This window comes from Phoxinus phoxinus (genome assembly GCF_949152265.1).
Source record: "Phoxinus phoxinus genome assembly, chromosome: 9".
Taxonomy (NCBI): domain Eukaryota; kingdom Metazoa; phylum Chordata; class Actinopteri; order Cypriniformes; family Leuciscidae; genus Phoxinus; species Phoxinus phoxinus.
In genome coordinates, this window is record NC_136884.1 from 29,310,829 (window position 1) to 29,373,340 (window position 62,512).

The 62,512-nt window shown below is 39.9% G+C and overlaps 2 protein-coding genes and 1 long non-coding RNA gene across 3 annotated transcripts; 2 read left to right on the forward strand and 1 right to left on the reverse strand.

The window, feature by feature from the left end:
• Nucleotides 1-7,180: 7,180 nt before the first annotated feature.
• On the forward strand, nt 7,181-17,477 carry LOC307004460. The gene is made up of 3 exons (XR_013799031.1): nt 7,181-7,274; nt 7,741-7,888; nt 16,222-17,477. It is a non-coding gene; the product is annotated as an uncharacterized lncRNA (long non-coding RNA).
• Nucleotides 17,478-29,332: 11,855 nt separating this feature from the next.
• LOC307004007 (G2/M phase-specific E3 ubiquitin-protein ligase-like) lies at nt 29,333-38,362 on the forward strand (the record flags this gene model as incomplete). The annotated part of the gene is made up of 8 exons (XM_079622948.1): nt 29,333-29,413; nt 31,749-31,861; nt 33,745-34,380; nt 34,587-34,894; nt 36,002-36,180; nt 36,578-36,750; nt 37,071-37,285; nt 37,856-38,362. The coding sequence occupies 8 exons, from the start codon at nt 29,333-29,335 to the stop codon at nt 38,098-38,100; spliced, it is 1,950 nt and encodes a 649-aa protein (XP_079479074.1). The 3' UTR covers nt 38,101-38,362.
• Nucleotides 38,363-41,364: 3,002 nt separating this feature from the next.
• LOC307004096 (uncharacterized protein) lies at nt 41,365-42,895 on the reverse strand. The gene is made up of 3 exons (XM_079623043.1): nt 42,684-42,895; nt 42,396-42,580; nt 41,365-42,252 (listed from the first exon to the last, which is right to left on the reverse strand). The coding sequence occupies exons 1-3, from the start codon at nt 42,762-42,764 to the stop codon at nt 41,478-41,480; spliced, it is 1,041 nt and encodes a 346-aa protein (XP_079479169.1). The 5' UTR covers nt 42,765-42,895; the 3' UTR covers nt 41,365-41,477.
• Nucleotides 42,896-62,512: the final 19,617 nt, after the last annotated feature.

Sequence of the window (62,512 nt, forward strand, 5' to 3'; positions counted from 1 at the left end):
ACCGTTCGAATGTCGTAGGCTGTGAGAAAGTGAAAATGGAACTCATGAGCAGAAAAAGTGTTGTTTGGTAGTACTTTCAGTCAAAAGGCGGCAATTCAAGTCGAGCTACATGTTCAATTTGCAATAACGATTTGTCTCGTGATGGCAAGGACCCTAAACAATATACAACATCACCGCTGTTAAAATGCATAATGTTGCTTGTTCTTTTTCTTTTTTACAGTTAAAATAAAATAAAATGAAAAATCCACTGCTGTGGACGTTGTTTACTTCATTGATGTGTTTTACTGTGTTAATGGACTGAGGATGGGAGTAGGATTCGGTATTCCGTTTCGGATTCGGCAGAATCTTAACCAGTGGATTCGGTATTCGGCCGAACCTCAAAAATCTGGATTCGGTGCATCCCTAATTAATATGGGTAAGTATTTTATATTATTGCTACACATATAAGCCTGCTGAGAATACTAACACATCCTCCTTAAAAAATTCCACCCCCCATCCATACTTTTAGGATACCGGGTATCAGCTTTGCACAATCCATACGCACAACGCTTTGGCGTGTTTCCCTCGCTCGAAAGCTTGCCAGACCTCCCGCGCCTAGTTACGGTTACTAAGCCATGGCCAGTGGCGGTTTTCAGGCGTGGCCTAGTGAAGGGTCAATTGCTAACACACTAAAATGACACACACAGAGCAAAACCTCTGATCAAGTCTCCAAAAGTCTAAACAAATTTTCTGCTTTACACACATTTTGCAATTCAAAATTGCACTTTTTTATACGCACTGAACACGGTTCTCTGCATAAGACACAACAATCTGACATAAAGTCACAAGTTTGCCATTTCAAAACACTGCCATTCAAAATGACACTACATGAGCTAATTGGCCAATACATGTGCCACCTGGCCAAACACCTCAATTGTTAACACTTCAATCAGGATGTAAGCACTATGAAAAGACCACTTTATTATTTTTCTTGCCTCTTTTTTTCTATATATTTTTTCTGTTTTTTTTTTTTTGTGAGCTTATTTTTGTTCAGTCCAATGTAAATATATCTGCTGTGCATATGTTGCATGTCATATGAAAAATATAAAAATAAATGTTTCAACAGCATGTGTGTGTGTATCTGCAAATATTTCTGTGCATGTACAATCTGAAGAATTTTCTACAATTTTAACTATTTTAGTATTATGGCAAAGCATACTAAAGATGAGTGCTTTTCATTATGCCCAACAGTGTGTAGTAGATTAGACAAAAAGACAGAGACGGAGGAAGAGACGGAGGAGGAGACGGAGACAGAGGAGGAGGAGGAAGAGACAGAGGAAGAGGAGGAGGAGGAAGAGACGGAGACAGAAGAGGAGGAACAAGAGACGGAGGAGGAGGAGGAGACTGAGACAGAGGAGTTAGAGACGGAGACAGAGGAGGAGGAGGAAGAAGAGCCATCCTTTCCAATGAAATTAGAGCAACAATCATACACCACTCATTCTGGTTCATGGAATGAGTATGAGGGAAGCAGGACTACGTGTTCAACCAAATATAAGCAGGTTCTCTGTGGCCTCCATTGTCAGGACATTCAGAGAAGAGAACAGGTAAGTGTACTATCATTTGTGGTCCCTCAAACTTACAGTACAGTATGTACAGTTGTGGAACGTCTCAGTAAATTACTGTAACATATTTTTTAAAAATTGGCCCTTTTCTTGCAGTATTACGTAAAACTAATAGTAGTATTACAGTTTTTCTCAGTTGCTTTGGTGCATTTCTCACATCACTATTTACATTTGCACAACAGTTAATGCAGTTCTCAAAATAATTAGTACAATGTGATGATGTGAGAGAGGACCCAAACGCGAGATGCGGCAAAACAGTCTTTAATATAAATTAGTAGCTGTCCACAGACAATATAACAAACAGAAAAGTACGGAGATGTCCGTTGAAAACAGAAATAGCCAGCAGGCTCTTTAACGAGAACACGCTCCAGCAAGGGCACGAACAGGACAAGACACGAGAGGTTTAGAGAGATGCGATACGTATGTAGCATTGAATAAATTGACAATGAGACAAGGAAGGAGAGAGCTAGAAAAAGCAGAAACAATTAGAGGAAAAGAGGGAACAGGTGGGAGGAAATCAGCGCGGAGAATGTAGAGAGTGAAAACAGCTGAGGGTGATGAGATGAGGAGAGAGTGGGTGTGAGTGAATGTGTGTGAGTGTGTGTGTGTGTGTGTGTGCGCGTGCGCGTGAACAAAAGAGGGAGACAGAGAAGGAAGAGAGAGCCAGGATCATGACATACAAACTGCAAAACTTAGTTGATAAGCTGCAAAAGCGTGTCACTTGCTTAAAATGGATAGCTCATTCCTCAAAAGCAAGTATTAATGTCAATGAAAGTGTCAGTGTCATCAAGATGAAAAGTCTTCACACCATTGCTTATGAACAAGATAGTCAAATGGCTTTGTCAATGTTTTCATTATGACAGTTTACTCTGTAAATGTTTTCCAATGCAAAAAAGTCAGATATTGGTGACACTACCTGAAAATGCTCAAGACAGCACTATATACTATTTGCACAGCCATTTGAAAAATACAGTAAAGTTACACATTACTGTATTTAGTGAGGAAACTACAAGACACTGAATATGTATGTTTCACATTTTTACTGCATATGCTCTTTGCAATTCTATTTTGTTCACAGCATTGTGCAAAAGAAAAAATACACCCTTATTTACAACAAACATAAACTCCCTTTGGGTAGAGCTGTGCACAACTGTAAACAATATTGCAATACATATTGGAACTGAACATACAACATACACAGTACTGTAATCATTCATGCACATCCAGACGTTCCTCTCTGTCTGGCCACATAATTTAATCTACATCACAGCGAATATCATCTCTTGCAATGCAGCAAGGAAAGTATCTCCTCGAGTGGCGAATCCACGCTCTGCAGGACTCTGCTGTGATGCCATGTCTTGAGGATCTGACCCAACTCGATTAGTAATTGGCCATGAAAGACACTCAGTCCTGGACTGATCATCCAGGGCAGGCCGCCTCGGAGGAGGGTGTCTAGTGTTTAAAGAGTCGAAACACCCAATGAGCCTAGGGTACACTACTGATGAGAGTGTCTGGAATATTTCCTTCTCACGCAATTTTGAAGGAATAGGAGATTGGAATTGGTACAAGAGAGGCTCTAAACTTAACCATGGGGGGTTCGTCTGGACAGGGTTCGGTTTTTTTGCCTTATCAATTCGGATCTAGGACCACACCTACTCCTACTCTAAACCCAACCAGAGTAACCCTGTGGTGAATACACCAAGTCAGTCAAAGGAATTCGTTGGATCTTTTCGTTTTTTTAGATCTAAGCTTACGCCCACTCTAAAAAGGCTCTAATCAGAGTAATCTTGTGTTGGGTACACAGTCAGGTTGATTCAGATTTTAGGATGGCCGTCAGCATCGTGTGTTTTGCTCTAAAAATAACGTACCCATAGTAACCCAGGTTTTAAACCGAGCTTTGGTTTTAAGCTGAGTCAGATCTATGGGATCGAGTGGGGCCTCAAGTGTAATGGGGTCCATACTCGATCCAATGGTGGAATCACAGAAGCACAGTGATTGGATACCCACAAGGGGAGACAGGTTTTTTCCCCCTATAGTCCCGAAGTTTTAACTCGTCAAGGTAGTCAGACAAGCGTCGGCCAGTGCTTTTTCTCAGTCCCGGAACCCCTTTGAAAAACCAGGGGGGGGAACGGCTGTTGTAATATCCTCAAAAAACCTCACCCTCACCCTCACCCCGCACCCTCACCCCTACCCCGCACCCTCCTTAATCCCATTGAAGAATTTTTTTTCTGCATGGAGGTGGAAGGTCTATGACAGAAATCCTAATGCACAGGAAAATCTCATTCAGTCAATGGATGCAGCATGTGACAACATTGGATTGGAAGCGATTCAAGGTTGGATTCGGCATGCTAAAGGATTCTTTCCCTGTTGTTTAGCAAGGGACAGGATTGCCTGTGACGTTGATGAGGTCCTGTGGCCTGACCATGCCCAGAGGCATGATGCTGAGACAGAATGATTCCAAGACATTGCTTGCTTTTGATCTGCTGCATATTTTGTTTGTGACTACACTTATATGTGTGCAGGATTGCGCAAGTACTTCATAATAAATATAATTTTTCCCCTGCTCTGCCCTGCGTGCAGTGTTTTGCATTTATCTCTGTAGTGTGTATTGACTGCTGTGTAGTGTTTATGCATTCGCTGGATGTGTGTGTTATCTGAAAACAGTGTTTGGTTTTGGGTAAAGATAACATAGTTCTGAAGCAATTGTTTGATATAGCAAGACAAGTCCAAGGTTTTGACAGTGTAGCTTAAGTTTGGTGATTTGTGTTTAAGGTTTTGAGAAAGCGAGAGAAACATTCATGCTGTTTCAATGTTTTAACTACGGCGAGGATTGCTTAGCACAGTCAAATATCAGTGAAGTTATGGTCATGTATTTTATACTATTTTATTTATTAATTCAAAAACAAGGCAAGGATAGGTTACTAAATGATTTTTAGCAATGGAATGTGACGGTACATCCATATCTGATATTTTCCTAATGTCTTGTACCGTTAAACAAGGATTGTGTGCACAATCTTCCGCTGACTGCGATTTATAAAGGGAATTTTGCGCAGGTTCAGGCATACGCAGTTTTATAAGTCAGAACATTTTTGGCTTTCGGGCGCACAAACACTTTTATTAAGGACCATATTCATAGTTTTATAAATGTCTTGCTTGTCTCTGTTTTAATCTGAAATACTCCATTATTTATTTTTTTTTTAAACATTTTGGAAAAATGAATGATAATTATTGCAGAAATATTTATTGGTACCATAAAATTCTCTCAAAATGTAAAATGAAAAGACAAAATATGATTGAATAAAAAATTTTAAAATTGTATTTTAAAGAAGAAAAAAAAGTTACATTTCAGATATCTGGGGCCGGTTTCACAAAGCTATTTTAGACCGGTCTATAGTGTTAGACAAGTCTAAAATTTGCTCATAGACTAGTCTAATGCAAGTTAGACTGTTTCACAAAAATAAAGACTGACTTAATTTAGACCAAAAAAATTAGACACCTTACCCCCAGGCTAACTTCGGTCTAGGACTCTATGTTACCTTGGCAACCAGCAGTAACAATCAGTTACATCACAAACAGACAAAAGAAAAGGGAAAATGGCTCATAATTTGTGGTTTGCAGACAACGTGGAGAGCGCTGAGAAGGGAAAGGGTTTTTGGTTTTCCAAACATTTCTTCTTGTTACTACATTCTCCACTAAATTTCCCAAGTAAAATGTCCTTGTAACTGTTATACTCCTCCAATTTTCTGCTGGGATAAACTGCACTGAGCGGCTGAATGCGCTTACTCGATCCGCCATGTTTTTTGTTTTGAAAAGTGTCTTAGTTTACCCAGAATGCATTGCAGTGTAGTCCTACTTAAGATAGTCAAAGTCTTAAGTGCTTTGTGAAACGGTCTGATTTAGATGTCTATCTGAAGTCTGACTATCTTCTATATCTAAGCCATAGTCAAAGTCTATCTTTGTGAAACCGGCCCACCGTAAGGTCACTGTAAAAATAGGGGTAAAAGGAGGAGGAAGAACAAAACAAATTGCAAAGAACAAAGCATAGTAGTAATTTCTGATCAATTTTGAGCTACTATGATAGAACATGTTTTCGTTCATCACAAAAAAATATGAAATTTGTTTTGAGATTCCCAGAGAACAATATGTTTTGAATAATGTGTTTTCTATTTTTTGGTGTATTGTTTACTCATTTTCATCACTTTGTTTATGATTTGAGAGCAGTGTTTGATTTTGAACACAGGTAAAACTTTTTTGAGGCGAAAGTTTTATTTTGCAATAGGAGTCAGAGGTTTTGTAAGTAGTGCTTGAAGATGAGGTTTTGTGTTTAATCTTTTCAGAAAATGGAGCAAGGTTTCAGAAATTGTGTTTTAGCAATTGAGAAAAACTGTAATCAACTCATTAACGATAAAGGTACAGTAGACTTACCTCTGTTTGTCGACAGTTTGTCAGCATTTGGCCCCTCCCTAAATTCACAACATGTCCAAAATCAAGGGCTGTGTCTGAAATCGCCCCCTATACCCGTAAATAGGGCACTATTTGAGGGTACAGCCATTTGTAGTGGTGTCCGGAACCATAGTGGACGTTATTGAGTGAACTCATTCAATCCCACAATGCACCGCAATAACGAGTGTACAACTGATGTATGCTCAACAGCTAGATAATACCCATAATACACTGTGAGTTATGCGCTGAATGAATCCCAGTGTCTGAATCAAACCATCCATCCATTTTCCAAACCTTGCTGGTCCAGCGTATTATTATATTATTATTAAGGAGCGATTCACCGCCGCAGAGACATACCCTCACCACCGCGGGTGAAACATCCACGATTTCCTTCCGCATCTTTCTCTAATCCGGCCCATCCAATCATCCCTGCCATAGAGAAATGGACAATAAAGCCAATTTTATTTTCACAGTTCATGCCATCGGGATCAATATTGATCAGGGGAATACACGTTTTAAACAGTTTTCTGTACAAGTGATTTGCTGTTCTAAAATAACACATTCCTTCATTGTAGCTTAAACACACACACACACATACACAGTAGCTCACAGACCACGTACAGCTCGCACGCAAAGTCGCACACAGAATCATTAAGGAGCACAGAACTTATTGTCATCGCTGTCCAGCGATTTATCAATAAAATCACTTAATCACTTGTCAAAGTTCCTGTCATTGGCAGGAAGTCAGCACAATCTAACATCTTCACCCATCTTATCTCTTCATGTGAGTCTAAAGCTCTAGCTTTCCTGTAAAATAATTTGTGATTTAATTCAAAGTGATGATTTTTTAGAGAAACTGTAGTTATCTTTGGATTGCAGCTGGAGTGAATTGTGTCTTTGTTCACTCATTAGTGAGCTATTTGAATCACTACATAGGCAGCAACTCACACTATTTATTCTTGAAAGATCACAATTTTAGACATTGTATACCTTTTTTTTTTTTTTTTGGTATTTTAGAATCAAATTAACTATATATCCACTTAAAATAAACACACTGACTATGCATTTCAATACTTGCATATATATATATATACACACATATACCAACACCAAATTTCTATGACTTTTATGATTTTAGACAACAGTGTGTGAACAGGACTTTTATTTTGGTCTGGTGGTGTGACGTCATAAGGCTGCGTCGCGATCCTGCATCTGTTGTTATTGAAGAAGGTTTGTGTTTTAAACCGTTTCAATCAATTCAACCAGTTCATGCTATTTTAAAGTTTTTACAAACGATGTTAAATGGCTTATTTATTATTAAGTTAAACATTGTAATGTATCTAGCCTTGTTTTGTGAGTAAAACAAGAGTAGCAGAAAAGTTGTTGTAAGTACTGATGAGAGAAACTGAGTTTAAACTAAAAAAATCAGTGTTAATGATTGAACCAGTTCTTTCTGAAAACGATTCAGTGATTCAAAGCTCTCGATTCAAAACTCTGTAATCTACAAATCATTGAAATACCAAATATAAATCATAAATACCTAAATATTTAAACAATCAATATAATGTGTGTTCTTTTATTAAAAATAGTTTTGAATATTTTTGTCTAATCAGGTGATTTAAGTCCATTAACTCTTACTCTGACTGACCAGAGTGCACCCAGACATTTATCTTTCTGTTATTCTCATCTTAAACAGGACAAACACACAGAAAAACTCCCGGTGAAGCGATTGAGATGCATGCGACTCACTATTATAAAGATGGCGTTTATTAAAGAGGAGAGTGAAGACGTGAAGATTGATGAAACATTCAGAGTGAAAGATGAAGAAACTGAGGAACAATCAGGTTGGTTTCATTCTCACAGCTGAACTCAAGTCATTTGATCCTTATTAAAATGTCCAGCTTTACAGAAATGAGAGATGTTTTTGAAGAATATCATATGAGTGTCACATTAAATTGATCTTATTTCACATGGAGCGGGACAGACATGTTCAGATCACATGACCAGACAAATACTAACAGTTTTTGTCACACATTAAATAGAAAAAATACAGATATAACCTAAACAAAACAATTGTGTAACATTAAACCCAATATCTACTTCTGAACAGAAAACAATTAAATCTATAGATGTATCACTTAATTGTGCGACAGTATTAAAGCAATCCATTAAATCTGACTTATCAACTTTATATTTGTAACACTCGTTGTATCAAACCGTGACTTTATTTCCAGACTGATTGAAAACAGTGGTCTATAAATGCTTATTTTATTACAAAGAAATGCAGTAAATGCTGTTTTATATTTTTTTCACTGTTTTGTGTGATGCACATAGAAGTTAGCAATATTCAAAGCCTCAAAAAAACTTAGTCTACAAACAAAATATTATTATACTTACCTGAACATAACTAGTGTAAACGTAGCCTAAATATTAATTGAATATGCAATAAGTAATATTTAAAAAACACCATCTTCCTGATGAAGTAATAAAGCATTTATTCTGCTGACACAGTTTAATAGTTACTGCTGCTGTCTGCATTTGTTCTTCATTTAAAGCTCTTCTGTGAGCAAATAAAATGAGCAGTAACTTTTTAATGAAATGTATATAGCGGCATGTTAGTTTACACCACAATTCAGAGAATCAGAGTCAGACAACACGTAAATTCTAGGGCCGGGACTCTTGTTAATCTAATTAATTAGAGGCTTTGTAATTAATTAATCGAAATTAATCGCATTTTAATTGCATATAAATATTTGACCTGAGAACAGTGAGAAGTAATTTTTTTCACATGGATTTTTAGTATACCATTGAATAATGACTGAATACATAAGCTTAAGCAACAAAATATTGTTTATTTTTGTTCAACCAAGTCCAGCAGACCAGTGCTATTTTTGCCATTAAGTGTAACGTTAGCAATAGCCGTTCCGAATTCCTTGTTGCATAGCTTGCACACAACCATGCTCTTATCGACGCTTCCATCCGTTCGTTTTTTATAACAAAACATCCCATCCACGGGGCCAACCAAAGCGGTCTCGTCAGCTTCTTTGTTCATGTTCACTGTGGTTTGTTGTTGTCTGAAGTTATCGTTTATATACTGTCTATGGAAGTTATGAACGCTAGTTGGTGCTCCAGTATAATCGGTCCGCCTAAACTCATCCAGTGAGAAACGTTCCGCGGTGCAAAAATAAGTGCGATTAAAATTAGTTAAAAATGTTTAACGCGTTATTTTTTGTGTAATTAATTAATCTTAATTAACGCGTTAAAGTCCCGGCTCTAGTAAATTCATACACATACACTGTACCCGAAATACAGAAAAGTGGCCATGAACTTGGAGCAAAATAGAGAAAGTGTTATAGTTATTTATCTACACAATGTGTATCTGATATGAATAAAAGACATCATAAATTTATAATTGAAAGGATTGTTATTGGTCCTTCCATAGACATCTGTATGAATGTATTGTTTTGCTAGTACTAATGTGTATAAATATCTGAAACCTAAAATAAAGATTATGTGGTTGAAATCACTGAAAAGTTGTGAGTGGCTCAGCGTCAACCAAAGCGTGAACACAGATTTGAATTTAGCAGTTGATCACGTGACGCACTGAACGGTCTAATCACACCGGTGTGATCGTACACGTCAAAGGGTTAAAAACTTCTGACGTTTACGCTTTACGTGGCGTTTCAAGTCACATAAACCAAGGCAAATCCGATTATAGCACTCAGACTGAAATAGATTTCCAGAAATGCAACGTAGCTCGAAAAGGATTTGCAAAAATTGCATCTCATGTTAATTTTTATTTTTTTTATTTTTTTGCCGTTTACTTGCTAAATCTAATCGGATTTCAATTGGATACGCACAAATTCACAAAAATTGGACCGTGTAAACCGCTTCATTGATTATAACAGGAGTTTTCACAGGAGTGCAGAACAACATGAGTGACAGTTCTGTGCTTATAAAGAGCATTCTTTGCTGGCTTTCTATTTATAAACCATTAATGTTCCAATAAGTAGACACTCCAAGGTTTCTGGATTAACAGACATATTTATATGAAAGATTAAATCCAAAATAATAGCTAATCTGGAACAGTGATAACCACTGCAACAGGCGGGACATGTCGTCTTTTTTATCACTTTTAGACCGAAAACGTAAAGACAATGACACATACAGCGAGCCAATATAAATACAATTTCACTCACCTAACCCAGCGTTTCCTAACCGGGTTGCTGTGGCATCGTTGGAAGTCTCTAATTACAACAAATAATGCACACAAATTTATAATAAAATGCAAATCATAAGTCATACACGAAAATATTGTCACAACGTCCGTCTTGCCGCGTATTCACATAAACAGATCAGTTATGTCAGTGCTGTCAACGGTAACGTAAAAAATATTTAACGCAATTAACGCAGCATCCGTTTTTTTTCTGTCATCCTTTGGCTAGCATCACATTATATAATCATGTTCTTCTTCATGCAAATGCTTTTAAACCATGCAAGCGCGAAAAGTCAAAATAGAGCACAGTTATGAATGTCCAAAATGTCCGTTTTGTTGAGTATCCTCATGAGAGTAGTCTTAAATTACTTAAAGTCTTAAATGAACGTAAAGAGTTGTGAGTAAATGGGCCGTGTGTGAGATCCACATGTGCAGCAGTGACGGCAGAATCACACAACAGAGAAAATCACTCACTGCTCTTGACTAAAGAAACTTGACTTGTAGCTTTAATAATTTGTTTTATTATTTCTGCAGTGAAGACTGTAAAGTGTTTGAAGACTGTGTATTTCCTACCTGTAGATAGGTGGGAACAGGTCAATATGACATTTATTATGGGGTTATGTGAAGATTGTTTTAAGATCACTTAAATTAAAAGTTGTTATATTTTTTGGAGCCTAATATATTTTCCAATTGATAGCTTTCAATTATACTGTAGTGTTGAATTGTGATAATTAATGTTACGGACACTGACCTAACCTAACCTATCTCTTGACGCAATAATTTGTAATTTGTCCTTTTGCCTATATCCAATTTAGGCATTTGGGTTTTCCCTCATTTTTAATATGTAGCTGCTGTTGGAATGGTACCGTGGTAAATTTGTTGCCAATCAAATATTCAAAATAAATCTAATCTCTATAATTAAGGTAGTTGCTAGCAGTGTTCATTTCGTTGACGAATAATTTGTCATTATTTTTGTCAACAACATTTTTTCACAGACGAAAACGAGACGATAACTGAATAAAAACCAGTTTTAAATGACGACAACTATGATAAACATTTTCGTCAACGAATAAACTAGACAAAAAAATGTTAGGGAAGGACGATTTGGGAAGAGATCCTGTCAGAACTGGTGTGTGTGTGTGTGTGTGTGTGTGTGTGTGCGTGCATGGTAGATGCGCACATAATGTGCTGATCTACCCAGCAGAACAGGAGTTGGCATGCGCTTGATGCATGTCTCATAAAACGGTAAAAAATGTAAACGTCTGGGAGAAAGAGAGGAGCAGACATATGGAAAGATCATCTGAATAAGAGTGACGACGAAAAATATAGCTCTATTCTGAGCTCTTTTTCTCTCCGCCATCACGCTTTGTACAATCCAGCACACCTCCGAACTTCAGGCGTGTGCATGTGATATTGTAACGTGCGCGAGGGGGGATCTGTGGCGTGTGCATGAACTGTGATTGACGGTCTGATCTCACACAGCCCTGCGCTGACTGGACCAGAAGAACCGGGAGCGAAGGATTTTTGCAAAACAAATAACAGGCTCCAGGTGGAGATAGAAGCGCAGGTTTTTTTCTAAAACCGGCTGATTTATGTTGTTCTGTCGGAGCATAGTGTCGGTTTCGGTGAATCAGTCAAACAAATCTTGCCGACTTCAGCTTTAACACTGGTTGTTAGATTATCAGCAGTAGCAGTTCAAACTAATGTCACACAATTTACGTCTATACGATGATTGGTTGCTATACCATAAAGTTAAAAAAACTCTATGGTGATTGGCAAATTTAAATGTATTTATTACCAATGGAAGCAAAAGTCTCTGAATATGGATCTAACCTCTCCTTCTCTATCCCCTCAGACTCACATTAGCAATTAATAGTAATTCTATCAGATTCAGCACGTACGGTGAATATCATCTGTGGTTTCGACATCAGTAATATATGATGGTGTTACAGTGGTGAAATCACAAACAAGAAATACACATCCTAAATCATGAAATGAAAAACAGGGAATTTTATTAACATTAAATTGTCCTCCCATTTTCACCTCAATTGTGGCTAGGTTGTGCCTCCCTTGATGAGACGCCATTCGCAATAAGATCAGCCTCAAAAATAACCATCCACAGCTTTTCTTCGCAAATTCAGTCATCAATAACTTGATTGAAAACCACGCATAAAATGCATTTGTTTGCAGAGACAGTGTGGGTCTCATTCACTAAGCATGCGGACACAAATTTGTTTGTGAAAAATGCGTATGAATGATTTTAAGAATAAATCACATTGCACCAAAAATGTTGTAATAAAATTAATTCTAAATGTATGAAAATATATAGGAACAACTGAAACCACGCGTACGCAAAAAGCACTTACTCTACAATTATGATCATAAGGCTGTATAATCATGTTAGGATGAAATAACTTCTTAAAGGTCCCATGACATGGGGTTATTATATTATTTTATATTGTTTCCTGGGTTGCCCTTATAATGTTAGTATGTTTTTTAGATAAAAAATAGTCATAATTTAGAAACAAAAGGCATTTTTCCTAGCCCAGTTTTAGCCTCTGACTTGAACACTCTGTTTGAAGGGGCGTGTCTGTGTGAGACTTCAGTGTAACCGCCCACTGCTGTGATTGGCTGACATGCTTGCATATGAAATAGCTACTTATTACATGTGAAACTCTCGAATACTTTTACTACAGTTATTATACGTTTTTACTATTACAGCTATCGAGATTAACAAATCGTCAGAAGTTTTTAAAGTATTTAGATCTATTCCCATCACATAAAATGTTGCCGTGATGAGCATTGCGCAAGCAGATGAGTCTGTTATTGATCGCGAGAATGAAGATCTTATCATTGCAACGCAGTTTCTGCACTCTCTCTGCTTTCACCAATGCAAACACGAGGATGTAAATAACGTTACAGTAAGAGCTTCATGTGCAGTGTAACGTGCGTCATTGATTTCATAACGAGTTTGGCTAGTGTCCAGATAAACTCGATCGCGCTGTGTCCATGAGAAAATGAGCTAGGAAGTAGGCTATAGGAACGCGTGCGCGCGATTCCTACAAAGATTGTTCTTTGATCGCTTTCTGTATATAATTTATTCACAATTTAAATACGATTATTTCCATCCTACTAAAAGAAACGATGTGAAGTTTATATTTTAGTCACTGGCTTGACTTACTGATGCATAAACAGCTGTATTGAACGATTTGAGAGAAAGATTACCTGTCTGAACTTGAACAATTACACATCAGAAAGTGTTGCTTGGTAGCTTGATCGATTTATTTTCAGACGTTCGTCGAGGCCAGCTCTGTATTGGCCCAAGTTGAGGAAACAGTCGTCGGTGAAATGTTTGCCGCAGACATGCAAAACTTTGGGGAGTTGTGTCGGCGCATTTCCAGAGAAAATGAAATGAATCCACTGGTTCTTCTGGGGCTTGGATGAAGGAACTAAAAAAAGGCTTCGGTGTTCATTTGTACATCCAATTATTGAGCAATTATTATGCTTCGCTCGCTCAAAAGCCATGATATCTCCCGTGGACAAACTAAAATCGCGCGCACGCGTTCCTACTTCCTAGCTCATTTTCTCATGCGGGAAATATTCTCTGGGCGGGCAAAGCAGAGAAAGGGGAGGTAACATTTCCTCCGTATGACGTCATACGGAGGAGATTCAAGATCAGCCCGATTGAGCTTCCACTTTCTCAAAGGCAGAGAAAGATAGCAAAAGCTCGATTTACACCGATTGAAATTTCTAGAAATTTGGGGACCATATAAAGGCTAGGGGAACTCATATTAATGTTAAAAAACCTCAAAAAGTGAAAATTTCATGTCATGGGACCTTTAACATATTGAAGTATGTTGTATTGTCTTATATAACAATAATATACAATTATATAATAATTATTAAATAATATTATTTAATTTCATCTTATTCCATCAAATAGAGTATGAAAAGCTTTGTTATAGCTTTGTTGACGTTTCTCTGAATAATAATAATAATTAATAATTTGTTACATTTTATATAGTGCTTTTCTAGGCACTCAAAGTCCTTTACACATGGAAGGGGGGAATCTCCTTAACCACCACCAATGTACGGTAGCCATATTGCGCCAGAACGCCCACCACACACCAGCTTACTGGTGGAGAGGAGACAGTGATGAAGCCAATCAGTATATGGGGATGATTAGGAGGCCATGATGGACAGAGGCCACTGGGCAAATTTGGCTTCGTGTGCGTACGTGTTGTGAAGTTCGTGGGAAGTTCTCCTGTGCGTACAAATATGGAATAATCCATGCAATTATTAGTGATTGAGACCCAGGGCCCTATTTTAAGGATCTTAGCACATGGTCTAAAGCGCAGGGCGCAAATCCACTTTTGCTGGTTAAACGATGGGAAAATGGTCTAAAAGGGTTGTCCCTCTTCTCTTAATGAGTAATGGGTGTGTTGTGGGCATCACATGAAATAAACCAACCAGAGTCTCATCTCCCATTCCCTTTTAAAGCCAGTTGCGCTCGGCCATGGCGTGAAATACCGGATTCCACCATATCTTTATGTACACAATATACACACATTAGAATTTCTCACAAAAACTTTCTGCCTAATTCACAATATTCAAATGTTGATGAATTCGGTGTATTCTAAATGAGCGACTGCCACAGTTGCCAACTCTCGCGAGACAAATAAGCAACTGGAGCTTCAAAAACAAGCCCAAAACACGCCCAATATTATTATATTATTTAACTTTCAGCATTATCATTTATTATTTATTACCAATAAATGAGCCTGCAACATATTAAACTGAAACAACTCCTTTATTACAAAAGGATGAACAGATTAGGAAAAAAAGGATTTAAAAAAAATCAGCGAACTGCAACAAAGCGGAGGGCATGCACTAACTTATCCTTATCTCCGATCACCTGTGAGGCTAACCTATCCAGTCTTTAAGTTGTTTATCCTTTTCCCAGTCTTTGTTGTACTTTTTGCCATACTTGGACCACTTCGTTGGAGGCATATTTTGTAGAAATTGAAATGTTTGTATTTATTTACGTCTATCATAGCTTACAGCGTTGCGCGCGCCTGCACGTTGAACGTGATTTTTCCTCCAATGAGGGGGATAAGGGGGCGGATTCGGCGGAATGTTTTGACGAATTATGCCACAGCACTTATATTATTGCACTGATTGGCTATAGCTGTGAGTAGACAGTGTCAATCAATGTATTGGAGATTGTGAAAACGGCAACCGTGACCATAGATGTTAAGAAAACTAAGTTGCTTGTCAGATTTTCCTAACAAGCAACCATATTTTTTTAATAAGCCCAAAAAAAACGCAACCCGCAACCCGTGCTGTTTTAACGCGACTTACTAATAAAAAAAGCCCAAAGTCGCTTATTATAAGCGGACTTGGCAACTATGGCGACTGCGTGCCTGAAGTAATATTCAGCAATTTAACATTGAATATTGTGAATAAGGCAGAACGTTTTTGTGAGAAATTCGAATGTGTGTATTAATATGAATAGTGTATGCAATTATTAGTGAATAAGACCCAGTAAGTTTATTTAAAAGGAAGCAATAAACTTCAGGATAAACCGCAATAAACTTGATGTGGAATAACCTATTGAAAACGTATGATAATGTCTCAGGAGAATCATATATAAGGCGTTTGTCCTCGTATATGATTCACCTGAGACATTATCATTAGTTTTCAATAGGTTATTCCACAGATTCTCAGTTTTATATTAGGTTTATTGCTTTATAAGTTTATATTAAGTTTAGATGACCTAATATTGAACCCTGTGGCACTCCATATTTGTCTTTGTTGAAATCTCTTAATGCCCTAAAGAAAGCTAAGAGTTAACAATATTGATAATAGGTAATGAGAGTTACTTAATATGGGTAGGATGTTGTTGGTTTTGTTGTCTGTTACTTTGTGCTATTAAACTGTTGTTTACTTTTTCCACCTTAGACATGATGGCGCTGAAAGAGGAGGGTCAAGAACTGAACGAAACAGAAGAAAAAGATCAGTATGAGGAACATCAAGTTTTCATGATTAGAGAAAAAACATTTAGTTGCTCACAGATAGAAAAGACTTTGTCTCGAAAAACAGCTCAAAAGCCACCAACTAGAAAATTATTTCACCTGCCAACAGTGTGGAAAGAGTTTCAATCAAAATAGAAATCTTAAAGTCCACATGAAAATTCACTCTGGAGAGAAGCCTTTCATCTGCCAACAGTGTGGAAAAAGCTTCACAAAAAAAGGAAGCCTTAATGTCCACATGAGAATTCACACTGGAGAGACGCCTTTCACCTGCCAACAGTGTGGACAAAGTTTCATTCGAAAAGCAAGTCTTAAATGCCACATGATAATTCACACCGGAGAAAAGCCAATCACATGCCCGCAATGTAGACAGAGTTTTACACAAAGATCAACCCTTCATTGTCACATGAGAATTCACACTGGAGAAAAGCCATTCGTATGTGGTCAATGTGGAGTGAGTTTCAGATTTGGAGCATCCCTTAATCGCCATATAAGAATTCACTCAAGAGAAAACAGTTTTATATGTCATCAGTGTGGAAGGAGTTTCACAGACCAGAAACACCTTAAGAATCATGTAAAAATTCACATCGGAGAGAAGCCTTTCATGTGCCATCACTGTGGAAAGACTTCCAAACAAAAAACATCCTTTGAGAATCACATGAGAACTCACACTGGAGAGAAGCCTTTCACGTGCCCTCAGTGTAAGAGGTGTTTCACATATCGAAAAGACCTGAAACGGCATTTGCAAACTCATTCTGAAATGAAATTACAAAGTTCTGGAGTGTGGCAAGAGGTTTACGAAAAGGAAGAAAAAGATTTAAAAAGGAAGATTTAATTGTGATCAGTGTAACTAAAAATGTATTTAGCCATCTCACTTACAGATGCATATGATAATTATCTGTTGAAAGTTTTAAATGGCTCAGCAATTTAAAAAAGCTCCAGAAAATATGTATCAACTATGTGTAAAATCAAGGCTATGTTCATGCCGTTAATTGTGGCTCAACTTTGATTTTTCTGCTCAAATAGTTGTTTATATGTACTTTTAAATGTGGCCCATATCAGATCATTTTCTAAATATATTTAATCAGGGCTGCCAACTTTTGAGTTTAGCTTGGAGTGAGAGGGGTGATGGTGTATGTGAAAAATAAAAACTTGCATCACAATAAGTTGTGATTGTCAAAAGTTTACTGACAACATGTTACAATGTTTGGCTGCATGGTTACAATTACTGGCAGGTTACTGTATTTATTATTGCTTGACATCTTGATTCAATATAGATTTATTTTGATAATTATTAGTTACAGTAGATACTTGTTCAAAAATAAATCACTAATGCTGTAAACAGAGAGCCATAGGCCATTTTTATTAAAGGTTAAAAATAACAACTTAAATGAAATAATGCGTATAAAATATAATTCTTTATTATAATAACAACTTTATAATATTTTAATGATATAAGTAAAAATATAATATGTAGCCTAATATAGTGGACATATTTAGCAAAACTCTATAGCTAATTTTTCTAGCCTTTAAATGGTCATTAAATTGCTTTCCTGATGTAAATGTAACTTATGTGACATTGTTCTAGCCTACCTGTTTTATTGACTTCTTACCGCGGTTGAAATACATTTCGGTAAGTTCGGGTTTATTTACTAGTAGTAAAGAAAGAGCAGAGCCGAGAAGAGTTAGAGTTGATCGGTTCACGTGCCGCTTGAACTGAGGCGCTACAGAGATCTGTCACGTCACATTTACAAGCGGCAAAACGGTATTTATTGTTTGACTTGCGTAATAAAATTGACAGAATCTGAGAGCTGATAATTTATTTTGTATCAAAAGTAACCTGCTCTGTCTTGTCTGTCGTTGTCGGTGTCCTCTTTGCTTCGCAATTTTTTTTCTGCGTGAGAAAATGGGTGTGTGGCGTGAGAGCGTGTGAAAAGGGCCAATTAGTGTGCGTACACATGAAGGGATGTTTGGAGGAGATAGAAGCATGAAGAGGGAAGTTAGGATTATATTCTCTTAAAGTTTGATATGGCCGACACACGACCAAAGAGACGACGTTCCGATGAACAAATTGCAAAGAGGGAAAAGGATAAGGAACGTGCGAAGTCCCGAATTTAGGTGGCGAGAACTCCGCCGGCAGAGGGGCTTCCAATCCGACATTCAGGTAGCTCTGTTTTTGCTGGACAGGTGGGTAAAACCATTTTTTTTTCGCCTAACCAACACAAGGATATAATTAGCTAGATCTATGGAGTCAGCGCAAACTTTAGTGAATACAACATATAGGTTTATAGCTGCTAGCGATCAATCTCTTTTGTAAATGAACAAGCAAACTGAAACTCACAGTAGGGCGACAGCTTGTGTGAATGATTGTATTCACCCACTGTTTGTTATGAATTTGAATGTTCATTTATAGGCTATTGACAACTTTGACTAAATTTGTTTATGATGGAGCCGTTGTTTATGCTCACTGGGAAACGAAGGGTGGGGGAGGAGACGGGAAGAGGAGGGAGGGTCTAGCTAGCCTCCGTTTTGTTTGACAATACTTTGAATGTCAACAAGAAGTGACGTCACCCAGCATCGCTTAGAGCACCTTTAATATTATACAGAATATACAGAAAAGAAAAAAGAAGACAGCTTTGAGAAAAGAGAAAAAATTGTTATCATATAACAAAACATGGACAGAATTAATTTTCATGGGGGGGGGGGGGGGGGGGGGGGGTACATACCTCCACATGCCCTCTAGAAAGTCAGAAATGAGCTTGAAACTCAGAGGGACTGTACAAATGGGACTGTACAAATGGACCACATTCTCAACAAAGGGACATTCCTAGGAGAGAAAAAACATTTCTTATGACCTCTCTATCTCTCTCTCTCTCAAAAGCAACTTGCTATTGGCTTCATTTACGTTTGAATGAAATCCTTTAAACTTTTCTTTTATTTGATGCTGAATTGTCTGCACTGCAGTCTGGGCTGTTTATTTTTTATTTCAAAGTTTCATTAGATGCAAGTTGCAACATACCAAGACCACTATTGTGATCGATAAGACATCTCTTCATTTACTGCTACAAACTGATAACGGTCAGATAAGTATGATTTAAACCATGCTAATGCACTCACATAAATGATTCATGGCAGAGTTAGTTTTTATGCATTTACATCTATTTTATTTTATTTAAAAACTCTTATTTTAAATCTATACATTAAAAGTAAATAAACTCTAAAAGGTTTAATCAATTATACAATTTATTTAATGCAATTAGTTAATAAATACTAACATTGTTTGAATAATAAGAGTTATAAAACAAACAAGATTCTGTTATTTAAAGTTTATGTGATTGGTTTTCATCAAAGTTATGAAAAAAATCCATTTGGGAAACAGGAAACGACGTCACTTTCGCTGGACACAAGCCCTCGGGATATTGTGGGAATCCGTCACGCACATGTTGGTAAGTAATCCGAAACATCCTTTGTTGTATTGCTCCTGTTCAAATTATGCATCTAATTATGCATTTTATTTTGCATCGAGTAATATTAATATAATATTAATCCATTTATGATAAGTTGTATGTAGTTTGTGATTTTTTAAACGGTTTTACCGGAGAATACAGAAGCCCGCGTTAGCATCGTAACTTTAGCTAGCTTGGTCAAACAACTTTAAAATGCATCAAATTAACCCATTGTTGTCGGTTTTTATGTTTGGGAAAAAAAGGGAATCGAATTCGAAGTAAAGAATTGTCAATGTAATATGTAAGCTAATGTTTTCTGTTTTACGGCTAGTTAGATTACAGAATTGAATATCATTTCATTCTCTCATTCTTTTTTCCAGAAACGTAACTCTTATGGTATTTTCTTAGTTTTCCTCTCGCCGTGTTCACACCTCCACGTGGCAACATAGATTTTTGTAAGTATAAGTTAAAAGATGTACACGTTAAAATGTAGAACATATGAAGTTTTAATTAATGTTCAGTCCATGTAATGTAAAATAGATTTTCAATATAATACTGAAATGTTTAGAGTAAACGTTAAAATGTGAAGTATTTAATTTACTATATAAAATGATAATTATGCCAACAATGTTTTATATAAGACTAGGTTGAAAATGTGGGGGTTTTCCAGGTATTATTTTACATTATACAATTGAACAAGAGCTAGCTTATACGTTTGGAGCATCATTAATGTTGTTAAACCCTAACAAAAAACTAAAGTGAAAATGCAGCTAAGTTCACAAATAACCTAATAGAGTTGTTTTTGTGTTTGTCTTCATTCACAGGTGATGTGTGAATGTGGCGTTGAAAATTGTGTGAAAGTTCGTTATCTTCCAGGTATGAATTATTAAAACATCTTAGGCTGAGACATTCACACCATAGCCGGACTTTCCGATATCCATGTGTATATGTAGACTGCCCTTGCACATTCACAACCTGGAAGAAACTTTTAAATGTTTAGTAAGAAATGCCTTGTATCACCAGGATGCATGTTCTGGACTGTCTGCTTACGAACTCAAGCGCCTTGAGAACATCGCACAGAAGGAAGCCTTCTTGTCGTCTCTGAAGATATGGCAAGTATGTGGACATTTTAGTAAAGGACTAATCAGCTGTTTTCCATTTCACTTGCCCTCTCCCTACCTCAGTCTCCACCCTACTCTCCTCTTAGTCTCTTTTTCTCTCCTTCCTGCTCTTTCACTGTTGTCCCCCACTGTACTGTCGTTCTCTCCTTCTCATTTCTTTCTCTTGTATTCACTTGTTATCTTACAGGTGTAACTTCACATATAGGTTTTAAAAATATGTAAAGTTTGATTTTGGTGGGTTCTCGTATCTTTTTAACAATGTAGTTTACAAAGATATTGTAATTTCTGTCTTCATCCATTAGCACACCTTTTAATATAATTATGGTTGCTGTCTATACAGAAAAACAAGGAGATAATTTTTCCTCTCTCTCTCTCAAAAGGCGAGAGACCTTCGTGTTGTTCCAAACCCGTATCCCCTCCATTCATCTTCGGAACACAAATTAAGATATTTTGGATTTAATCCGAGAGCTTTCTGATAAAAAAAAAAGTATTCTTGTTGCTTTATCATGTTCACATTGAGTGACCCATGTCACATGGACTACATTAACTATGTTTTTAGTAGGTTTGTGTAATTTGAATGTGCACTTTCAGTGGTGTCTATGGGAGGATCAGATCCAAAATATCTTAATTTGTGTTCTGAAGATAAACGGAGGTGATATGGATTTGGAACAACACGAGGGCGAGTACAATTTTTATTTTTGGGTGAACTATCCCTTTAAGTTTCAGGCTTGATGGACATTTACATTTATTCATTTGGCAGACGCTTTTATCCAAAGCGACTTACAAGTATTATCCAGTGGCCAATTATCACTGTAGAGCAAATGGGGGTAAGGTGCCTTGCTCAAGGACACTTCAGTCATTGTCTTCTGGCCCTGCGATTCGAACCCACAACCTTCTGCTTACAAGTCCAACACTCTAACCACCAGACCACGACTGACATACTACACTCATCCTGACTTGATTGTCAGATTATAAATTGGCAGACCTTGGCAGAAAGGTGCACAGCATTCATGAGAAGCGTCTCCATTTTTAGTTACTTTTTTTAACTGCATTTTTTTGTGGCAGGTCAACGGCTTCATTGGAAGAAAAATCTCTGCAGTCTCCCCGGAAATCCCTCCGTTCTAAAGCACAAAACCTTACCCCAAGTGAAGGGTTGACCCATAATCAAGTGAGAACAAGAATACTTGGATAATTTTCAGATATTATATTGTTGTTGTTACATTAATAGGAAATTGCACAACTGGAGATAAAAATGCATTGTGTTGTTAACAATATCCACAGCCTTGTGACTTTTTTCCAGGCTTTTAGGGGGTGATCAGGTCTTAAAGGAGAACTCCGGTCAATTTTAACATCGCCTACACCGTGTTATCCTCTTTTTAAAATGTGCACCCTATTGACTTCAATGGGGTCTAATTTTAAACCTGCTTTTATTTCTCTTATCATCCTTGATGTGTCATACAAGTGCCCAGCCATGTTGAGTGATTCCTTCAGAGTGAACACAAGTGAATCTGACTGCATTAGATGTGAAAGATATCAATAAAAATGATGTTATATCAGCCAGCGCACATACCTGTATTTAGTTCCTGTTTTTGGTCGAAGTCCAAAGTAGTCGATTGTCGAGTTCACGCGCATGTGTTTAGTTACCTATGATCATGCGCGTGAACTCGACATCGACTACTTTGGACTTCGACCGAAAACAGAAACTAAATACAGGTATACCGAGTACACTGAGACTTAGAGCCTGATGGTTCGCGCGAGCCAGCGGGACAGGGGGGAAGCTCTAACCAGGCTCCCACGGACTGTGCCAGCGGGGTCATGCGAACGACAGACGTCCCCCCGGGGGTGCAGCGAAGCGGAATGACCGGCCCAGACGTGGGTGGCATAGCGGCCCGGTGTGGGGGCACAGTCATTAGCCGCGTCCTGCCAGAGGAGGCCAGGGAAGGACCAGCGTTCCACAGGGGCGTGCTCTGGCAGGGGTCTGGCGACAGAGGGGAACGAGAGTGGCGAGGCCCGTGAGCGTGCGCACTGTCATCCGAGAACTCTGTGACAGAGGAGGGCGAGAGTGGCGGGACCCGAGGGTGGCGCGCACTGTCGTCCGAGAACTCTGTGTGCTCAGAGATGGGAGAGACAGTTCTTTGGAAAAAGAGGTTTTCCCCCGGCCGGGGGAAGGAGTGGCCCTGCAACCACCTCCTAGAAAGAACTGCAACACTTCTCTGAGCTGCCCGTAACGGGAGCACCGCATTGCTGCGGGGCTGGTACGGGCTGGGGCGCCTTCCTGCGACTACCTTCACGGCCTGGGTGAAGGGTGCTGCTAGGGCCGGCAGGGAGTGTCGCAGGAGGGCACCCTCGGCGGCGAGCGGAATGAGGCAGCTGAGCCGGCGGCTGAGCAGCTGGCCGCGGGATCAGAGCCTCAGTCCGCTCTGGGCAGCCGAGAACTCTGGGCAGAGTCCTCGACTGCGCCGCCGAGGAGGCCAGTCTGGGATATGGGGAGTTGAGGAAGCGGTTTCGCTCAGCCTCGCCCATATCAACCAGACTAAGCCAGTTTTTCTCTCTGGACCACATATGTGGACATCACCTGACCCAGGGAGCGTGTGGTCACCTTCGTCGCCCGTAGAGCGAGGTCGGTGGCGGCACGCAGCTCTTGCAAGAGCCCTGGACCAGCCCTACCCTCGTGCATTAGCAATGAGCACCCCTGGCCTGGTAGACCTGAAGGATGGGCATAGCATGCAGTGAGGTGGCAGCCAGCCCCGCAGCTCTATAGATCTCTGCCACCGGAGTAGACAAAAACCTACATGCTTTGGGGTGGGTGGGTGCTTAGGGCCGCCACGCCAGTGGAGGCGCTGTGGGGACACAGTTGTGTTGCCACAGAACACTCCATAGGGGGAACCCCAGTGTACCCACTGGCCGCGACCTCATCGAGGGCAGAGAAGGTGGAAGAGGCCGCTGAGTAATCTCATGACCTCTTCATGCACGTCCAGGAAGAAAGGAATTGGGGGCGGGCCGACGTGTGCCGGTGCGTCCCCAAAAACCGATCATCAGCCTTAAGCGCTTGGGACATGGCGGAGGGTTCCACACAAGCCCAAATGCTTGCGACTGCCCGGGGAAGCATGGCAGAGTTCTGGTTCAGACTCGGGCAATGCTGGCACACCCGGAGGAGGCAGCACAGCCGAGTCTTCTCCAGCGTACTCACGCCCACCTTGTGATGCGGCGATAGACAAGATTTCATCTGCCGGGGCATCGAATGAAATGCTGGACCAGCCCGCGACCTCTGGCCGGGACTGGTCAGCGATCTCATCCGGATACCACACAGGTTGCAATGTGAAGAGGAGTGTGTGGACCGAGGATAGATCGTCGGGTTGGTTCCACACAGCAGCCTCTGATCACCCTGGCCACCAGCCGAAGTATTCCCTCTTGTTTCGGAGAGAATAGATCGGGGTGTGGATGAGGGGACTCTCTCTCGAGGAGGTCATCGAGTCTCGATCGTTACATTGCGATGGTCATGTCCCCGCAATGAGAACATGACGCATCCACGAACGCTGTCTGTGCGTTTGCCCAAACACATCAGACAGCGTCCGTGCCCATCAGCTGATTTAATCTGTGTATCGCACCCAGAAACACACGGGCGAACCGTCTTTAAAAAGACGCGCCGTGTGCAGCTCTTTTAGAGAGATAAAACTCAAACAGCAGTGTTGAAGCGCCCAGGGAGAGACACACGACTGGCAGACCACTGCGCAGATCGGCAGGCAATATGAAGCTCGCTGGAATTCGCCGTCACACCAACACTTCTGAAGAGTAGCTCGTCTCGAAGAGTGAAGAGAGATGATCTCAGAATGGCTTGTGGAGTGAAGAATGCTCTTGGCTCCGAAAGCGAAAACATATCTGCATGTTGCCAGCTCACTTCCTTTATACCCACAAGGTGGGGCGGAGCTATGCTATGCAAATTCAGCAGACCCATGGCATTTGCTTGCCATTGGCTCGTTTTATTACTGTTCGAAGAGGATAGGCTTCTAAGCGAACCCCATTCGTCGTCATTCGACGTAACTCGAAGTGACAACGAAAGGGAACTGTAATTGCTCCAGTGAATTGGCTGTGAATAATGAACTTATACAGCCCCTACCCATTTTTTTCTCATCGTGTTCCAACCCAGAGATATGTTAAAATTATTTCCTAGTTCTTTGATGATACGTTAATTAGCAATAGCAACTGAAAATGGATCTCTGTAAAGTTTTTTTTTTTTTTTTTTTTTTTTTCTTTTTTTGGGTGTCCAAGCAGTCATGTGATGTTCGAGTGCGGCTGTGTAAGTGGGTTCATGGATGGTTTCCTAAATGTTGGCTGATGTTAACTTGGCTCAATCCAGAGTTTTGTATCAAAGAAAAATATAAATAAATCTGGAATTTTCAAGTTGGTCTAATTCTATTTTTTTTATAAGATGGGGAAACAATTGCATAAATGTGATGCATTGTTTAATTTGGTTTAGTATATAAGCATACATTATAACATGATTCAAATAAATGTTATTTAACTTTTTTAATTATCCTGATTTAGTTATCTTAATTATTATGCAATTTATACAATAAACTTTATGTATTTTAAATAAATTAACTTTTTATTATTAATTTAGAATAATTACACTTTACATAAACTAATTACATAAACCTGAGGATTATGCATTTAAAATAAATAGGTTTTATTATCCTAATGAAAATAAATCGTATAAAGTTTATTTGGTAGATTTGTGTTAAAATTATGAAAAAAATATAAATGGGAATTTGTCATGTAATAAAATTACATAAATCTTACATTTTGGGTGAAATATTTCTGTGAGTGTGCATTTCCACTAATGCCAACATAATTTTCAAGTCTATTTAAAAGAATCTTGTGGACGATAATGTCAAATGCAGCACTAAGATCGAGTAACACCAATAGAGAGATACAACCACGATTGTATAAGAGCAAATCATTTGTGACTCTAATGAGAGCTGTCACAGTACTATGGTATGGTCTAAATCCTGATTGAAAATCCTTGCAGATATCATTTATTTCTAAAAAGGAACATAGTGTCCCGATCCACACACGAAGGAACGGGAAAAGGGAAGACCCAAGTGCAGTAATTTATTGGGGAATTCCATAAGCATAAATCCAGTCCAGGCAATAAGTAGTGATGTGACATTTGAACCGAGGCGTCGGAGCTTGTGTCGAGAAAAAATGGGCGTGCCCATACTATGGCAAGCCATTTTAACATTTAACAGCTAGACTGGATATGTGTTGCAGATATCTGTAATTCAGTTTTGCCTAGTCAAAAAGAACATTTCAGATATCCGCAACTACATTCTTCCTATCCATAATTGTAATTTCAGATATCCACAAAGACATTCTTCCTAGGACAAATGACATCACTTTTACCATTCATTTGTATGGGGTTTATCATTACAGATATCTACAATTCAGTTGGAGATATCCACTATGTGAATTACGGATATCTTCAATTGAATTGTAGATATCTGTAATTCTAGTTTGAGATATCTTCAATTTGATTCTGACTAGTCATAACTCCAGTTCAAGATATCTTTAATTCACCTCAATTCAAGATATCTACATGTTCCTTTTCAGATATCTTAAATTAAGTTATGACTAGTCAAAATGGCGTTGTAGATATCTCAAACTGGAGTTAGGGATAGTCATAATTTAATTTAGTTATAGATATCTTGAAATTCATTTTGATTAGAGATATCTGCATTTTGAGATATCTGTAACTTTCATTCTGCCTAGTCAAAATGTAATTATAGATATCTTGAATTAGAGTTTTGACTAGGCGAAATGACGTTGCAGATATCTGTATGCAAATTAGGCCCGCATCACACTTTAGGCGGGAGCAGTGTTTTTCTAATCATTCAAATCGCACCTGTTAACTGTTAACTTAATTAGCACTGATTAGCACCATGTTGGTGCAGCCAGAGGGCGAAGGGATCTTTTTAACGCTGCAGCCCGTGCAAGACAGGAGCTGGCAGCGAGAAATGATGATTCAACCTTACTTTCCACAACAAGACGATTATTTCGCCGGCGACTTCATCATGGTCGAGGTAATTTTTCTTTTTTAACATCAGAATTGTTAATGTGCTATCAGAAGTCTGGGGTAGTTGTTTAATAACTTAAAGCAGAACAGTTGCCAAAATGCATTCTAGGGTCTTTTTGTGAATGTAGGCCTACTCGAGTCAAATGTAGCAGCTACTTCGTTTAAAATTTATATTGACAACAAAAAGTGCACTTTTAAGGTCTAATGGCTTTTTGAATGGGTTCGCTAGGGACACTAGCAGCTAGAACTACTGCAAATATACATCAAAATAGCTATTTCTTAAATCTCAAGAAGGCTCTACACAACATTACACTTTGCTTTTAGTATTAAAAGGGTCCATACACATGAACTCTAGCATTGAGAACATGCTCGTGTACAAAGACGGGTTTGTTAGCACAAGACCTAGCTCACTTTTTTTTTTCTTTTTTTTTTTTTTATAAATCGGTACAAATGAAATCCAGAACCATGAACATGTGGGGATACAGAGAAAAGGAAAAACTAAAAATTACATTTATAAAACGTAGAGCTTTATTATTGGAGGGGATTTTTTTTTTTTTTTTTTGAAGTGGTGACAATAATAATTGTAAATCATAAGAAAATACTTTGCAGTTAGGTATTTGAATTTATGGTAGGCCTATCTTGCTTTGTGAATCATACAAAAAAGTTTAATATATCATTTAGCTTTTTATTTTCAGAGACATCGAAGTGAAAAAGAACCTTACTGACAGAAATATTACACAACTGATGAATGCAAGATGGAAGCTGAAATTTGAAACCACAATTGTTTAGTATAAGAACAGATCAGTAGCCAGAATTGTTTAGTATAAGAACAGATCAGTAGATAACCCCCCCCCCCCCACACACACACACACACACATTTTTGCCAAGAATTACTGCTGACACTTATCTATTTGTGTTTTACAGGAGGATCTGGTGGCCGCAGACCCTATTTTTTATTTTTATTTTTTATTTTTTTTATTGGAACCCTATTTGGCAAGCAAAACTTTTCCTCCTCCCAGGGCCAGATAATGGTATTCTGCCCCCCACAATAGAACTTGAGGAACTGGCTAAACATGGATTAGGTAAATGTGAGATTGAAGCAGATAAGAATTGAGTGTTATTTACTTGTACACCTTATCTAACCTTCTTGCAAAGAAAGCTATGGAATGAGCTGCTTTCAATTTTGTTAGCTTGAGCCTGTATGGTCCGATTTTTTTTTATTTTTTTTGTACTGTCTCTATATTGGGAAACATTTGACTGTTACATTTAACATTTGTTTTTTCAAAGAAATATTGTAGAGTAGTTTACTCTTTGATGCATTTCCATAACAGTCCATGTAGCCATTTTAATAGTTACACAACACTTTCTCATGTCAAGGCATCACTTTGAAAGTGTCCAGGAATACCTCTCAATGAATCATTTTGCATTAGCTATCTGAAGTTAGTCAATGGTGGTTCTGGTTAGTGTGAGGATCTGGGTGGTGCATTCAGACGCTAAGGCAAGCTACACCATATATTGTATGTTAATGTTCTTTCACATATGGTCAAATGTGTGATGGCCTTGTGAGTGAGACCAGGCTCTTTCTTCTGTCATGCAATTTTCGTAGGAGTGTAGGGTTCGTTTAGTTTCAAAACTTTGTAGAAACCCAAATGATCTTAGGTTACCTGTGGTAGTCATACAGGCACAGGCGTAACTTTCGGTAAGCAGGGTATGCGGTTGCGTATAGGCCGGACCAATCAGGGGCCCGCGTGACTGGAAGATATTGATTGACAGTCGAGGCCCCCTGCAAACCTGCAGTGTAAACTGTCCTATTCATGGTAGCCTACTCGTGGACATTGCGTCATCACGTGCTGTGGTAGGGGGGCCCGCCTTGATAATCCTGCATAAGGGCCCGGTTATGCCACTGCATACAGGTCTACTTTTGGGGTTTGGCAACACTACGATTATGTCTGAAAATGAGTCCAGAATGCTAGGAGTCCTGAAAGATCTTGCAGCAACTAATGAATGTTACTTTGCCACTAGGAACCGATTATACTGATGTTTACTTTTCCATTTTTAGGAAAACCTGTGCATGAGTCAACGGGGGCTGGATGCACAAACTCAAAGATTGTGTTAAACTGGAGTTTATCTTAACTGAACAACTTTGTTTGCCAAAGCTACCCTCGTATCAGTTTAAATTTGGTAGGCTTTGAATTGGCAAGGACAGGCAAAGGACGCAAAATCCAGAAATTGCAAGTTAGTTCTGTGAAGGAACTAAAAGCAGTTGTTGGCAAAAGCAGGCTTTACATCGTGCCACGAGCCACTGTCTTGCAGGTATGGAATTATACCCAGGGATTTATATCATACTACAATCATATAAATGTGTTCTCTGTAATGTCACATGTTACAATGTTTGGCTGCATGGTTACAATTACTGGCAGGTTACTGTATCACAATCCAGGAAGCTACTTCTTCAAATGCTATAGAGAGCACTTCTACTGGGTCAATTTCAGATCATGGAATCATACTGCTCTCTACATTGTTTGTCCTTTGGACATCACCTTTTGATTATCTGGTAAGTTACTACGACAGCATCACTTGAACAATTTTTTTTTTTTTTTCATAATGATTTTGATTTGGCCATATGCATTACCTTTTATTGATAAGTTATCATTTTTTGGCCTGATTGTCCCTGTTAAATTTGATCTTAAGGCTTGTTAAGAATCCCTGCGTCCCAGTTTACCTACTTATACCATGCCCTAAAAGTATGCGCTCTTTTTGTGAAGAAAAAGTACATACTTTTGAGTGTGTGAGAGAAGACTAGGCAAGCTTTTGGGACATACTATCCAGTCATAAAACTGTCTTTAACGGACACCATAAACTGGCCTGTCAATCATCTTTTCACAGTTAATATCCTCCACAATTTAATTTAATTTGCTACTAGCCTGAGAGAAAACATTAATGAGCCTTGCATGTAAAGACATTTACACTTATGCATTTGGCAGATGCTTTTATCCAAAGCGACTTACATTGCATTCAAGATACACATTTTACATTTTGTCAGTTCTTGCGTTCCCTTGGAATTGAACCCATGACCTTGGCATTGCTAGTGCCAACGCTCTACTGTTTGAGCTTCACATTGTTAGTTAAGATGAAATATAACATGGATAACATTAAATAAACATTTTTATCAGTTGAAATTTTTATTATTAGTGACTCAAACCCCCTCTCCATCGTTCTTGCATGTTTGAAACCTTGCTATGTGTCCATCCACCTATTTCTGTGCATTTTGCATGAAAACATGCACATAAACTAAGATGGAAACACATTTACCAAATAAAATCCAGTACATGACCGACTATAACTCATCATGCCCAAATGTATAGTCAGTACAGTTGTGTTCAGTCTGTGATTACAGTCTACATTAATGCAGGGAACTACACTAACCTTTTCCACTGGTGGCACTTGTGCTACTAACTTTTTCAGTTACTGGCGCAAAACATGATTTGGTCGCACAAATTATTTATAGTAAGCCGCTCTGGATAATAATGAACAATAACGAAACTGTATTGCATACAGATGTGCTTTTTTATTTTACTTTCCATCTTTTAAACCACATGCCGCCTTGTTTTCTTTAACATTGGTTGGGATAGATTTACTGCAATAGAAAATACAGTACACAATAATGTGCTAAATTAATTTCTTTTGGATTTCAACATGCTATGGTTGCCACAGATGGGCAGACTCCTGAACTCTTAAAATAAATATAATCCATAAAATAATATAATAATAGATTTTCAGCAGCTATTGACTATTCAGTATTAAAGATAAAAAAAAATGCATGTCTACTTCACAATTAAGTGAAATATAATAAGCCACAAATAAGGCTATATTATCAGCTACATTGAACTTAATTATCAATTCAGATTCCTCACTTGCTTGGTTAGCTTGACGCCGAAATGCAGTGCGGAGTGCTGCTGCGTCACGGCATATGTACATGTCTATACATTTCGCGTGCTTCATACTGTCATTGAGAAGCTTCAATTTACATGGACACTTATAATCGGATTGACGGCTCAATCGGACTAAAAAAATCTTCATGTAAACGCCTTAATCGATCGGGTTGAGGTCGATCCGAATGCAATTTCGATCGGATTGAAAGGGGTGGTTTATTCCTTTTGTAATGCGATCGAGAGAAGACGTCAACACTTGATCGGATTGAAAACCGAAACTGAAAGGACTGCGCATGTAGGCTACATTGACGTATGACGCGCGGAACGAGCTGTTCTTCCTGTTGAATAAAGTGTCATATAAATGAGTGTCCCGTCATTCTAAAATTCTTATTTCACTCAGCGCCTGTGAAGTGAAGCAGGACAACGTCCCACTAATTGTTTTGGATTCTCATCCACAGACGGCATTTTTACTGCGTGATAAATATAAGCAAAACGGTTCAATGCTCATTGTCTCCAAATCATGACCAGAGACGGATTAATATTACGTCTGCTTTTTAAAACAAATAAAGAACCAATAGAGGAGAATGGTTATGCGGGAAACGTGTGACATACAAACGCGCACATCAACCCGATTACTTTATAAGTCGCGGGGCTGAAGCCAACTTTGTGTTGAATGCTCAGAGCACTTTATAAAACGTATTCTTAAAATACACATTTCTGTTTTAATAAATGCTCATAGTAAATCATAGCATATTGCCTAAAACATAAGGTAGGAACAAAAATAGTCAGTGATACATTTGCGACCCATTAAAAATTAGGGTCGCAATGGCATTTCAAAAGGTCGCAGTGTAGTTCCCTGCATTAATGTCTGTGTTTCATTTCAGGAAAAGCACTGTGACCCTGTAAATGTTGCCCAGACTTCAGGGGATTCGCCCTTTGTCCAGTCTCCAGTCGCTCTGGCCTCTGCCCAGTCTCCAGCAGTGATGCGCGGGTCAATGTATAAACAACCCGCACCCGACCGACGTTTTCAACTAACCCACCCGCAACTCGGACCGCAAAAAAAAATAAAGAAAATATTGTACCCGACCCGCTTCCTGACCCGGGTTTTTTTTAAAGTAGCTAGTAAATGCTCATTTTAGTCATTGGGCCATAGACGGAGGAACTAGGGGTGCGCATTTTTCTGAATGCTGTATGATATCGCCTAGTTTTTGTAATAAAGGATTGATTTAGGCTATTCATTTATTTCGTTTCATTTTCTTAACAATTAAGATGCTGCATGTGTTTATCCAGTCTAATCGACGTGTGCGTCTCTCCCCCGACTTTCCCAACAAAAACCCCGCCCGTTCTCAGCAAATAGCTACATAAAACTGACATTACTGAGCTATATGCGTTTAAAAGTAGCCTATTAAAATGGCACAATGGCATTGCTCAGTTCAACGTGTTGGGAAATCGGGCATTTTGTCAAAAGTTAATAACGCGCTCAACATTCAAAAAGTAAATAAGGATTTCCCAGTCATCTCTGACTGAGCTCGTGCGTCATCCTCGCGCAGTTATTCAGCCAATAAAGTGTAGACCTATGAATTTCATAGAACATTGTGTCTAGTACTATATAAATTACAAAGGTTTAATTGGCATCTTTATTTCAAACGACCCGACCGACCGCGACCCGAATATCATTAAAAATATTTTTGGATGACTCGTAACTAGAGGTCGACCGATAGTGGATTTTACCGATAACGATAGCTAGGTGGGGCCATACTTGCCGATAACCGATTAATGAACCGATAGTTTTTAAAATTGATACTGGATAAAAACAAACATAACACTCCAAGTAAAACAGTGCTGAACTTTATTATAAAAATAAAAAAACTGTATTGAACCATGAAAACATGCTAAATGAAATAAATATATAAATGTGAATAAATATTTAAGTCAATAAAAGACATTCATTCAAACTGAAACAAAAAGTAATATTCTAAATAACAAATAAAACCAGTTACATTCAAAATGTAACTATTTAACTGTTCTTTTCAAGCCAACTTAATTAATAAAAAAGTAACAAAATTTGTATTAAAGTGAAGATGAAAAAAAAAAAAAAAGAATCAGAAAAGCATTCGATTTCGGTTATGTTTCTGTCGGCTGTATGAACATATCAGTTTGCTTACGTCTCTAGCTTTAAATATGCAACTTATCTGCATATTAAGTGCATAAAAGTGACCAGCTGGATATGAACTAATGCAAATAGAGTTAACAATTGTGACATTAAACATTCGGGTCGGACTTACGTTTATGTTTGTCAGTGTTTTAACCGCTTGAGGTACTACTAATGTTAGCGTCCTCTCAGCCTCGAAGGCAAACAAACATAGCCTACTGTTGTGCTGTTCTTTCTCTACTAATGCAGCATTTAGTCAACAAATGAATCACTTTATAATGATATGACAAAATGTACTGTATACATACATTTGAGGTGTCGGTGCTTTAAACGCGCATCTGATGTCAGCGCTCTCCGCGCAGCATGTGCTCTCAGTGCAGCATGTGCTCTCAGTGCAGCACGCAGAATCACGTGTCGAAATAAACAACACGAGGCACGAGTTATTACACCTCTAGAGGCCGCTCTTGTACTGCATCATGCCAGCAGACCCTTCTCAGCTCTTACACTGTGTAATGAATGACAGCGCGCGCTTCTCAGCCGCTCCAGCAACGGACGCAACCAGGAAAAACTATCGGTATATATTTTTGCCGATAACGATAGTTCCACCAGTCAACAATCGGTGCCGATTAATCGGCAAAACCGATGAATCGGTCGACCTCTACTCGTAACCGCGGGTGACCGCAGGCACCCGCTCACTTTGGATCAACCCGCGCATCACTGGTCTCCAGTGGCTCTATCACCAGCCCAGTCTCCAGTCGCTCTGGCCTCTGCCCAGTCTCCAGTCGCTCTGGCCTCTGCCCAGTCTCCAGTCGCTCTGGCCTCTGCCCAGTCTCCAGTCGCTCTGGCCTCTGCCCAGTCTCCAGTCGCTCTGGCCTCTGCCCAGTCTCCAGTCGCTCTGGCCTCTGCCCAGTCGCTCTGGCCTCTGCCCAGTCTCCAGTCGCTCTGGCCTCTGCCCAGTCTCCAGTCGCTCTGGCCTCTGCCCAGTCTCCAGTCGCTCTGGCCACTGCCCAGTCTCCAGTCGCTCTGGCCTCTGCCCAGTCTCCAGTCGCTCTGGCCTCTGCCCAGTCTCCAGTCGCTCTGGCCTCTGCCCAGTCTCCAGTCGCTCTGGCCTCTGCCCAGTCTCCAGTCGCTCTGGCCTCTGCCCAGTCTCCAGTCGCTCTGGCCTCTGCCCAGTCTCCAGTCGCTCTGGCCTCTTTGTTCACAGCCCAGACTCCATTCATTAATTTTAATTTTGAAGACCAACCTACAGAGCCAATTGTCATTGATATTGATGAAGAGACACCACTTAGTTTTCCATCTCCCCAGCAATCAGACATTGTAGATCTATCCCTAATAGATCAAGGGAGGTCCGTGACCCTAGATGAGTATGTTCCTATATATGCTTATTTACTTAGTTAAATGCTTTTTATGCATTCGCAAACTCTTCCATTTAAAAATGATGGGATGAGGTTGCTTTGTGACTGGAAGTCCCTGCATGTGTGAGCGGGGCTTTATGCAACCAGCAATATTCTAAAATATACCAAAATGTTCAGCATTTGACTAAAAACAATCCAATCTTTGTCTCTTGCAGGGTTGACCTACAGACCATTCTAAAAAAACTGCAAAGCAAAATCGATGGAAGCATCTGCCCAACAGCAAACCAAATAAATGTGTTCAGAGAAAACATACTACAGTGCAGCCTGCAAGCTGTCAAGCGGCGACGATTCAACCCACAAGCTAAATTAGATGTGTTTGTTGATGCTGAGGAAAATGGGGAAGGGGCAATAGATGAAGGCGGCCCTACTAGAGAATACTTGCGGTTGTTGATGCAGGCCATCCATCAATCAAATGTCTTTCAGGGCCATGAGAAAGACCGGAGTTTGGCTCTAGACACACAAGGTCAGTACTTCTGTTAAAACAGAAAGCTTTTGTGTCCGGTTATGTTTTAATGCTATTCGGTTTTCTCTCCCACCACTACTGGTCAGATGATGCTTTTGGATTCCACCTTAACAGTCGAATAGTCTTTTTGATCTTTTGTTTATTTTTTGAGGGTTCATAAACTGACAAATCAAATTTCCTAAGTTTCACATTGTATTATTAAAACATTCTGTTTGTTTCAGAAATATCTAACTTGGTAGTCCAGTAAAGGGTTTTATTGAATCCAGACTCGTAAAATGTTCGTTATAATGACAGTGCTACATTGTAGTCTCATGCTATTTACACCTTGTTTGCGCTATTAGTTATGATAAAATGATTTTGTGAGAACGCAGAAATCATGTTGCAAAGATGAGATCACTGCATTCACTTGATTAATGCTCAGTGCTCTTTCCTGCAACCTTTCAGGTGATGAGGGTAGATCTAAATATAATCCTATAATCTACACCTCACACTTTGTTGTTCTATACAGCTGTTATAATAAAAATTTGTAAAAGTATTCAAAAGTTACACGTGTGTATAACTGTTTCATATGCAAAGATGTTTTTGTGGAAGCTGCCACAAAATAAAAAAGGTAACTGACTTTTTATCTAACAATTCTGACTTTTTGCTCCCAATTGTGCAAAAAAAAAAATTTCTCTCAGAATTATGGGATATAAACTTGCAATTGTGATTAAAAAGCTTACAGTCATGACTTTAAAGTCAACTCTATGAGATATAAACTTTATTAGTACACAATTTTGAGTATATAACTTGCAGTTGTTAGTTCATATTATGCCATTCTAAGAAAAAAGAATTTGGACAAAGAATAGACCTACAAAGAGTAAAAAAGATGAATCTGTTTAAAAAATGTGTCTGTTTTCCTCAGTTACATTAGAAATGTAAGACCGTAGAATGTAAGGATGACAGTCCTGTTTTCACCTGCATTTAAAATTGTCCAATTATGATCAGATCTCCTGAATTCTAATAAGGAGTGACTGAGGGGTAAAATATTAACTTGAATATTAAAACAGTATTTAGACTGGTTCTGTAGGAATTTCTGACATCAATATTTCTTCTGTTTTACTTTAGCTTTGGAGAATGGGTTGTATGCATCAGTGGGGAAGATGATTGCTATGTGTGTCGTCCATGGAGGAGTTGGCCCACATTTCTTCTCTGAAAGACTTTTTCAGCAGATCTGTGGCATGCCAACATCCTCTGCCTCAGTGGATGAGGTTGGAGATCATACATTGAGGGAGCAACTAATCAAGGTACAGAGATGTTTGAGAATTTTTTTTTATATATAAATGCAGTGCAATATTTTAGCTCCTCTATGTCCAGCCTCTATCAAATGTGGTGTTTTCTACAAAGCCCCTCCTTCCATCTGCTCTGATTGGTCAGCTGACCCAGTGCATTGTGATTGACCAAACACCCACAAGTGTGTGTCAGAAATGTAATGTAAATACAGAAATGTAAAAGTAACCATAATTGTGAGCTACAGCTTTCAAAGTACATATAAAAACACTTAATGGGTACATGTTGCTCAGCTCTGCTTGAGCTGGCATCAGTGTCATACAGAACACAGGGCATCTAGAGCTGCTTTTCCACCATCAGGGTGAACGCTTCTCTTTGCTTAACAGTTTAATTATTTTTTCGCAACTGTTTTAGATACAGGAAGCAACAACTGTTCAGGAGGCAAATTGTGCCATTGCAGAAGCAGCAGACAGCTTAAGTATCATTGGTGCCTTGAGATATATATCACACTTGACAGAAAGGAACTCTCTTGTCCAGTCAGCTGCAGAGTTCTTTGTGAATGGGAGACTGCGGGCTGCCTTGGACCAGTAAGTGATTTAAAGGGTTAGTCTGCCCAAATATTGAAATTGTTAATTATTCACCCTCATGGGTTTCCACACCCCAGGACTTTAGTTAACTTCCAGAACACAAATAAAGATACTACCACGCTAACATATCCTAAGAGTTGTAATGATAGAACACCCTTTGTGTTAAACATACAGTATATGAAGGTCTTACAGGTTGACCTGAGTAACTAATGACGGAATCGTGTTTTTTTTTTTTTTTGGGTGAAGTAAATTAAGCCTTTTACTTTTTGACAACTATCATCAGCTTGAAACTTCAATTGACTGCTTTGTTTGTTATGCAGGTTTTCAGAAGGGTTGCAAACTCTTGGTTTGCTGGAAGAGATGCAGAAATATCCTGCACTTTTTAATGACATGTTTGTCAATGAGCAGAGGCCCCTTCAAGCAAAGGACCTCTGCAGTCTTTTTTATGTGAACTTTTCCCCACAAGGCAGCAACAGAAGGGCAAAGGAAAACCAGACCATATGCTACTGGAGGGACAGGTTGATTGATGTTGAAGGTATGATATGTTTTTATGTAATGTTAAAGGTATGCCATGTAAAAAAAAAAATTCAACGTTTAATTTCTACAGTATGAGTGAATACTTAAATCCATTTTCCAAATTGTATTTGTGCCTTGTCCTGAATCATTACAATTACAGTAAATATTTATATTCAGACTGTTTCATTATGAGCAGGACACATTTAAAGGAGCAGTTAAATTAATAGCTAGAATGCTTACGCTACTTTATGTAGCTTTTAATTCTCTTGTAATGTGTCATTTGTATTTGTTTTATGCTATTGGTCCTCTATAAACAGTGATTAATAAAAACAGTGACTTAGATTTAAAGAAAACAAGTGTTTGAAGTGAGAAATTATCAGATTTTTGGTAAATCTAACCATTATGCAGAACAAATACTTAGGTTTTTTTTTTTTGTAATCAGACAATAGAAACCCTGCAGCTAGATGTAGTCATAATTAGACAGGCTGGCTCTGTTTAGATAAAATATCGCTGTCAAAGAACTGCATGTACCACACATTTTAGGTTAGTCTTTTGAGGTTTGTGATTTTTCTGTACATATACTTTGCAGAGGGAGAGACTGATGGAGTCACTCTTGAAATGATAATGGAGTTTGCCACTGGAGCCTCCACAGTGCCACCTTTGGGTTTCCCCCACCGCCCAGAAATAGAGTTCCTCCATCAAGACAGGAAAATCTTTCCAGAGGCCAATACTTGCCTCATTATACTACGACTGCCGATACACACAGAATATGAAATGTTCAAGACCTACATGACAGAGGGAATCATGCAGAGTCCATATTTTGGTGTTGCCTGAAATGGTTAAAGTCAACTTTTCCTCTTAAGGAATAGTTCAGCAATAAAATAAAAATGTTGTCAATGATTTGACTTACAGAAGTCCCCTTTTTACACCAAGTAATTTTAGGTACAGTTACGACTGAGTACAGCTTTTATAAATTTCAATTTTAAGAAGCACTTTGAAGTCCAATATGTTTGAGATGTGCATCCATTGCAAAATAAAATGCATTGTTCTGCATTATGCATGTTTGTGTTTATTGTGGAAAAACAGTTACATTGCTCATTAACTGTTTGTTCAGGTTCTCTCACTTGCACACCAGCTTTTCATTGAAAATAATTTTTTCTTTTCAATGTTAGCATCTATTAATTCTTCAACAGAGCATTCTTGTAGTTAAAACTTTTACACATTAAATTATTACAAAAGACATTTTTTGTCAACACTCTAATCTGCAACACTAGTTTACCAAAACATTAGCAATTTCTGCACAACAAACCTGAAACTTAATCTTCAAATCTGTAAGATGGTCAATAGCATGGGAAACCGTTTCCATTTGCGGAGGAGTAAGGTTAATTTGAGGCTGTTCAACAGTTACAGCTGGGATTTATTACTCAATGCCATGTTGAAACTTTGTGAAGGTTGTTGCTGGGATCAAGCAGTTCAGAATCTTCGAGACTGTAGAATATGCTGTTGCTGTAGAATGAATCCCTCCACAAACGTTCTATCCTTTGGTTGGACGGATTCCCCAGTAATGCAAGTAATGGATTGATGTTAAAGGGATAGTTCACCCAAAAATGAAAATTCTGTCATTTACTCACCCTCAAGTTGTTCCAAAACTGTATGAGTTTCTTTGTTCTGCTGAACACAAAGGAAGATAGTTGGAAGAATGTTTGTAACCAAACAGATCTCGGTCCCCATTGATTTCCATAGTATATTTTTCCCTATTATGGAAGTCAATGGGTACCGAGATCTGTTGATTACAAACATCCTTCCAAATATCTTCCTTTGTGTTCAGCAGAACAAAGAAACTCATACAGGTTTGGAACAACTTGAGGGTGAGTAAAAAATGACAGAATTTTCATTTTTGGGTGAACTATCCCTTTAAGGAATTTTTGGCAGTTAAACCTTGATCTAAAATTATCATTCAAGCCATTAAACATTCAATCTTTTTTCATACATTACCAGTTTATTCATCTTTTCAATCCCATTCAAAATAGTTAGATCCTTCTCCACTTTTCCAAGGATTCATTAAATTTATTTTTCATACATTTTCAAGTCTTGTCTATTGATTCATATTCCATTTAAACCTTAAGATGTTTCACATATTTCATACATTAAGAGTTCAACATTTAACCTGTTAGCCTTCAGCGCCACTTTTGAAAAATCCCCAGAAATTGCATACCCAACCTAAAAAAGATTCAATTCATTGACCCTTCGTCCTAAAAGCTCAAGTATGGTCTCATTTGAAAGCTGACACCTGGCACTTTATTGGAAATGTAGAATGAATTATTGTCATAATGAAAAAAAAATTATGAATAGCTTCAAAGTTGTGTAAGTTATTAGAAATTTATTTTTATGAAACATCTTCATGAAAATTAAATTGAAGTTGGCCCGTCAGCACTCTAGAAATGCACTCCAGCTAAAGACACATGTCTGACCATGTTATATTTAAAATTTGAAGGTGATAAGTCTAAAACTCTGTATTTTGTTAAATGTTTTTCAAGATCATCTCAAATGACTTTATTTTGAATTGACTCTAAAATGCAAACTTGTGTTTATTGTCATCTATTAGCATCTATTCAGTCTATTGTCTCTATTGTTTTGTGGTGCAAACGAGCCCCATTCAGTGTCACTCTCTCCTGCTCACATTTACACCTTTCCAGCCGGCTTATGGCCATAAATATTATTTTCCTTTGTCTCCATTATAATCGCTAACGACTGGCTAATCACGGTGTTTCACCCCCTAATTTCGTTCATAATCTTCACTTCACATTTGAAACTGTATCAAATGCCTTTCTCAAATAAAGAAATATTTCAGTAAGCATTCCGATTTAGAAAAAAAATCATAAAAAATAACAGCTAGATGGCAGGTGCAACTAGAGAGCTAGCTAGCATGTTAGCTTAGCACACCATCAATACACGACAATTTATGAGATTAAAACCCTGTTTTATGCTCCAAACTTACTTTATAGCGCAAGTCGAGTGTTTTAAATAATCTTCTATGAGCTTATTTGGCTTCAGAAAAGAAAATCAGACAGAAAATAAATGAGTTTATGGTATTCTGCATGTTTGTAAAGTCTATATCGATTAGCATTGCATTATACATAATCTATTATTATAAAAATACCTGACATGGCTCGAAGAACACAGGTAAATCAAATATCATTGCAATCATGTTTATTGTCTTCAAAACATCTTTATCTGCATGTTATAGCGATCTCTGAAAGCTAACGTTAGCTGTGTTTATGTCAGTGACGTCCTGGAAGGTCACAGGTTATTGTTCTTCTTCGTGAGCTCCCATATTTGGAAAAAACTGTGCATAGAGCGCCCTCATTCTGCTGTATAGATTGAAAACACAGTACATCAGAGTATCCAGCGCTCTTTATGTATACATCGACGCATTTGGATATAAATTCAATAAATATTATTCCTGTCTATAGAAATATGATGTAAACCTATGATAATATATCAATATTTCTCCAAATCTGCACATTTTTGAGCCAAAAGCCCTGAGGAACGTTGTTTTGTCACGCGTTCTCAAGACAACAGCACCGGAGTTTTTTTCTGAATGGAGTAGCTGACGCTCATAATTCATATTAAAGGTATCGACTCATTTTTTCATTACATAAATCCTGACACAAATTAAGACATAACTGTCACTATAAGTTTCTCAGAATACAATAGTGGTCAAATACTGAAACGTGAGACTTATATATTTTTAATGATGTATAGTTTGTCAAGGTAATAACATTAAATCTGATAGTAACTTTGAACTATTTAAAAAAAAAACGCTTCAGAGCGTCCTCGCTCTGGTGAAGGCTAACAGGTTAAATCTCATTCATACTAATTAGATGCTTTTCTGCTTTTTTCTACAAATTATAACACAATGGGAGTAGAAAGGAACAATACAAATATTGTCAGCCAACAATACTACAAAAAAAAAGACAAAACATAACACAGCACCAACAGTGTTGTTAGCTACTGCCAATGTTTGGACTGGCACCCACAAATCTAGCACACCTGGCATTAGCTCCATCAGCTGCAGCTGCAGCTGCACCGACCATACCGCCCAATTTTGAACAGAAAATATAACTTAAAGCTGTTTAAACTAAAAATGTCTTACAGTCCTGGATAATATATGCAGCCAATAAACTTTTGTCTCTGGGTTTGGAATTGGACTATACCTGAGTTTGCAAAATACTGATGATTGCAGTATAGCAAGCCTGATTTTTTATCTTTAGATCAGAAAGGTGTTGGATTGCACTGTGTACAGATGTCTGTTGTTGCTGAGTGAGGATGAGTTGAGGTGGCTCTACATTAACAGCTGGGAACTCTTCCTCATCAAGTGTAGGCAGTGTTTGAATTCCATACTGCGCTAGGATGGCATTAATGTTTTGGTCGCTGTAGGGATTTTCCCCAAACACATTGTTGACAGCTGTGCTGTCTGTTGCAATGTTTTTGAGCATGCCCTCTGTCCAGAGTTGAGTTGGTGTGCGATTATTTTCTGTTCGCAACGGATGGAGGTTCCAGGCCTGTCTAAACTGCTCCAGTCTTTTTTGAATCTCAGGAAGATAAACAATATGCAGTGAAAGTCTGTGGACATCATCATCTGGGTTTAGAACCTCTGAATCCTCTAAGGAGTAGAACATAAGGTAAAACTGCTGCAACACATGCAAAAATACATCACGCCAAAGGCGTTCAATTCTCTGATTGTGAACTGATTGTCCGGTTATGAAACCTCTGTGTTCAAGTCCTTGAACTAGATGCATGAATAAAGCCACAAGGACATTTTCACCACCATGGTCAGATCTGACTCTTGATGGTAAGGCATAGAGGCATGTTGCTTTCAAAAACTGAGAAAGCACTGTTGTGGCACGATTGTCTGTGCTGCAGTTGAGGTAAGTAATCAGACGGGAGTATCCATCAATTGCACCATGAATCACAAAGCCCCATCTAGAAAGGTTGAAAAACAAATATTACTTGAAAATGATGATTGACAGTGGTCTGCAAACAATACAGCTGTAAACTCTTTTTTTTTTATTTGCTGAAGTTCTTTTCAAAATATTAAAAAGTATGACAAGTCTGGTAATAATAACCTTATGAGACGCATGTTCCCATCAATGTGCCACAAACTATTGGGGTAAGGTACATGATAAACACGTCTTGCAACTGTCTGGCTCCATCTCCTTGCAGCAGCAGTAGGATTGACCCGTGTCAACATCTCACGGACCCTGGACCGTGTAACAAGCACACCCTGTGCGCGCAACAGGGCTCTTATCATCTGCAACAGATTTGTGAAATTATCTAAATTGACATGATATTCACAAAACAATGGCACACAAATGTGAATTAAATACAGCCTAAAGATAAAGACCTCCAATTACCTCATTTCCAGAATTAGAATATTGGCTCTGAAGTTGCCTCACATGTTGTTCTAGTTCACCATCATCTATTGCAGACAGCATACTTCTAACAGGTATACCCGACAACTTTGATTTCTTGTACAGAAATGATGAGTAGCATCCCAGTATTTCAGCAGTTTTTGAAATTGTATGGCCTTGCTTCAGCAGAAATTCAATGTGTTCTCTGGTAACATCAATGGCTGGTCGGCCTCTTCTCCCTACAAAAAGAACAGGGTTTAATGTAAGATTTTTGCCCATTTTTTGGAAATTACAGCTATATGACTAGATGGCTATAGAGCTCCACTATGCCATATGCTATTTGTGTGTGTGTGTGTGTGTGTGTGTGTGTGTGTGTGTGTGTGTGTGTGTGTGTGTGTGTGCAAGCATGATCATTTTGGATTGTGGATGTTTTTTGCATTGTAGGAAGTGTGCCACTTTATTTCTGTCTATGTATTCTGATTCTATGTGCGTTGGTTCTGATTTTGATGATGAATTTTGTCTATTTTGAGTCAAATGATAAATAAATATTTATTTATTTATAGATATTTAAAATATATCATAAATCCTCCAAAAACTGCACAAATGTTGAGTAAAAACATTAATAAACAGAGTAAAATTATATTTGTAAAAAAAAACAAAAAACTATTGTTCTATTACAAAATTAAATGTTATTGTCTGGGGTCCAATAGACCCCAAAGACCACGAGTGTCACTATTTTTGTTTCATACCATGTGGAAAAAGAGAGAGAAATTTTTTTTTGTCATTTTTTGTTGTTGTTGCTTCTTACAGCTCCCGCGGTGAACCTTTCTACTGTCTATGCAGCCACGTATAGGGGTCTCCAACCTTTTTTCATCTGAGAGCTACTTTTTTAAAAGTAAAGTGGCCGAGAGCAACTCATGTAATACAATACTTAAATATCTTAAATAATGCCTTATAACTCTCATATTATTAACTATCAAAACTGTTTTAGACCTAAAAGGGTTTTTGTAGGCCTAAATTGTCACGAACACACACAAGACGAGAAGATCCAAAGATGCAGTGTTTATTTAAGGGTAATCCGTACTCACAATCAGTCCAGGCAAGGGTCGAAATCAAAAGGCAATCCAACGAATACAAGACATACATGAGCAACAGGAACGGAAGTGTGGGGACAAAATACAAGGACAAACAGCTGAAGGAAATGAACAATCAGTGACAGACAGGATTATGGGAAATGTACTGAAAATGCCTAGACACCGTGAAAACTGAGACCTCTAGTGTTAACCCAGGGAACCACCAGACACTGTGACATAACCTCCCCTCCCCTGTCAGAAAGAAAAGGCTTCATCTCTGTTAACGGCTGCAGACATGGAACTGCCTGTGCAACTTTTTGCAAGTAGGGCCAATATCTACACATGATGTCTGTGCAGAAGAATCTGCAGTTTGTTTTTGAGGCCACTTCTTTTTGCAAAAACATTGGATAAGCAAATATTTCACCCCTCTGCATGTTCAGTCCTTTAAGCAAGATGCTGTGTCTGCAAACTGCCACCTCCAACCCTTCCTCATCCAATTTATTGCTGGACTTCTTTGAGGTCTGGGCAGCAGCCCATGTGGATTTTCCACATGTGCCTCTCCCTTGTACCAGTAAGACAGTAATAATACTACTACTAATAAACAACATTGTCAGTAAAGATTAATATTTCAGTTAAACAACAAAAATACTAATAAAATTATGGAAGCATACTGGGTTGGTCTTTTGCTGAATTAAATCAACAAATGTTGCCACATCTTCATCCTTGGCAATGAAAACTCCATCGTAGAAAGGCGGCTCCTCTACTCTATATTAATTACAGTGGAACAAATTGGATTATAAGGCCACTATACACTTAACAAACATATATCAAAATATGCCTTTGATATATTGGTTAAGCTATTACTCTCTGGCTTTGTTAAACCGGTATAGTTTACGGTTTCCATCTGCAGATACTGCAACTGCATCTGGGACACATGCAGGGCACAATAAATGATCTATTCCACTGAGCTTCTCTTTCTCATGACGACAATATGTCCATTCCAAAAATGCTTCTTGGAATGTTTTGCCACAAATAGTATTGATCTAGCAATGGAAAAAAAGAAAACATTTAATTAATTGGGGGTAAGGAAAAGTTCATTAATAAAATTAAATGTTTTTTGTGTTTTTTTACCCGTCCAAATGTTCCTGACCTATGCTCTAACATGTTCACAAATGCTTGTCTTGAGAGGCCTGGTGCAGTGACTTAGAACTGCTCAAAAGACGTGAATAGGTCAACCTGCTATATAGTTTGAAATGTAACCACTTTTGATAAGGTCCTGCAGCTCAGGTGTCCATGTTTTGTGGCATGTAATGCAGCTCCAAACAGGCAAAGAGAGGTCATAGCGAACTAACCCTAACCGCCTAAGCAACACACGCCTGCCGCCTTCACTACGTCGTCAAAAAAATTTATATGAGCGATATCCAACGTCTTACTCTGTCCTGTTTAGATTCTCTGCCCGAGCCCGATATTTCCCGCCGCTATACTCGGGCCGGACCCGTGATCTAGAGACGTGCGGTGTGGGACTAGATTTGATGGCCGAGCGCGAGTGCGGGCGGTAGCTTAATGCACTCACTATGTGTGTGTGTATTCATCTGTTGCAGAAAAGCATCAAGAACAACTAAAACAAAATAGAAACGATTTACAGGCCAAGAGTTTCTATTTGTAACATGTTTGCAGCGTTGAGCGATGTAGCCAATCATGTTGATTTCTTGAACGCAATATACAGTTATACAGTTTCGTTATACAGTCAGCTTCATTGATTTGGTTTTTAACCCTATGGTCCACTAAGGAACATTACAAGTCACACTAAAATATTAACATTTTTAACCATAAAAATTTTTTTGTATACAATCTTATTTTTCTTTTTTTCTTAAGTTTGGGTTTTAACCTTATGGTCCAATTAGGAACCTACAACTCACAGTAAAACATTAACATTTTTAACTACACATTTTTTCGTATACAATCTTTTTTCTTCTTCTTTTTTTTCCCTTAAGTTTGGGGTTTCTACCTTATGGTCCACTTAGGAACCTACAAGAAGTCAAAGTAAAACATTCTAGATTAACAATCTAAATGGACCAAAAAGAGATAATAGAAAGAAAATAGGATATAGGAGAGAAAATGGTAACTAGTCTGGCCCTAATTCAGGTTAATTGTATTTTTTTCAGACACCCCTCCACATACAGACAGGCTGTGCTGGCTCACAGAAAGAGTGGCTCATCGTCATTTTGGAAAAGGCTCTCTATGGCAGGTTCAGCAACTGAGGGAGCTGACTTGAATGAGTAAGCAGCTGATGTGCCAAAAAGCTGCAAAACATTATCTGGGAGCTGGTGCTCATAATAAGCCTCACAAGACAGCTTCTGTCCATATCGGATGTACAGGATGGAGTTAAGGGTCTGTAAGGACATCCGATTTCTGAGCTTGCTTTTTACCACACTCATCTGGCTGAAAACTCTCTCAACTTCAGCATTTGAGTGTGGTAAGGACAACACAGACACAGCAGCCATGGCAAGTTCTTGAAACGGGTTGATATCAGCTGCATCTCTGAACTTCCTAATCTCAATCCAGAAACTCAGTGTGTTTTTTGTCTCATTCCATTTACTAAGGTGGATGGCACGCCATTGCTGGACAATCTTGTCTATGTCTGCAGGGGAGTAGCCGAGGAGCTTGGCTATCTTTTCTATTTCTCCAGGGCTCATATTGTGCTTTAAAGTTTCCTCCACATTAAAAACTGACATGTACTGCAATGCTTTGATGTTGTCCGGCAGTCTCACCCTCAACTCATTAGTAAGAGAGATGGTGAAGGCTACACACCACTTTCGGACATTGATTTCATCCTCCGGCACAAGATGGAGCTCAGCTGCCTTTGATTCAAAAAGGTAACCAAGGTATGGTTTGGGACTGATGTATCCATCTATTGGCCCTTTAAGAACATACATTTTTGCCAGTGGATTCAGCACCCTGCTGCTCACAGACTTTATCAGGCCAACCAAGCTGTCAAGTAGCTTAAGAGGATCTACTTGTTCACCCTCAAAAGCCTTGATGGCCAACTGTACCTCACCCAGCACTGACTTCAAAAACGTCAGATACAAAATGTTTTGAGGGTCGCTATACGTGGAATACAACACCTCAGCCATGTAGCAGTGTTTGGCCTTAAACTGTTTTTCCCCACAGTTAATGGTCTCATATATGGCCTTGTAGGCCTCCCTGCGCTTTGGAGACACTGAAAACCAGTTGTAAGTCTCTCGTACCAGGTATTCCACGCTACGGGGGATGGTGTCATTGGAAGCATGAGTTACAGCAAGCCGCAGAGAGTGGCATACACAGCGAATAAGAACAAGATCTTTAAGGCCATACTCTTCCTTCAGGACTTTATGGACCCCATTGTTAATCCCTGTCATGACAGAGGCATTGTCAGTCCCTATCCCCAGGAGTTTCTCTTTTTTTAGACCACACTTCCACTACTAGATCTGGCATCTCCTCCCTCCAATTCAACAAGCCCCAGAAATGTTGAGACAACTGTCTGCTTGGTGTCACTGAAGTACCTTATCACAACCCCCAGGTGTTTAGAAACACTTATATCCGTGGACTCGTCGAGGAGGAGGCTGAAACGCTGGTCACCCACATGTGCAACCAACTTTTTGAGAAAGTATGGTGCTAGAACACCATTAATCATCTCTGTGCACTTTGTCCTGTGCATTTTGAAATGGGTAGCTGCAGTGCAGTCTGAAAAAAGCAGCTCTTGATGCTTCTCCAATATGATCACATGCCAGCATTGAACAGTGTTCAGAGATAGCTAATGCCATGGTGGCCTCAGCCTTTTTAGCAGAGTAAATTTTTTGAATCATAAATGGAAGTTTTTTTTGGGTGGAACTATCATAAGGCTTTGCCTTTTGAGTGTGTTTTTGAGTTGCTTTGTGTTTTTTTACATCGCTAAGTTTGGCATAGAAATCAGCCTTACAATACAAACAGTATGCCCATGTATTGTCTCCAATAAATGGCTTTAACCAACCTTTGAATTCAGGGTTTGATTCCCACTTCTTTCTGTATTTTTGTGTGTACAGTTTCGACATGATGAGCTAGCTAGCTAGTTTATCTTATGTCACAGAAAGGCACAAACACGACGAGATGAGTAAGTGGACGAGACGAGTGACTGAGGCTGTGTGAGTCAAAATAAATGCAGCGATTTATTTTTGTTAAGTGTATTGTCTCCAATAAACTGTAACGGTCACCAGCTGGAGTGCCCTTGAGAGCCACCTGAGGGCACTCCACATCAAGACTATTATCATACACTCACAGACTACATCTCCCATCATTCTCTGCCCGGACTCATCATCACTTGTCACTGATCACATTCACCTGTACCTCATTCACTGATTGCATTTCACCTGTGTCTCATCCTGTTAGTCTGTCTATTTATACCTTGTTCATTCATTCACTCACCGCGAAGTCTTGTTTTAGTGTCTCACTGCATTTCTGAGCATTCTCCCGGTTTTCTTGTCTTTTGGTTTTTGGATATCTTGCCCTGTTCCCTGGTTTACTCTCTTGCCTCTGGTCCCTGGATTACTCTCTTGCCTCTGGTCCCTGCCTGTTTTGTTTGTTTGTTTGTATGGACTGCCTTCCTGTGTTTGACCCTGCCTGTTCTTTGGATTTCCCCTTAAATAAAGCTGCGTTTGGATTCTCCACCTTCGTGTCTCGGAGCAGTTCATGACAGAAGACTTCGCCAACAAGTCAAGTCAAGTCATCTTTATTTATATAGCGCTTTTTACAATACAGATTGTATCAAAGCAGCTTCACAGTGATAACATGAAAATAATACAAAAAAACAATTTCATCATCATCCACCTTTAAGGCAGATCTATAATATTGTTGAATATTAAATGTCCCCAACTAAGCAAGCCAGAAGGTAAGGCAACAGCGGCAAGGAACCAAAACTCCATCAGGTGACAGAATGGAGAAAAAAACCTTGGGAGAACCCAGGCTCAGTCGGGGGCCAGTTCTCCTCTGGCCAATGAGTGAACAGTGTATGAAGTTCAGAATGAATCAGAGTATTTGTCCAGTTCCGGTTGGTTGAAGTCGGAGTGGAGAGGAGGAGAGACTGGTTGACACTTCAGGTCAGCGGCGTCGTCGTCGTGTCCTGGCGCTGGTCCTTCATCAGATCTGGATACGGCCTGGTTCCGGTGGACAGCAGTAAACCTCGGGATAGACAGAGAGACTAATATTAGCGTAGACGCCATCCTTATTATGATGTACCAAGTACATCAGGATTTACGGGAAGTGTTCCCGGTCCCGGCTGTTCTAAACTATGCAGCCTAATTATATAAGTCTATAATGTGTTATGTGTATGCTAGGCCGAAGAGATGTGTTTTTAGTCTAGATTTGAACTGACAGAGTGTGTCTGCTTCCCGGACAATGGTAGGAAGACTGTTCCAAAGTTTTGGTGCTAAGTTGGAAAAGGATCTACCGCCAGCAGTCGATTTTGATATTCTAGGTATTATTAACTGGCCGGAATTTTGAGATCGCAGTAGACGTGAAGGACTATAATAAGTTAAGAGCTCGCTCAAGTACTGCGGAGCTAAACCATTTAGTGCTTTGTAAGTGATCAGCAATATTTTAAAATTTATACGATGTTTAATAGGCAGCCAATGCAGTGTTGACAGAACGGGGCTAATATGGTCATACTTCCTGGTTCTAGTAAGAACTCGAGCTGCTGCGTTTTGAACTAGCTGTAGTTTGTTTATTAAGCGTGCAGGGCAGCCACCCAGTAGAGCATTACAATAATCTAGCCTTGAGGTCATAAACGCATGAACTAATTGTTCTGCATTATTCATTGAGAGCATATGACGTAATTTAGATATATTTTTAAGATGGAAGAAAGCGGTTTTACAGATACTAGACACATGACTTTCAAATGAAAGATTGGTATCAAAGAGCACACCCAGGTTCCTAACCGACGACGAAGACTTAACAGAGCAGCCATCAAGTGTTAGACAGTACTCTAGGTTATTACGTGTGGAAGTTTTTTGTCCAATAATTAGAATCTCTGTTTTTTCTGAATTTAGTAGTAGGAAATTACTAGTCATCCAATTTTTTATATCAGCTATGCATTCCGTTAATTTTGTGAATTGGTAGGTTTCGTTAGGTTTTGAAGAAATATACAGCTGAGTATCGTCGGCATAACAGTGAAAGCTAATTCCATGTTTCCTAATGATATCTCCTAATGGTAGCATATACAGAGTGAACAGCAGCGGTCCTAGTACTGAGCCTTGTGGTACGCCATACTGAACTTGTGATTGATAAGACATCTCTTCATTTACTGCTACAAACTGATAACGGTCAGATAAGTATGATTTAAACCATGCTAGTGCAATTCCACTAATGCCAACATAATGTTCGAGTCTATTTAAAAGGATGTTGTGGTCAATGGTGTCAAATGCAGCACTAAGATCCAGTAATACTAATAGAGAGATACAACCACGATCGGATGATAAGAGCAAATCATTTGTGACTCTAACGAGAGCTGTCTCGGTACTATGGTACGGTCTAAATCTGGACTGAAAATCCTCGCAGATATCATTTCTTTCAAGAAAGGAACAGAGTTGTGAGGATACTGCTTTTTCTAATATCTTTGACAGAAATGGCAGATTAGAGATCGGCCTGTAATTGACTAGTTTTGTAGGATCAAGCCAACACAGATCCAGCAGCTGAGAAGAACCCACCCAAAGATGAATCTAGCAGCACAGATTTTGTGTCTCCGTCAAGGAGATCGACCCCTAGAGAACTATGTAGTGGACTTTTTGGAGCTTGCCCCTCTGACTTGCATGGATGAGGTATGTCTAATGATATTTTTTCGTGGAGGACTATCAGAGCCACTTAGCTACCTTATGCCAGGGCATGACCCTAATGGGACTCTTGAACAGTATATTGACTTGGCCCTTTCCTTGAGCGGTTCGTCATTTACTGTGGGCTTTGCGGAGGAAGAACCCCGCAAAGTCACGAGAAACTCTAAGCTTGAGGATCCTCACATCATGCCACCCATCAGGCCCATCACCGGCTCAGTCTCCAGCGTGATGGACCCACCGCTCATGTCAGCACGGAGGGCCAAGAAGATTGGCCAAACGAGGTCTCGTCCTGCCAAAACCACCGTTCCAGAGACGGTTCACGTCCAGCCTGCCCAGCCAGAGACGGTTCACGTCCAGCCTGCCCAGCCAGAGACGGTTCACGTCCAGCCTGCCCAGCCAGAGACGGTTCGTGTCGTGCCTGCCCAGCCTGAGACGATTTGCGTCGTGCCTGCCCAGCCTGAGACGATTCATGCCTGTCCAGACGAGCCTGCACTCCCTTCACCTCTGGACCGGTACTGCTCAGAGCCCTCTTCGCCGCTGGTCCCGTCCAGCCCAGAGCCGCCTTCGCCGCTGGTCCCGTCCAGCCCAGAGCCGCCTTCGCCGCTGGTCCCGTCCAGCCCAGAGCCGCCTTCGCCGCTGGTCCCGTCCAGCCCAGAGCCGCCTTCGCCGCTGGTCCCGTCCAGCCCAGAGCCACCTTCGCCGCTGGTCCTGTCCAGCCCTGCCGAGCCTGCGCTCCACGTCAGCCCTGCCGAGCCTGCGCTCCACGTCAGCCCTGCCGAGCCTGCGCTCCACGTCGGCCCTGCCGAGCCTGCGCTCCACGTCAGCCCTGCCGAGCCTGCGCTCCACGTCAGCCCTGCCGAGCCAGAGCTTCACGTCGGCCCTGCCGAGCCAGAGCCTCACGTCAGTCCTGCCGAGCCAGAGCCAGAGCTTCACGTCAGTCCTGCCGAGCCAGAGCCAGAGCTTCACGTCAGTCCTGCCGAGCCAGAGCTTCACGTCAGTCCTGCCAAACCAGAGCCAGAGCTTCACGTCACGTCTGCCCAGCCAGAGGCCGATCCAGAGTCTCGCCCCGCCGAGACTGAATCTGTGCTTGAGCCTGAACCTGAATCTGTTCCTCTTCCTCTTTCTGAGCCTGTGTCTTCGGGCAAGATGGACGACTCCACGCCTGTGTCTTCGGACAAGATGGCCGACTCCACACCTGTGTCTTCGGACAAGATGGCCGACTCCACGCCTGTGTCTTCAAACAAGATGGCCACCGCATCCCCGGAGCCTGTTCCTGAGCCGGTGTCTGTCGCTGTTCCTGAGCCGGTGTCTGTCGCTGTTCCTGAGCCGGTGTCTGTCGCTGTTCCTGAGCCGGTGTCTGTCGCTGTTCCTGAGCCGGTGTCTGTCGCTGTTCCTGAGCCGGTGTCTGTTCCTGTTCCGTGGTCTCCCGAGGGGTCGTCTACGCCCCGGCCGCCCGAAGGGTCGTCTCCGCCCCGGCAGCCCGAAGGGTCGTCTCCGCCCCGGCAGCCCGAAGGGTCGTCTCCGCCCCGGCCGCCCGAGGGATCGTCTCCGCCCTGGCCGCCCGAGGGGTCGTCTCCGCCCTGGCCGCCCGAGGGGTCGTCTCCGCCCTGGCCGCCCGAGGGGTCGTCTCCGCCCTGGCCGCCCGAGGGGTCGTCTCCGCCCTGGCCGCCCGAGGGGTCGTCTCCGCCGTGGCCGCCCGAGGGGTCGTCTCCGCCCTGGCCGCCCGAGGGGTCGTCTCCGCCCTGGCCGCCCGAGGGGTCGTCTCCGCCCTGGCCGCCCGAGGGGTCGTCTCCGCCCTGGCCGCCCGAGGGGTCGTCTCCGCCCTGGCCACCCAATGGACTGTCGGTTTCGCCCTGGCCGCCGGCTAAGTCGTCACCCCTTGTTCCTGTTCCCCTCCATGGACCTGGCCCTGGCCCCCGTCCCGCCCCCTGATCCTCCACCATTTCACCTTCCGCCTCGACTCTTGTTTTGTCTGTTATGTCTTGGAGCGTCTGGTAGCCGCTCCGTAGGAGGAGGGTTATGTCACAATGTCTGGTTTGTGTTTCCCTGGGTTAAACACTAGAGGTCCTCAGTTTTCACGGTGTCTAAGCATTCTCACTACGTTTCCCATGATCCTGTCTGTCACTGAGTGTTCATGGTGTTCAGCTGTTTCTTGTCACCTCGTTTAGCACTTGTGTATATATACCCTGTCAGTTTCAGTGTTTGTCACGGAGTCCTTGTAATTATCACGCCACTTCTGAGTTCTGTTTCTGCGTCGGTTATTGCCCGTTGTTTTGTTTATGTTTATGTTTGACTGCTACCCTGGTTATAACCTCTGCCTGGACTGGATTGTGAGTAACGGATTTCCCTCATTAAAAGACACTTTACTGCATTTGGATCTTCTCCTATGTTTCCGGGTGTGGATCGTGACACTCATCTCTTCCGTGAGCACTTGCCATAAAAAAACAACAACAAAAAAAACATTTTCCTTTAATCCTCCCTTGTCTGGCTTATGCTACTCTGAGCAATGCCTGAACTTTGTATTTTGAGCACTTCTTGCGTTATTTTTGCCTCTTCACGATGACTCGCTTGCTGTAGTCCTCAGTTGCAAGTCGCTTTGGATAAAAGCGTCTGCTAAATGACTAAATGTAAATTATATATTTATATATAAAGTGTATTCTTTAACTTTCACTTATATTTTTTAAAAGGAAAAAAAAATCTGTACATTTATTTTTATGCAACTTTAAATGTGTAAATAAAAGAGAATTCATTGCTCTGGACATTGTTTATTTTTGTAATGACAGGCATAATTTCTACATGAAACAAATTCTTCTAAACAATCAACATAAACATTTAAATTTACAGTACATAAAATAAGAAAGAATGATGTAGACTTGTATTCAGCTGAGCAGGGAGACCCTGGTGTGCTGCAGGACCGGGATGGGCTCCACTATAGAGACCCTGGTAAGGCATCCTGCTGGTGGGACATCATCTGGTGTTTGAGTGCATATTTCCACAATCCACTCAGTTGTCTACCAACTGGTTTGCAGGGCTGACTCATGGAATAAATATTGATATACTTTATTACGCTAAAGTACTTTTAATAACCACTAATACCGCATTGGGGAAAAACTACTAGTCATATATTTCAAAGCTTAGTTAAGCAAAATTACCTTGCATACTCTAATGTACTTAAGGCATCAAGAGTAAAAGTAAAGGTATTCTGCAGGGAAAAAAACCTTGTCAGGGTTTTTATGATGGTTCTGCATTTATATTACTGCATGTTGCATTTTACTTCTGAATATTTTCAAGGTTGATACATTTAAACTATATACTTTTGTGTAATTTAATGTAAAACAATGCATCATATTGTAAAATAACATAATTTTGTAGTGTTGCTGTCCTGTGTGGGAAAAAAGTACTTCACATTTGTATGTGCACGAAGTATGTAGTTCATTACATTCCACCACTGGTTATTTTGAAAATTAAAGTAACAAAATGTAGGCCTATTGTCACAATATTAACAAATTGTTGCTAAGAACAGCTGCGTCCCATTTCAAAAGGCGCATCTGAAGCACTCGGACCGGTGTAGCCTACGGAGGATTGTTCTTGTCGCCTAGCAACAGTGACAGCTGACGATGACGAGCGGGAGTAACATTCGCACTGGACTTTTTTATATCCAACTTGGTTTTATATTCAAATAGGGTTGAAAACCTGTGTAAATATATTTACCATGGTTCATTTATGAGCATAATAAAAAGAATAAACTAGCCTACAAAATCGCATCAAGGTAAGATATAAATGAACCATTGAACCTTCGGCTAAACCGAAAGTTAAAAAAAACCCTGAAACATCCTCAACATCGTCACTGAGTGTTCATGGTGTTCAGCTGTTTCTTGTCACCTCGTTTAGCACTTGTGTATATATACCCTGTCAGTTTCAGTGTTTGTCACGGAGTCCTTGTAATTATCACGCCACTTCTGAGTTCTGTTTCTGCGTCGGTTATTGCCCGTTGTTTTGTTTATGTTTATGTTTGACTGCTACCCTGGTTATAACCTCTGCCTGGACTGGATTGTGAGTAACGGATTTCCCTCATTAAAAGACACTTTACTGCATTTGGATCTTCTCCTATGTTTCCGGGTGTGGATCGTGACACTCATCTCTTCCGTGAGCACTTGCCATAAAAAAACAACAACAAAAAAAACATTTTCCTTTAATCCTCCCTTGTCTGGCTTATGCTACTCTGAGCAATGCCTGAACTTTGTATTTTGAGCACTTCTTGCGTTATTTTTGCCTCTTCACGATGACTCGCTTGCTGTAGTCCTCAGTTGCAAGTCGCTTTGGATAAAAGCGTCTGCTAAATGACTAAATGTAAATTATATATTTATATATAAAGTGTATTCTTTAACTTTCACTTATATTTTTTAAAAGGAAAAAAAAATCTGTACATTTATTTTTATGCAACTTTAAATGTGTAAATAAAAGAGAATTCATTGCTCTGGACATTGTTTATTTTTGTAATGACAGGCATAATTTCTGACCAACTGGTTTGCAGGGCTGACTCATGGAATAAATATTGATATACTTTATTACGCTAAAGTACTTTTAATAACCACTAATACCGCATTGGGGAAAAACTACTAGTCATATATTTCAAAGCTTAGTTAAGCAAAATTACCTTGCATACTCTAATGTACTTAAGGCATCAAGAGTAAAAGTAAAGGTATTCTGCAGGGAAAAAAACCTTGTCAGGGTTTTTATGATGGTTCTGCATTTATATTACTGCATGTTGCATTTTACTTCTGAATATTTTCAAGGTTGATACATTTAAACTATATACTTTTGTGTAATTTAATGTAAAACAATGCATCATATTGTAAAATAACATAATTTTGTAGTGTTGCTGTCCTGTGTGGGAAAAAAGTACTTCACATTTGTATGTGCACGAAGTATGTAGTTCATTACATTCCACCACTGGTTATTTTGAAAATTAAAGTAACAAAATGTAGGCCTATTGTCACAATATTAACAAATTGTTGCTAAGAACAGCTGCGTCCCATTTCAAAAGGCGCATCTGAAGCACTCGGACCGGTGTAGCCTACGGAGGATTGTTCTTGTCGCCTAGCAACAGTGACAGCTGACGATGACGAGCGGGAGTAACATTCGCACTGGACTTTTTTATATCCAACTTGGTTTTATATTCAAATAGGGTTGAAAACCTGTGTAAATATATTTACCATGGTTCATTTATGAGCATAATAAAAAGAATAAACTAGCCTACAAAATCGCATCAAGGTAAGATATAAATGAACCGTTGAACCTTCGGCTAAACCGAAAGTTAAAAAAAACCCTGAAACATCCTCACCATGTCCTCCAGTAAAATATAAAACATAAAAATGACAATAGCCAATTCTGGCTCCATAGCCGTTTACTCAATTATATCAAATGAATTATCAGGATGGCTGTACTCTCGAACCGTTGCTTGGCGCCTGGAGCAGTAATCGGGAACACCTGGTAGCGCAATTAGGAAATCCCACAAAGGCTACATGGTACGTCCTTCGAAGGACGCATAGGCTGCATCATTTGAAATCTGTGGCCTTCGAATGATGCAGCCTTCACATTGGGACACAGCTTATTAGGCCGTGTGTCCACCAAAGCGTTTTTTTTTGCCAGCTGAAAACGCCAGGCGCTCTGCTGAAAACGCCGAACTATGTGTGCTTGAGAGCGTTTTGGCAGAGCAGTTTTTTTTCAGATGAGACGCTTTGTTGCTATGAAACAGAATATCCGTTGGTCGGTGTGGTATTAGTCCCGCCCCTCCTACACTGTGATTGGTCGGTTGGGTAAAAAGTGACAGTGATGAGCGCTGCGTTTTACCCAAAGTTGAACATTCTTCAACTCTCGGTGACCTGTAAAAAAACACTGAACGCTCAGCGTGAAAAAGACGGCAGCCGCGTGAAAAAACGCTTTGGCGGACACACAGCCATAGTTCAGAGCGGTCGCCTCCGTAACGGAGAACTGTCACGTCCGTAACATTGTTTTTTCCTCAATGCGAACACGAAAAATAAAATAAACTGAATATTTTATGTTCTGTAGAGAGCCAACCCTTCTTCATCCGGTGGGTAGTATTACTTTTGATTTGCGCAGTGTAATTCAAAGAATTACTAAAAAACGTTACTTTTTTTTTTGTCACGCATGAATGCGTGTCTATTTCACTCATATTAAATATAAAAAGCATGTGTAGACTGATATTTTTCTAATGTCTGGACTCCTTTAATGGAGTAACGTAGACTAACCATGTTCCGTACAGATGAACTTTTACCGCCAATCGCTGAATAAATACTTCCAGGTCATACACAATATATATATCTGTGTCGTCTTCATTTATCCCTCTTTCATCTCCCATCAAGACAGAGACACTCCAGCCGTTTGATCCTGAGATAAATCAGTAAGTTTGCTAGGTGCGCCCACTGCGCTTGAAAATTGGCCGGTGGGCAAGCTACACGTCAGAGCAGTGAAAATGTATATTTCGATTTAATTTAAGCTTTTCACAGTATTTCAGTCTTTATGAAATTGATATTATGTTATCACAAATTGTTAAATATATTACCTTTTTGTTGACTAAATGCTTTGAAATGGTAATTTTTAAACGATTGTGGGCAATGACTGTTTGGCGCCACTCTGAGGTAAAAGAAAGAAAATATTCCCACAAACCTCATCGGCCCTGACACCCACAGAGGAAGAGGCCCTTATTTCTTTTATTTTTTCGATGGCGGATCATGGCTTCCCAATTACAAGATCCCTAGTAAAAATACTTGTGACTGGGATCATAAAGGAGAGTGGCAGAACAGACAACACCACTGTCAATTTAGAGAAGGGATCAAGTGTTGTCTGGTGGTCCAGGTTTAAAGGTAGGGTAGGTCAGAATTGTCTAAAAAAAACTTTTATTCAAATTTGTTTAAACTGTCTTTATATACCAATGCATAATTAAAATGTAAGTACTCTGATAAAAAGAGTATACAAATCGAGTGACTCTAGACCGTTTAATCTTCATTAAACACAGCTCATTAATTCCATTCACTCCCACCTAAAAACGGGTGCGCGACTGCGCGCACGTGGGCAGAGCCAGTAATAACGGCGGTAGTCATGGCGACGGAGAGTGACAGTCGCGCAAGCCAATCCTGTGATTCGTCCCGAATGGAAATAATGAGCTGTGTTTAATGAAGATTAAACGGTCTAGAGTCACTCGATTTTTATACTCTTTTTATCAGAGTACTTACATTTTAATTATGCATTGATATATATAGAAAGTTTAATCAAATTTGGTAAAAAGTTTTTATATAAATCCTACCTACCCTACCTTTAAGGCCCGCCATCCAGAACTGACCTCACGGACGGCAGACTCCCTGGACAGAGCCAGAGTCCATGGTGCTACACCAGAGGCTATTGAGTTTTTGTTTTAAATATATGATGCCCTCAACGTGATGCATGGTTTGGATGAAAAGCCACAGCTCATCTTCAACTGTGATGAGACTGGCTTTGGGGACAAGCCTCGGTCAAAGGAGAAGACTGGGAGGAAACATCTACCAGCAGCAGACGACGACCAGGGAGCACATCACAGTGCACTGCTGTGTGAATGCAGCCAGGGACAGCATTCCACCTTTCATCATTTACCCCGGCTGCCTTCCAAGCACTGCATATAGGCTGGATGGGCCCCCCAACGCCCTCTACATCCAGGTACTAACCAGCAGAGGTGGGAGTAAGTCACTAAATGCAAGTCTCAAGTCAAGTCCAAGTCTTAACATTGCAAGTCAAAGTCAAGTCAAGTCATTCTGTTGTAAGGGTCAAGTCAAGTCAAGTCAAGTCATACTCTTTGTCAAGTCAAGTCAAGTCGCAACTTAGTCATCAAGTCATACCAAGTCGCACACAGGCTCGTTTGACAAATTTTTTTACTTTAAATGACTTATTTAGACAGAGGGCTGATGATGGGTTACAAAAATAAATAAATTAACTTGTGTGTAATAAATAAAACATTGTTAAGAAGCACTTTAAATGCTCTAAAATAAAAATAAATTAAATGAACAAGTAAACAAGAATTAATAAAACTTTTCCCATCTTGTGCTAGCCCTACATATAGTTATTTTGATGTCCCCTATGAAAGAGTAAACTAAACAAAAGCATCCTAAAAGCTCTCTGTTTTTGGACATTACATAGCAGGTTTTTGACAGACACGGGATAACACACCCGTTGTGAATGTGGACCTCAAGTTTACATTATTTTATACTACAGGGCCGTTGAATGCTTGAATCTGATTGGTTGACGGACGTTCTGAGGTGTGCAATTATTTTCAGGGAACCGCACGGCTAAAGTAATTCCAGGCAGGTCTTAAGCGCATTACAGCTCCATATCACTGCGCCTACTTAACTGTAAAAACGGAAAATAGGATACAATTCATTACAAGAAAAACCATGCAGCCCCTGATCTGCAATTTTCAATGTCTAACTTCACAATCAATGGAAACATGCAGTTTAATTTTAATAAATAAAGTATAGTCCTATATCCTAATCAATAGAAAATTAAACTGAATATTTAAATAAATTGATTGTCCTAATGCAGGGGTTTTCGTAATTATTGCAAATAATAAAACAAATAAATAATTATTGATAGGCCTATACTTGATAAAAGGGCTTTGTGTTTCATTTATTAGTCTAGTCTAGGCTACTGTCACTAATAGAAAAAAAGAATGATTGAATTAGCCTAATTAAAACGAATTGAATAAATAAATAAATAATAATATTGACGCACATGCTTCTCTCTCTCTCTCTCTCTCTCTCTCATAACTGCATTAATAACTGCATAAGGCCGGTTATGAATGTAATTTGATATGACTGATCATGCACGCGTTTTCAGCGCGTTCAGTCTGTGTTCACATCGGTGTTTAAAATCTGCTAGTGCATTTACAGTCAGATAATGTTTCTAGTCGTTACGTGTGTGTCCCAGCATAATTACTCTGCTATCAGCGGCTCAAACCTCCGCTAACTCTAAAATGACGTTTTGGATAGCAACGGAGCACGGGTTTAGATGCGCAAGGAATGAGTCCTACATACAAGAGCGTTTTAATGACAAAAACTTTACAAACGTCTTGAAATACATCATCTGAACAATATTTCGAGGTGTGGTAACTGTAGTATAAGCGGAATAACTGACTTCAGGCCGTTGAATTATTATAAAAATAATGCACACCCGAGGTCTGCTTCGCGTCGTGACCGCATTACCACCTCGGGTGTGCATTATTTTTATAATAATTCAACGGCCTGTCATCAATTATTCCTTACATATCGCTAGCTTTTTTATTTAAGTTGGAAGTAGATAGATACCACAGAAAACCTCATGCTTGAAAACTAGCAAAACCTTTGCGTTTACTCAGTGAGTGACCAACCAACACTTACTTCTCGCTGTGCAACTTGAAGTGACGAATGAAATTTGAAGTTGTGGCCGATGCGATGAATCACTTATCTTGGCACTGCAGATATTACACACAGCCGTTCTTTTCTTTTCTTGGCCGTGTACGATAATCTCTAAACCCAAACTTTATTATCCTCGGGGCTGGAGCTGGTGGTGTTGTTGCGGTGTTCGCGGAGGGATCTGCTGTTTTGGCAGGCGGCAAGCGGGTTCCAGATAGCGTCTAGTGGTTTACGCATGCGTATAAATATAGTTCATTCTTAAATATATATTTTTTTAAATCACAATAATTCAAAAAAAAAAATAGGCACAAGTCCGAGTCAAGTCTAAAGTCACAAGGAGCAAGTCTAAAGTCAAGTCGAGTCTTTTCAGAGATCTAGTCAAGTAAGTCTCAAGTCCAGAAAATTGCGACTCGAGTCTGACTCGAGTCAAGTCATATGACTCGAGTCTCCCACCTCTGCTAACCAGGCTCAGCCCCGCTTAGCTTCAGTGGGAAACCAGTCTTGGGCTACAGGGTGATATGGCGGCTGATATTGCATCCAGGATAAGGGATACATGGATTCGGAGCTATTCCTGAAATGGCTCCGCCATTTTATCCAGTATGCCCCTAAGGAGAGACCACTAGTATTAATCATGGACCAACACGAGACCCACGTTTCAAAAAATGTAATCATCTACTGTAGGGAAAATTAGGTTGAAAGTATTTGCCTTCCTGCCCACACCACACATCCTACAGCCCCTGGATATTGCGGTCTTCAATCCGCTGAAGACTTGCATTCTCCACCATGGCTTCCAGGCTGGGTCTGGTCCGAGGGGATCTTGTGGTGGGGAAGAAGCAGTTCTCTTCTCTCCTCAAGAGTGTATACCCCACTGCCATCACAGCCCAAACCATCAAGGCTGGAATCTTTCCCTTGTCCAGGGGTGCTGTGGACAGAACCCATGTAATTTTAACATTAATACAATGATAATTCATCCTCTAAGCTACTTGCTTTTCTTTTTAAGTTTGCTAATGAGTTTTACAAATGTTTTACTTTCTTAGGTGGTGAGACTGCTCCCATCTGCCACTCCTTCAGCCACACCATCCAGCACTCAAACACCTTGCCCCACCTGCAAAAGATTGACTCCGAAAAATTACCTGGTGGCAGCAGGTGTAATTCCCGAGAGTCTGGCCAACGTCCTCATGAGCCCCGCCCTGGACAGACAGGAGAAAGTGAGGCGTCGCATTCCGCTGCCAGCCCGTGTCATCACCAGTGACCAGTATTTTAGCCTGATGGTAGAAAAAGAAGCTGAGGAGAAAGAAAAGGAAGAAAATAAAAGAAAGCGGAAGGAAGAAATGGCAAAGAAGGAGGAAAAAAGGCAAGCCCAGGAGGCCAAAAGACAAAAATAGCAGGCACCTCCTCAGACTGAAGAGGATGGAGAACACTGCGCTCTCTGCAAAAGAGTGGTCCCACCCGGCTCAACAGATGACACCATCGACGAATGGGTCCAGTGTGATCTGTGCCATTTGTGGTTCCACCTGGAGTGTGCAGGGGTGGAGGAAGTGCCAGACACTGACTGGCTTTGCCATAAATGTTGTCGGTCCACATAAATACAACACATTATACACACACAATGTAAACAGTGCACACACACACACACACACGTAAATAGTTCACAAAGAAAAGGTTAATGTCTAGTTCTGTTATTTTTTAATCAGTTTGTTCAATGTAAATAGTTAAAACATTAAACACACGCACCCTGATAATTTATGTTCTTAAGTTTTTAATTGGATAATAAGAAGTTTGTTTTAATCAATGCAAATTGTTTGTCCTTCTTTGTCTTCAGAAAGATATGATTATTCACTAACGTGTCACATGGTTCATGCTTAACTCACATGCCATAATTAGTATCAGGACACAATCATGCCTAACTTGCATGGTCCTCTAGCTTAATAAAGTAGTAATTAACTTCCATTTTAATCAAATAAAAAGGTACTCACCTTTCTTATTCATCATTTAAATTATGTTTTTGAGATTTTTGCGGTTGAAATCAAATTATGCGCTCTGTACGGGACATCGTTAAACCCTATCATCATCCGTACACAGGCGGAGGAGGTACTTTCCGCCACTTTTCTCAAAAACAATTGGTCCAAAAGACATCAATCAAAGTGTGGACCAATCAATAGGTATTCCCCCAGGGAATGATCACACAAACATGCTAGTCTTGCTCTCAGCAATGGAGGAGTGGTCGCTGACGTGCGGCGAAAGGCGAAAAGTGTACGGAACACGGTTGGTCTACGTTAGCCTATGGATGTTTCAATATATTGGTATTAAATGCATTTTCTGAGAATTTATATCTCAAGTTTTGACTGCAAATGTCACGTCCATAATGCTGGAATTCCCCAATTTTAAGTAATTTATCCTCAACTAGGTTTGTGGTCTAGGTGTTACCAAGGTAGCTGTTCCTCCAAGCAAGGGAGGTCCATAAAACCTAACTACAATGT

Excerpts from the sequence above, each read along its gene's own strand:
- LOC307004096 (XM_079623043.1), bottom strand. The coding sequence starts at position 42,764 with ATGCTGTCTGCAATAGATGATGGTGAACTAGAACAACATGTGAGGCAA. Across the intron at positions 42,581-42,683 it reads ATTCTAATTCTGGAAATGAG|ATGATAAGAGCCCTGTTGCG; the intron begins GTAATTGGAGGT and ends AATCTGTTGCAG. Across the intron at positions 42,253-42,395 it reads GGGAACATGCGTCTCATAAG|ATGGGGCTTTGTGATTCATG; the intron begins GTTATTATTACC and ends CAACCTTTCTAG.